Below are 72,089 nucleotides of genomic sequence, written 5' to 3'. Positions count from 1 at the left end.
TCGAGGCCGTACCCGAATCAAATAAACATGAAAATGCAGTAACTAGGAAATGATCCTAGGTCGTTTCCCAACGAGTAGTGACAAACCAAATGTTCATAATATACTTGCAGTAACAGTAACAGTAACGATTGGGGGGGGGTTGTTTGTTTTGTGATTAAAGAGCAGAACAAGTAAATTGGAATACGAAACTACTAATATTAAAAACGGGTTGTTTCCTCTGATTCAGAAGCCATTCTCTTATCCTGGGTTATGGAGAATTCGTCCCTAACAGTCAACCACTTAATCCAACCCTATTTCAATTTACTAAGCGAAAATCAACTTAGGGTTTTCAATACGTGATTAGGCACCACATACACCAGTTAGCCCTTTGTCCATTAAGCATGAACGCAAGTTAGGCTCAGAGGCAATTAATCGAACACGAAGCGTGCACTGATTAATATTCACGAATTTGGGATACTGGTGAAGGGAGAACTGCCAGGAAACCACATTACAAGCGAAACCTCAAAGAGAGTTGGGCTTCGTCCTCAAAAGGAAACAACACCAGAAAATCTAGCCTTCCATGGATTCAAACAGAAAATGCAATTGAAACATGATGCAGAAACGTAAATGAACAGAAACGTAAACGAACAGAAATGTAAAATGGAACAGAAACGTAAATGAGAGTAGAAGAAGAAGCAAGAACGAAATTGTAATTAGAAGCAGAAAACGTAAAATTGCATTACGAACTCAGAAGCATCAAAGCAGAAAAACGAAAAGCCTAAAACAAAAGCTCTGAATAATGAATAGCATAACAGAATGCCTTGCACGAATCCCAAGGCTGCTATTTAAAAAGAGTCACTCAAAGTCACTGGGCCCTATTACAATACTCTGGCCCAAAACGAAATAAACACTGAACAACATAAAATAAAATTGCGAAATTTCCTAATTAACTAAGGTAAGCGCTGCTTAATTTGCCCTCTTCAAGTCCATAACCAAAATCCGGATTAAGCCCAATGTTTCATTAATTCCTGAAATTAGATTAAAAACATCAAATTAGCTAAATGAGCCCAAATAATAAAACTGTCTGATTAATTGACAATTAAGACCAATCACTAATTAAAATGGTGCAAAAAGGGTTTAGAAAATAGAAGAAAATGATGGCACATCACTTACATTTACAAGCTTTCATTTACAACTTTTTTGTTTATACCTTTCACCTGCACTAAACATTTTCTAGAGTAGTTTAAGAACCCATAGTCAAGAAGCAGATTCCATTTCTTCACACAAATCGCCATCATTATTTTGGGATCTTGTTAAGGCAATAGGCAAGGCTAGATTTAATGTATTTTGGCTAACTTCAAATTTTTAGGCGACAACAAAATGTTGGCTTAACTACAATGGTTATATAAACTAAGGGCAACCAAAGTTTGTTGCTTTACTTTCTCTAATGTTTATGCTTGATTTCTCCTTCATTTATTTAGTTTTGAAGTGGAAGCAAAAACATGGTGTTCCCTAAAGAACCTGGTTCCATTCCATTCCCTACCCTTGGTCTTAAGAAGCCACCATTAGAAGAAAAACTAGAAGTCCTTTTTTGCAAGAATCGTGCACTGTCAAGCCATTTCCTTATACAAATTATATAAGAACCACTAGAGTCAATCTTTCTCAAGCTTTTGTTTATGATGGAAAGGCTAAGAAAATAGCCAATGTGAAAAACAAATGGCTACTACTCTTTTGTAAAGGAAAATGAACAAAATATGGTGAATGATGAAGACCATTGATGAAGGCTGAAAAAGATTTGAACTCAAGTTTTATCCCAATGTGGTTAAGGAACCTATTAGATGGAGACAACACCCTGGAATCATTAAGAAAATTAGCAGTAGAAGAAACAGGAGGAGAAGGGCTTTTATCCTCCTAATTGAGAATTTTTAATGGTTAGGATGTCAAAGCACACCCATGGGTGAAGAAGCAGGTTGTTGCATATCCACCAATTTTGCATGTTAAGGAGTCAATTGAGTTCAAATTCTACCCTGATAGAATTTGACCAAGGTTTCCCATCATTGACCTCAATAGGAAGAAAGAAGAATAGCCCAAAGAAGTAGAAATGCTAGCAAAAGCCAAGGCTGAGTTCTAGCAGTACTTAATTGCATTATCTGATTAAACGAATGTTAAGATTACAATTGGAAAAATATTTCCACCTCATGTGTCTGAAGATGAATATGTTGAGATTCAATCTTCTATGGTTAAGATTCCACAACCGCAAGGTGAACCATCTAAGTCATCTTTTTTTCCTCCTGCCAAAACTACAATGGTTGTTGCTACTATTGATGCTTAAGCTTCAACTATTACACCTTCTACACCTGCTACTAGAATGATGACTCTTGTTTAAGTTGAAGAGATGATAGATGCAAAGGTCATTTTCAAAAGCAAGACTCTAAGATCACAAAGAAACTTGATCACCAATTTGAAGCTTTAGATTCAAGGTTTGATCAAAAGTTCAATGTATCTTTTACACCCATGATGGAAATCCTTCAATCTTTGGTTCCACCTACTCAAGTGCCACCAACTTAGAATCCACGACAACCTCCATCTCTTGGAGAATAACAACAAGAACCTAAAGAACCATAACAACAACAACCTACCTAGTGACTATGATGATTATTACTTCCATACCTTTTTGGATGATGCAAAAAGGGACAGTAGTATGGAAATTTTAAACATTGTTAAAACATTTATTGGTTGATAATATATAAATGTGGCTATTTTGAATATCATATGTTTCTTTGTTTTTCTCCGATACATGCTTTATTTTGATATATGCTTTGAAGTTTTTTGCTCTAATATATGTTGATATGCATGATTGTATGCATATTGGACTAAGGCAGAGTCTATTTTTTTCACATATCTTTAAGTCCTAGTTAGCTCTGATACATAGCATGATGTTTTGTTCTGGCATTTGAATACATTATTCTATGTTGATCAAAATGTATAATTGTTTGTCATCATAAAAAGAGAGATTGTTGGAATAAAAAAACATTGAAGATGTAAAACCTCTTAAAAATTTGATAGTTTGATGATAACAAAGACATTAAACTTTGTTGGACTAGTGAGTTTTGATAAGATATGCAAGGAATATTATGTGTCCAATGCATAGAAAGGTATAACTATTGAGATCTCACGCAAAAAAAAAATTATTATATGTCCAACGCATATAAGTGAACTTTCCTCCCATGCTTTTGTACCAACTAGCATCCAAACCACTATATAAATAAATTTGTGTGTAAAGGTTTTCAAAAAACATCCAGCATCCAATGAACGTTTTTCGTCCAACACTCAATGAAAAACTTACACTTTGATTTATATATCCACTTAAGTTTTTCATCCAAAGCTATCACATGATTAGCTCTTTTCGGATCTTAGGTTTAATTGTTTGTATATTCCTATTTGCATTTAATATTCCATCTATTATTCAATATGCTTTAGCGTTTGAATTTCAAGCATTTCATGAAAAGCAAGGATTTCATAAGTATATGTACAACCTCTAGTCAAAAGCAAAACTACATTTTGAGGTTAACGTGTTCAAAGAGTGTCAATACTTTTTGGAAAAGAAAGCACACTTTCTATTTCTTTCTCCACTATAGAAGCAAACGCATCGAAAGCTATAACGTGCCAATGATCTTATGCACTAAATGAATTCATAATGGGAAAATTTTCAAAGGTTCAATCTCACAATATATATAAAATCTCGAATGCCTATATAATGAAAAGAAGATAAAATCACAAGATAAAAAAGGCAACATACATATCAGACAAAACATCTTACTATGATACATTTTGTATGGATGAAACACTCAACACCTCAATACTAAATACTTTACATTTCATTATTATTTGTATTTGTACTTATCTTTCATATCTTCTCTGTGAGAGTATATCCTTTATAATCTTTCAAACTCTTATTTTCTACGAAAGCCAAGAAAAAAGGCTTGGTGTTAAAGAATACTCGAGTTTTCAATCTTAGAGGGAGATTGATGTTGTAGCCATAAGTGACATAGAGAATAATTATTTTAGCCAAAAGTGGCATTAAGAATACTTGTTTGTAACCTAGTTTTAGGTTAGTAGAAACCTTCTAAAGTTGAAGGAGAATTGGACGTAACTCAAGTTCAGTGAACAAATATAAAAACTTGTGTTCTCGTGTTTCTCTTGTGTTTGATCCTTCACATTTTCTATGGATGAAAAGTTTTATGAACTTGTTTTTCAAGTTGTACAAAAAGGTTTTGGAAAATCTTTTAAAATCATATACATGCACTATTCAACCTCCCTTCTAGTGTGTTTTTTATTTTTTAGCATTGCATTTCATACCTTATTTGTATATCATTTTAGTTAGAAATTGTTATTTGTTTTTGTTTCGTGTAGTTTGATTTATATTATTTTCCCTTTCCTTTGGGCTTGTCATGCTTAGGTCTTGTTTTGGTTGTAGGAGCATTAGATTGGAACAAAAATGTCACATGATTATCTTTTTCGTGATAATGTAGGTAACATACTTCAATGCCAGGTGGTTAAGTACTTCATTGGTGGCAAACCATTATGGTTTGGAAGTTGAGAAGTCTAGAAGAAAACAACATGGCTCACAATTTTTTTTAAAAAAAAAATATTCAACTTATAATGTACTCTAAATACTCTTAGTTCACTAAGTTATAAGTTTTCTCAAAATCAATCTTAAATAAAATCATGGTTTTTTATTCTTCTTGTAACCTTATCAAGCAAATCATTTAGCAACCAAAAAGCCCTCAAAACTATGCCTATGTTTATTGAAAGCAAATTGTGATTCAAAAATTACAAAATTCATAACTTTCTCCAACCTATTTGCTGTCAATTTTGCCAACACCTTACAAATACATTTGATGAGCAATATTAATCTATAATCACCAACCTTTTGTGGATTATCAACTTTGGGATCAATACTATGAAGGAGTTGTTAGACCTTCTCACCAACCTTTGATGGTCTCCCAAAACTATTTGAAGAAATAAAAATAAACCTCATCCATCTTGGGCTTTTAGAGCTTTCACAATCCTAAACAACTCCCTTTATTTCTTATACCATAAAAAGTGTTGTTAACAAATCCTTTTGCAACTCTCCAGTTGTTGTAAACTCCAATTTCTTTGGTTGAGGTGTTTCCATATCTTTATTTTGAAAGTTGTATGGGAAGTGTTGTTTGACCTCATTCTTTAATTGTATTACCTTTGAAATTGAAACACTATTTCATTCACCCTTTGTCTCCTATTAATGCATCAATTAAAAAAATGGAATTTGAATCCTTTCTATAACTAGCACAACCTTATTTTAGCCACAAAAAGTTATATTACATGACTACCAATCAATGAAATTAGGACAGACATTCCTTTTTATTGTTCACCATTTTTATGGTCAACACTAAATTTTTCTCACTAACATACCATTATATAATTTGTTCTTTCAATTTATGCAGCCTTTTCCTACATTCCCAAAGTGTTCTTTATTTCATATTTTCAACTATTTTTTATATTTAAATTTCAATTTCTCCTGTAACACTTATGTTGCCCAACCTTCAATATCACTAGCCTCCACTAATCTCAAACAAAATCACAATATCGCACTACAAATTTCTAAGCCCCAAACTTTTGGGGCTTTCATAATCCCAAAATATTGCTTTGATCTCCTTCTTTGAATGCTACAAGCAACTCATGATTTTCCAATATACTATTATGATAAATTTACACATGTGCAAGTTGTAGTCTATCCCATTTCCTTCTCATCAAATGCTAGAAATGTTGTTTACTTTTTGTTTTTAGTACTTGTTCCCTTTCTACATCTGTACCTTCAAAATTTATACATAAAAGCTTTTATCCTTCCTCTTAATTAGTCTCCAATGAAAATATTTTGAATTTGAATCTCTCTACCTCATACATCTAAAAATTGGACTTAAAAAACCTTTTGATACATATAAAATAGGGGTGCTGATTTTGGTACCTAATTTTTTTTTGGTACCTGACAAAATTTTATTTTTGAAATAGGTACTTGATGTTAGGGAATCTCTATTAACTCATGACGTGGATAATGAAGCGTCATAGGATCAAGTTTAGGTCATTTAAAAAGTATTGATTGACCATGAGCAGTCAAGTCATTTCTGCGACAGTTACCTTTTTCAAAAATAATTTTTTTTTCAGATACCAAAATTAAATAAGAAAATAAAGGTTACATACCAAAACCAAAACACTCATATTTTATAGGTACCAAAAAGTTGTTAAAGCATAAAGTAAAAAAAAAAGTTAATTATCATCATCATTGCAACAAATGAGTTATTCACTATTTTCTTCTTCCTCGTCCCTAGCGTAATATTGTGTGTGTGAAATTCCCAACTTAAGCAAGTTCTATGGTCAATTTTGTCTCCCTCTACTTCCACCATGATGGCATTCTCTTCGATTTCATTTTTTACTCGCTCGTCAGAATCAGATACTACCATTGAGGCCTTCACTGAAATCTTTTAAGTGCCACCAACGATGAGGTTGTCAAAGATGCCCTAGGAGTTCAAGGAGTATCAGGCCAAGAAAGAGGAAAAAGAAGGGAGTGAAGAATTTGTGTGATACAATGACGATAATAATTTTTTTTAATTTTAAGCTTAAATAACTTTTTGGTACCTATAAATATAGATGTTTTGGTTTTGGTACCTAAACTTTATTATTTTATTTTTGTACTTGATAAATTTTTATTTTTTAAAAAAGAACCTAGCATGGGTTACTTAATTAATAGAAATCTGATAATAATGGGTACCTATTTCAAAATTATAAATTTGTCAGATGCCAAAATAATTAAAAAAGACTTAGGTACCAGAATCAAAATATCCCTATATTATAGATACTAGAAAGTTATTTAAATACGGTAAAAAAACATTATTTATATCTTATTATTGCCAAAAAAAGTTGTTATACTAATGATCTTTCTTGGCTAAATATTTCTCTTAAAATTCTTTCATTAAAAGTCGAATCTTAAGAATTATGTCTCTTCCTACAATTAGGAGTGTTCGTGATGCAGGTTGGTTAGGTTTTTAGAGAAAAAATATCTGAATCAATTATAAAATAAATATGTGATTTAGTTTGGTTCAATTTAAGTATAACATCAAATTCAAACCAAATCAAACCAAACTTTTACATTTTGGTTCGGTTCGATTTGACAATTTTTTATTTTTTAATCTATTATTATAATTTAAAATCTATCAACTTAACTTATATAATTATTATGTTATATTATTTTAACAATGAATTTTATTTTTTTATTAAATTTTGTTTAACATATTTTACTTAAATTACTATTATTTTCTCTTCCATTTAACATTAATATAAAATGATTTTATAAACTCTTTTATGCAACATATTAGTAATTTGTGTTTCACATGATTTTTAACATTATTTTTTTAACTAAAATATACATTGGTTATAAAGCAAAGGAAAAGTAATAAATTATTTAATACTTATTATTAATTACCATAATAAAAATCAATATAATTATAATATGCGATTTATTGGATTTGATTCAGTTTTTTATATAAGATTCAAAAATCAAATCAAACCGTAAAAGATATTTGATTTTTTAGATTTTTTAATTTTGGGGTTTAGTTTGATTTTGAACACCCCTATCTCCAACATCATATTGGCAGCGTTGAAGAAAGTTAACTTGGTATAAGTAACAAGCTAAGAAGAATGGAGGGAATAAATTCACTTAGGTTAAATTTTTATATGATTATAAGTTATAACATGTAAATTTTTTTACACAATATAGTAAAAAGATGAACATGAAAGCATCTCCTCCCGGAAAAAATGGCACAACATTTGGTCAATATGATTGCATAGGCTAGCTAGCTATAAAAGACTGCAAACCATACGAAAGAACTATTTTTGACCAAAAAGAAGGTCAGAGTCTGGAGTTGTAACATGAAGCTCCTAGGAATGGGAGAGAATAGGAACATGGCAATTGCTTCAAAGCGTAAGAATAGAAAAACATTTTTCTATTTGGTCCCGAAGTGGACGAAAATAATTTCTCCTTGTTACTATTAAATGGGAAAAAAATACATGAATAACATATATTTTTTAATTTGATTAAAAGGAAATATAAAAATAATTCTAAAAATAAGAAAACTCAATTTCTTTTCTTTTTTGTTCACATGGTAAACATAGGTAAGTATATATATAAATAGGGGTCTGTATATTAAAGGCATCGAACGGATTAATGAATAGTGGATGCTAACATGGACGCTCTAAGTAGCCGCACAAGGACCTACTCAACATGTTTTATATCACTAATAAAATATATTAATAATTATTGTTTAGCTAATAAGTTTTGTTGTGCTATTTTTTAGTTTTTGTGTTATTTTAAGATAAAAATATTGTTAACAAAATAATTATTACTAGTTCATAAACGAAATTATTTTTTAATATAAAATAAAAAAATAATCGCATAAATAATACTTTCGTATAAATATTATTTTTTCCGTAGATTATATTTTCATAAAGATAAATAAAAATATTTATATTTTAAAAATATGTTGAATAAAATACTTAACTATTAAACACGTAGATCAAAATATATACTTGCATAGGCCTTAATTACAAGTATAAAATGTGAATATTAACTAAATTGTATTAACTAAAAACTTTATCATTCATAATAATTTTATCTATTTTGAAAAAAAATACTTCACATAAAATATATATATTTAATTTATAAAAAAAATACTCAAGTTTTTATCTAGAAAGTATATAATAATATCACCCCTTGACGCATGATTTGCATATGTACGTAGCAGTGGGGCCACTACACTAATCGCTTTTCCTGCATGTATGCGTCGACATTAGGCTTTAATAACACTCAATATATTATATATACATGATTTGATTACTAGTAAGGATTATGATCGGCAAGATCTTACGCCAGATAGCGGAACGAAAAAATGAAGGTAAAAAATAATATGTTCTTTTCCTTTTAAAGTTTTTTATACACAGTGTAAGTTTATTGGTAAAGATGAAATTAATTTGTCTGATTTACTCAGGGTTTGTTGGTGAAGATTTCAAGGTATTTTATCTCATCCAATTTTCAATACTTGGTATTACAGTCATGATTTGACTAAATGACTGATTGGGATGAGTATAATGAAATTAACAATCAGGAATTCCTTATATTAAAAGTTTGTTAAAATTATAAAATTGGTTTCTCACTTTATCTTCAATTACGGATTTGGTCTCTTTATAATTTAATGCATAAATTTAGTCTCACAATTTTATAAATCCCTGCAAAATTGGTCCTGGAAGCCCGATTTGGACGTTGACTGCCACATGTCAACATCTGAGTGGTTCCTTGTAAAGACTTTATTTTTTTAGATAAAATTACACTTTTGGTCTATCAGTTTTACTCCAATTTCAATTTTGGTCCCCCTATAGTTTAATTCACACATTTGATCCCTCAGTTTTATAAATCCCTTTATAAATTGTTCCTGCAAAATTGGTCTTTTGAATGGTTTAGCCACTGGTGCTAGAGACATGGAAGGTCTTGATAAATCTCGCACTTCTTTTTCATCGCAAGTTTTTCACTCACTTGGAACCTAGAGAAAAATCACTCTTTGTCTCTCTCCCACTTCCGGGGTTGTTCAACTTGGGAAAGTGGCGCATGAATCCCAACCTGGGTCTGAAATTTTCAGATCTCTTATTTTAACAGGTTCTGTAATAACTCCCTCTTTTTTTTCTTTTTTTGCTCCCTCATGCGATATTATGTGTATATGACTGCTTAAGTGGCCTATGTATGACAATGGTATTTTGGTTTGAAATTTGAAATACAACTTCCCCAGTAATGAAATTTGGCTGAATTTATAAAGGATTTATAAAACTGGGGGACCAAATGTGTGAATTAAATTATAAGGGGACCAAAATCGAAATTGGAGTAAAATTGGGAAACCAAAAGTGAAATTTTACCTACAAAAAATGAAGCTTTTACAGGGAGCCACTCAGACGTTGACACGTGGCATTGACACGTGACGGTCACACATGGCATTGACACTTGGCAGTCAATGTCTGAGGTTAACGATCAACGTCCAAATCGGGCTTCCAGGACCAATTTTGCAAGGATTTATAAAATTGGGGGACCAAATTTGTGAATTAAATTATAGGGGGACCAAATCCGAAATTGGAGATAAACTGGGGGACAAAAAGTGCAATTTTACCTAAAAAATTTTATGACAATGGATCCATATGTGGAAATTAAGGCAAGCTAACAACCATGTAAGTATCTAGTGCATATTGATGACAATGAATAAACTCTAAAGGTCAATCTAACAACGGGGCCAAATATTTAGAGCATATCGGCAAAATAGGAAAGCTTTGAATACTCGTATATGAAAAAAAAAGTTTCCACTTAAGAGATTTACCATGTGAGAGAGAGTCACACTTGAGGGGAATATTTTGGAGCTCAAGTGTAAAGATGAAATTCCACAGTATGCAGAATAGACAAGTTGAACAATATATAAGTGACAAGGACATACAAACCTATTGCCTTAAAGTTTTAAGTTGAAGTTTGGTGTCAAGTTCACATGGGTAGTGCTCATGCCCCATGTTAATAAAGATTTCTTTAGAGCTTTACCTTCTCATATTTCTTCATGGTGGCAGATCCATGTATGGAGATCAAAGGTCTTCCCAACAATGTGGAGGTCAAGCAATATGTCCCATTAATATGAGCTAACGACATTGCAAGTATCTAGAACATATTAACAACCAATGAATAAGCTCTAAGGGATGCAAGGGCTTAAGAAGTGGTGCATATATATGTCATGCGGAAGAAATGACTCCTACTTGAGGTGGAGATTGTTAAAATTCAAGTGTAAGGATGAAATCACACATTGGATAAAATTAAACAAATTGAGTAATATATAAGTGAGAAAGGCCTATAAGCCTAAATCCTCAAGTTTTGGGTTGAAAGTGATGTCAAACTCACTTATGTGATTTGCTCATGATCAATGTGATTTATTATAAATTTTAATTGTAATACTATAACTTATTTTTTTATTATATTTTAAATTTTAATTGTATAAAATTAATATTTATTATGTGTTGTGAATCATGCAGGTTTTGATGATGTAAAAAAAAACTTACTTGACAATGGTTGTCATCATCAAAAAAGGAGGAGAATGTGAATGTATGAATACAGGTTTTTGATGATGCCAAAGTATAATCAAATAAGATTGCTTCAAGAAACATTCAAGGTTAAGCAAACAGAGATTGCTTCAAGATTAAATCAAGACCAAGAAAATAAAGATCAAGAAGAAAGCTACGTCTTAGTCTATCTTTGTTAAAAGAGTCTCTTAGTGATTGCAAAGGTTTAGCCTCACAACGTAGTTTTTAAATTGATTATAAAAAGGTTTTAGAATATTTTTAACATTTTCTGAAAAAGACATTTTTCCACTGGTAATCGATTACAACGTACTTGTCCAACATTATGTTGTTCCCCCTATCTCTAACACCACTTAATTGATTACATTGTTCTTGAAAGCTATCCAGATGTTGAGAATAACACCTTAATCGATTGAAATGATAATAATTACATTGGCTATTTAATTGATTACAAACAGTTATAACCATTTTCTCTATAAATAACCAGCTTGTGTTTTCACTTTTAAGGTAGAAGAAAAAGTGCTTAAAATATTTTGTGTAACTCACATTTTCTAGACTTCATTTTTTGAAGTTTTCATGGTAAAAATGAGTTGTGAATTTCTTGTGAGATCAAGAAGAGACTCATTCACTCAAGTAAAGGTTCTTACGTGTGATTGATTGATCAGGTTGTGTCTCTCCTTGACTTTGTTTTACATGTTAGCATATGCATGAATTTCTGAAGGCATGCTAGAGTAAGTTTTTCTAGTTTAGGCTAAGGTTATGTTTCTCTTAGACTCTTATTCACAAAGAACTCTAGGGTTAGGTACCTTAGTCTCTTTTTCTGGGAAAGATCTTTGATTGATTGTGATTGCTTGTAAGAATTTTATATGCATAGTGAAAATCTAATTAGATAACTAGAGTAGTCTCTAAAGATAGAGTGAACCAGTATAAAATTTGGTGTACATTTTCTCTTGATCTTATCTTTCTTTCTCATTGTAGTCTTGATCAATTTATTGAAGTTTAAAGAAAATTTATTTTTGAAAAAGAACTTTAACAAAGAATTTTGTGTTAATGGTGATTGATTAGATATTGGTTTTTATAAAAGTTTATGATACAATCCTTGAAAAATAAAGTTTTTAAAAACTCTATTTTTAAGGTTTGATTTGATTTAGAAACCAATTCATCCCATTCTTAATTTGTGAGTTTCATCATCTTTTTTTCAAGTGAGTATAAGTTAACAAACTCTTATATATATAGAGTTCAATTGTTATACATAATTAGTGTAAAGTAGGAATGGAACCAAACTTCAATGTTAGGGTGCCAACTACAAAAATTAAGATTCATATATGTATATCAAATTTTATATGAATTTTTTATATATTCTAAAATATTAATTATATCAAGAATTTATAATAATTTTAAGAGAACATTAATATATTTAAAAAAACAAACTAAACATGTTTTAAAGATCTAAGATTACAAAATTCAATTATTAACATGTGACGAAAAAAATGTCATTAATTGAATAATAATATTGGGTGATAACGATATAGTAAGTGCCCTAGAATTTTGACACATCTATAGCACAACTATAGCACAACTCAGATATTTGGTATGCTTCTCAACATTTATTCGGCGACATGTTTGGATTCATACACTAGTAATACCCAAATAAACAAAGACAGGAAGAGAAGAAAAAATATATATAAAGAATGGATTGGAAGAAAGATGGAATATTTGTTAGTGTGTCTCAAACCTCAATATATAAATATCTGATATGATGTTTGTAATTAAGGCTATCCTATTGCAAATGTTAATAAATAACTTTTAATTATCAAATCATTTATAAACAAATTCATATAGAGAGAATGCTAATAAACTCTTGTAAATGTAATTATTTATAGTCTTGAAAATAGCAATAATAGATGATAAAAAAGTACTATTGAAAATAAAAATAAATGGTATTTGAATATTTTGTTAGAAAAATACAATTGTCTTAACAAGAAGTATTATAAAAGAGAAGAAATTTATTTATCTAGAAATATAAATATTTTATCATCACAATAAATATATAAAAAGATAAATAAAATGTCAAGGAGAATTATATATTTGATAAAGAAAATAAGATAAAGAAATGACACATCTAACCCCAAAATAAAAATATTCATTTTAATATTACAATATATATATATATATATATATATATATATATATATATATATATATATATATATATATATATATATTATAAAAAATCAAATTAAAAAGAATAGGGGGAGGCCCCCCAATTCACAATGTACGGACGTCTCTTGTGTAATTTTTTTTTTTACACTAAAAACGAATCATAATACATGTTATGTTTGATTTTTAAGGTACTTAAGACTCAAACTTATAATTTTTTTTTATCAAACTTATGATTGACAGTATAATTATTTTTATATTATTAATGTATGGCAATTAAATCTTATAACTTATGTGTTTGTGAAAAACTAATATTAAATTTTCGCGGCTAAATGAGAAATTTTTTGTAGTGATTTTTCTCTCTCTCTCTCTCTCTCTTTATACAATCATTACCTTCAGTATTTTTTTAATTTAATTTCTTAAAAAAAATTATTTTAAATAATTTTAAAAGAAATTCAAAATGAGTGATTATTTTTTAACAACTAATCTTTCCCAAACTTACAAAACTATTCAATTTTTTTATACAGTGGATATTTTTAGTTGATAAAAAATATTATATTTTTACGTTATTATTCAATTATAAATCATATATTATAAGTTTATTAATTTTTATAATTATTTTCTTAAAAGTCATAACAAAGATGTTAAAAATTTGTGATTGAATGAAACTGTATTTTACAAAATTACTGCATAATTATTCAACTCAATTACAAATCAATTAGAATAGTTTTGTATTTTATTCTCCCAAAATCGTCTGTTAGACGTCTGCAGAAGACGTTTAAGCTTGCAAGTTCGGGATGTTATAGTAGCTAGTGTGATTAGTGTAGTGTGGTTTTTGTGGTATAGTCGTAATCTTTTGAGAGTTTGATAATGTATTTGAACCTCAAAGGGTCATTTTAAGGATCGAAGATTGTAGCAGCAGTTTCACTCTCTGGTAATTTCTCATGTTTTCTAATATGAAAGAATTTGAAATTCTTAATTTCTTTCACGTTCAAGGGCGGGATGTGAGGCTCCAAATATCAAGCCAGTTATTTAATTAGCGGGCTCCTTCTCTTAATTGGATCAAAGTTAACACTGATGGGGATCCTCAAGGATCATTAGGCTTCGCTGCATGTGCAGCCATTTTTCAAGATAACAGTGGTGGATTGCTTTGCATTTGGGTGTTTCTTTGTCGCTTAATGCTGAAATAGTGGAAGTTATAATATTGCTGTTAAAAGAAATTGGAGGTCATTATTGCTAGAAAGTGATTTATCCTCGGTGATTAGGGCTTTTCAGAATCAAAGGTTAGTTCCTTGACAACTAAGGAATCAGTGGGATAATTGTTTGGCTCATACATGCTCAACGAGGTTTGATGTTTCGCATGTCTACCGAGAGGGGAGCAATTATGCAACTAAATTAGCAAATTATGGGATTACTCATCTTGGTTTTCGGTGGTGGGATATCTTACTTGACTTTATAATTAGAAAAAAAGATTTCTTCGAAAAAGGATAGGGTTGCCTTTCTACAGATTTCATTAGCTCGTTTCTGCATGAGTTTTGTTTTGGTCCCCTCATGCTCTTGGTTTATTTCATTTTTGTTTAATAATACAGGGGTGCTAGGTATAGGATAAATTTTTCCCAAGATTCCAACATAGTTGAGACGTCTAAATTTTCCTTGATATCTTGCGATCCTAATCTTTATATTTTAAACAAATAAAATAATTGTGTATCAATTAATCTGCATATTTAGGAACTACTTAGTTTAAGAGAAGGGAGAAGAGAGATTTAATGGAGGGGAGAAATAGTTTTAAAAATCAATTCACGTTTTTATTCTTAATTATAATTTTAATTTTTAAAGCCTAAGTAAGAATATTGTAGTCATTAAACTTGAAATGCGTTTTAAATTTCCTTTTCTTTTCTTCTAAATCCTGCAAAATATAAGAGGAGAGCAAATATTAGATAAGAAGAGATTTTGTTTATATTAATTCCCCTCCATTTCATTCTCATCTCCTCCTAAAAATTGAACTAAAAAATTAATGTCTTAAAAAATTCTCCCCTCTGTTTCCCTCTAACCAAAGACCATGTTGATAGTATTCCATAAGGAATTCTTATTGATACACACCACATCAAATTTCATGGTTCTAATCATTGCATTATGAGATATTTTTGTCTAACCGAGAAATGTTAAAAATGCCTACAAAATAATTAAATTGCACTAAAATAATTATTGATGTGGCATACGATAACACGACAATAATGACATTGTGTGCGTTTATACAGAGAGACAGAAAGTCTGATTTTTTTTTCTAATGTAAATACACTTTCTTTTTTCTATTTTTTTAATCTATATTACTTTGTAATTTAATTTTCAATATATATTATTTAGAACTTTCTCTCTCCTTTTTATTTTTTAAATTAAAAATATTATAAAATATAAATATTATATTATATAACTTTTTTAATTAGTTTTAATATTACTTATTTATTAAATTAAATTTTATAATTTTTTTCATTTTTTAAAGAAAAAATATATAGATAAAGAAAAATAAAAAAATTGGATAAAAGAAGAGTACAATTTTTTAGTTACTTTGTATGTACTTTTGTAGTCAAATTTATGTGTTGTTGATATTTTTTTTGTTATGTTCGTTAATTAAAAAAATAAGAAAATTAGTTAGTAGTATTAAAATAAACTAAAAAACACAGTAAAAAAATAATTGATATATTTATCTTATATAATAGACATAGTAATTGCTATATTGAAAATATATTTAAATAAAAGTATATTGAAAATATTTTTAAAAATATTTATTTAATAGTTATTTTTTGCTTAAGTGATAAGAATTGATATTTTTATTATTTATGGCTTGTAGATATGAAAAGAAAAGATTAAAATATTCAAACTAATAATTATTAAATATAAGCTATTTTTGATAATAAAAATATCTTTAAAGATATTTAATTAGCAATTAAATTTTTGTTGCAACCCGAATCAATCCTGATTCAATGAGAAAGAGGGCGTCGTCCCATTTCAACTCGCATTCCTACCCGTGACATGAACGAGGAAGAAAATGAACGAGAAAGTAAAAAAAAATGTAAAATTTGCCGACAATATGATCATAACAGAAATAATTGTCTTAATATATCTTCATCTTAAGTTTTTTCTTAACCAAGTGTAATTTTTTAAGTATTTTATTGATAATGCAATATAATATTCTTCTATAAATAAGTTGTTAAACAAAAAGTCTTCTCATTTTTAATTAAATCTAATGACATAAACAAACTAATTATATTTAGTAATATAATTATATTAAAAAATTCAGATTTTAAATAAAAATATTCACCTAAAAGATATTTTAAGTAAATTAAATAATAAAACAAAAATAATTATATTTAATAATATCATTTTCTTTAAAAAAAATTAAAAAAAAATTAAAAAATTTAATTTAATAAATAAGTAATTTTAAAACCAATTAAAAAAATTATATAATATAATATTTATATTTTATAATATTTTAAATTAAAAAATAAAAAGAAGAGAAAAAGTCCCAAATAATATATATTGAAAATTAAATTACCAAATAGTATAGATTAAAAAAAAAGTAGAAAAGAGAAGATATATTTAGGGAAAAAAAAACCCAGAAAGTCCTACTCGTAGCTTCTCTCGAACCACTATTTCTACCGGCTAATACTAAAGTAGATGAAGCAATTCCGCTGAATATACATAAAAAAAATGTTGGAAAAATGAAGTATATTAACAATTATTGCAAACGGAAATTATGTATAACAAATTAGACTAGCATTTGATGTTAGTATAATCTAGGTCTAACAAAAATTGGGGCCAAATATGAAAATAATGTCGTATTTTATCATGGCTTATACTTTTATTTTTCAAAAAAAGAAAAAATTTGGCTGATTTTAGCCTTTCAAAAATTGTATGCATTTTTTAATTTCCTCCAATAACTTAGACCATTAATTAGTGGTGTGGTAGTTATGTTAGTAATCACATAGTCTGCCACATAGATAATTAGTCTGATATAACAATTACATAACATAGTATTGTATATAGATAACTTTTTTATGTCACTATATAAATTGCTACAATGTTTTTGACAATGTAGAATTATTAAAAAAATGTTATTATTTAAATAATAAAATATAAAAATGGTCTCTCACTTTAGCATGAGTTACAATTTTTAACTCCTCTAAACAAGTTTATCAATCTTAGTCCTCAAAAAATTTTCCATTTATATTTTTAGTCCCTCCAGTTCAGTTAACTTAGGCGGTTAAATTTAATAATTAATTTATTATTATTTGAATGCAATTTACATTTTTATTTTACACTTATAATTTATTTATTATTATTCCACACACATTATTTTTATTTATTTAATTAATTAATTATTGAACGGTAAAAAATATGTTATTATATAAATTTTGACATAATTTATTAGCTTAATAATTAATTCTCTAAATAGTTTAGTACCTAATTTTAGTTAATTAAATAAATATGCAATCATGACGATGTTGATGAGGTGGATGCTTCTTATCGTGGGGTTGTTGATGAAATCCATTGCTCCACTTAAACGGTTGGTGTGTTCCTATGTTCTTGATGAATATATGCTTCTCAATGACGGAGGAGAGCCTAGGTGCTATGGAAAGACTATTCAGTTGGTCATGTTGCCTAAAGACAAGGTTGCTTTGCAAATTCAATTGGTATGCAGCATATATAAATATTGTTGATATTTAATTTCCTCCATTTCATGCTGCAATGTTAGTGTGGTTTTATTTAAAGAGCTCCAAGGCATCTATTTTTTTAACTACAAATATCTTTTACTGAAAATAATTCTGTTCCAGTTACATGTAAGATTATTACAAGTAATAACACTTTTCCTTTAAATATTTAAGATAATTATATATTCAAAACTTGAACATTAAATCTCTAGTTAAAGAAATAATTTTATGTTAGTTACTCAAATAATTAATTCACACTTAAAGGCATCTATTTCTTGCTCTTGTTACTTGAAGTCACCTTTGTTTTTCTTTCGATTTTAAATGTGAGACAATTATACCTTTTGTGGGTACTTATTGTTTATTTTTACTCTTAGTGATTTCTATTCTTTCTTGGTAGTAAGTAGAGGTGATTTGTGGCGTATTACTAATTGAAGACTCTTTTGTATTATTATTTTCACAGTAAAGATTTTTTTGGAATAAGTTTTGTGATTTTTACCTAACATTTGAAGAAAATTTTCTTTTCACAAATTTGATGCTTTTTTTTAACAATTACTTATTCGTTTTTATTTGGATTGTTTGAATATTTTTGTGTAACTAATTATTATGCTCCTTACAGATATTTTCAATCGAGAAAGGTTAATTTATTTACTTAGTATTTTTTTTTAGGATTTACAGTTTTGAGTGTTCATGAACTTATTCATATTTTTTCTTTTAGCTCTAATCTAAATTGATCAAATTTTTGTTAGCACTTTTAATTTTTAATATCAAATAATATGGTTTACAAATGACGTAACAACAATATTAACAACACAATAACCGATCATGTCATTAACAAGTTTTGTGGGATAGTTATATATAATTTTTTCCGTAAAATATGTTTTTAATTTCTCATAAATTAGTATGATATTATCAACTAGTCAATGTTTCAATGTTATGTAATTAGGTAATATTGTTATTTTATAGTAAAAATTAAAAGTGGTAAAAAAAATAGAGATTTTGATCGGTTAAAATTTACATTAGGGATTAAAAACATAAATTCAAAAAATTTAAAAGAAAAAATATTATGCTTTTTTTATTGCTTGTCCCCAGCTATCTCAAAAAATAATAACTTATTCATTTAAAATTCCAATTTTTAAGCATAGTAATAGAACGAGGTTTGAATTTATAATTTTAAACAAACTATTTTAGTTCAATTTTAGTAGCTTCACAAATTCTCCTTTTATTAACAATAAAACTTCTCGGTGCGATTAATAATTAAGAGGAGAATGCTTCAGCAATTGGAATTTGAAAGTTTGCAAACTATAATCATGGTTAGTTAAGCCTCGTGAATCCATTAATATAAAAAAAAATGCATCTCTTTTGTTAGAATAAAAAAATATATGTATCTATTAGTAATCATAATTCTGAGAAAGTCTCATAGTTATATGTATTTAGCTAATGGAAAACTTCAATTTTTAATTAAGAAAATTGAAACTCAAATTTTGAGAAATCTTAAAGATGTGTTTGCATTACTGTCCATACATCGCTGGAGGCACTTTTTATATAGAAAGAAATTGTGTTATTGACGTTCAATCAAATTTTTTTAATAGAAATTCAAACTCGCACCTTTTAACTTCTGGAACCACATCGTTAACAAATGCCTACATTTTTTTATGGTAACTTATTAACTTGTGCATTAATTATGTTAGTTTGGATGTGTGGAGGAGAAATGAATGGGAGAAAATTGAAAAAACAATATTTGAATTAAAATAGAAAAAAGAGAAGTGAGATTTAAATAAATTTTTATTTTTTTTCTTTTTATTTAAATATAACTAAACCATCCCTTAACGCCAAGGACACAAGTTTAATTTATTTTGAAGTTGAAAAGACTAATTTTAGTAGAATTAATTTTAATTTAAAGTAATAAATAATTGACATAAAAATATAAATTAATTTTTAAAAAGTGTAAAAGAATGAGCACAGAATCAATCAGCTGAAACATGATTACTGTAGTTTAATCCACTAATTATTTTTCTGATCCCACAACAAGAAGGCCCCTCAATCACACAATTCACGTCCCCATGATTATGATAGCTTTGTTTGCTATCTTTACTATTGTTCCAACAATTAGTAAAGAAATTACACGTGTTGATCAATTACACAAAAAACCAATATGAATTTTACTCTTAACCATGGATTACTTAATTATTAATCTGGGTCCTCACTAAGTTTACGTTTGTTTTAACCACAAATAATGATAATGATTAGAATATATCTTTTTATTAATTGTTTATTTATTTTCCTTCCCTAATCCCTACTAATAATTTAATATTAAAAGAAAAGGAAAAGGTATGAAAACCTCGTAACGCGAAAGAGTGAGGCAAAAGGGGTTTAGGTTTGGCGGATGAGTGCTGAGAAGGGTAAACTCAGCCTTTCTTTCTTTCATCGCACTGTTCCTTTCTTCTCACGTGCGTCATCACCATCAGTATCGCTATCATTCATCTTATCACCCTTTTTCTATATTTAAAATCTTTTATTCTACTACGGGAAAATTTTATGAAAGAGAAATAATTATTTGTTTTAAGTTTTTATAAAATACAAAATAATTTATTTGTAATAATTATAATTATTTGGTTTATATTATAAGAGAAATTAACATTTTTTTTATTCATATATGAAAAATTGAAGAGGGCGAGCCCTGCTGCAGCGGTAAAATTGTGCCTTGGTGACTTGTTGGACTTGTTGGTCATGGGTTCGAATCCGGAAACAGTCTCCTTGCATATGCAAAGATAAGACTGCGTATAACATTCCTCCCCCATACCTTCACATAGCGAAGAACCAGTTTTTTATATATGAAAAATTAACATGATATTTAAATTTATTAAACCAAAAATTAACTTAATTAAATTGAATCAACTTCATGTTTATAGTAAACTCTTGTATACTCATCTTCTATTTTAATTTGGTACCATACAATAATTCTAACATGTAATATAAAATGTTATGAAGATTCAATAAATATAATTTAATTGACATCACACATTAAATATGAGATAACCTTTATTTGATTATTATAAAATATATTCTTAAAAAAAGAAGTAATAAATTTTAAATGTAATTAAATTTTTAATAAAAAAATTAGTTACATAACTAATATAAATAATCAATGTAAAAATATCTCAAAATCTCATAAAAAGTCAAAATTCTACTTCTAGGGATTACAGACCAAGAAAATATTCCTTCCATACCTCATTTCATAGGCAACCCAAAGCGATAATTCACTCAAAGAGATAAAATTATTATATAAATTCAAATCCGTAAAACTAAGTACTATTATATGATTGGGCGACTTTTTACAAATTCAGTTTTGGGTGATTTTAATTTTATAAGATTAATTTAATTGAAAATAAGTTTAAATTATATATAAATATATATAATTATTTTGATATAAAATTTAGTACACAAATTTTAATGTAATGCAAAAATTTAGTAATATATATAGTAAGCAATAATCAAGATATTTTCTAATCATTTAGAAACCAGTAAATATTTTTTTTTTAAAAAAAAAAAACTGATAAAGCATGAGTGTTGGGAAAACGACAAACCCCAGAAACCCAGTGTCAGAAATACCTGCAACCCAGCGGCGAGAAAGAAAAGAGCAGACACACACATACATACATTTATACATTACATACTACTACAGCTTCAGTTGTTACCGGGAATAGCCGGTGACCATCCGGTTTCTGGAAACCCTATAGAGCTCTTCGTCCTTGGTGATGAGTTTGCACTTTCTTTGTTCCTTGTTTTGAAGTGAGAAGAAAGAAAGCAAGAATCTCTGTGTTGTTCACTGTAGCGAGAGAGAAACAAAGAAAGAACCAAACAAGGGAATTTGAGTGTGCGTGCTGTCAAAAAAACCACACACACACACACAAAACCCATACCTCAATTTTCTCATTAAAATCTCCCACTTTCTCACGTATCTATCTTAACACTGATCAACATAGAAACAAAACATAGATAGATAGAAAAAAAAACCAAACCACTTTCTCTCTCTATCATTCTTCACAATAACATCACCATAATTACACACACCCTATAGTTCCTTCATCTCGTTTCATCGTCAGTTCATTCTCTCTCTCTCTTCTCTCTCTATCTAACTTGTGTTGAAGAGAGATTCATTTTCAGCTTTTTTTTCTTCTATGGCTGAGGGTTTTGAGGCTTACCATGTGCCACAACAAAGCAGAAGAGATAAGCTGAGGGTTGTGGCGACACAGAACCAACATGGTCTCGTTGAGCCCTCGTCTTTGCTTCCTTTGTACGACCCTTCTTCGTTTATATCTTCTGATTTGTTGACAAGCTTCCACAACGGCCAAAAACACAACTTGGGTTGTGGTATGAAGGAAGAACGTGCGAATTTGATGATGGGTTTTGCAGCAGCAGCAGGAGGGGGAGGAGTTATGAACAACGGCTCTTCTTCTTCGTGTTGTTCTTCTAACTCCTCTTCTGTTTCTTACTTGGATCCTGAATCGTCTTTGCCTTTGAACCAAGCCACAATTCAGGTTATTAACAATAGCAACAACAACAACATGTTTCTCTACCAAGCACAGAACCTGAGAGAGTTTGATCAGGGTTATAATAATAATAACAACAATAATAGTGAAATCATGGTGTTTAAGCCCGAGCCTTTGTCTTTGTCTCTGTCATCACACAACAACGGTGTGAATCTTCAGCGATATGGATCTGTGGTTTATGGTGATAAGGTTGGTGGGGTTGGTGGTGGTGGTGGTGGTGGTGTAGTGATTTATGGTGGTTCTGGTTTGAATGAGGTTTCAAGGTGCACAGTGCCAATGGGGCCATTTACTGGCTATGCTTCTATATTGAAGGGATCGAGGTTCTTGAAGCCTGCGCAGCAATTATTGGAAGAGTTATGTGATGTTGGTGGGGTTTGTGCTGAGAAGATTGTGGCTGATGCATCATTAATGGAGCCTATTCCTCCAGAGAGTTCAAGTGAAGATCCATTAGGGGATCATGGGGGTGATCAGGGTCGCAAAAAATCTAGGCTCTTAACTATGCTTGATGAGGTTTGTGCTTTAGTTTTTGTTTTTGTTTTAATATCCTCTCTTTTTGGTTTGTGTTATTGTCACATGAAAATTTTGGTGAAGGGTGTTTTTTTAATTTGTTCTTGTTTGATGTTGGATGCTCCTGTTGATTTGAATGCTAGTCATTTTGTCCAGTTTTGCTACTGTTTTTAGTTTAGTTAAGTTTTCAAAAGATAAATGGGTTGTTGAGTAAATTAAATTTGCTAGTTTTTATTTTTTTAAAAATATTTTTAAGGAGGTTTTCAAAAGTTTGCGCATGATATATATCTATAATTAATGTATGGTTAATGATTCCTTCAAAGTGAAAGATTGCTTAGGTTCTGATTGATTGTGTTGAGTAAGGTGTTATTTTTGTGATTATGTCATATTGTCATTGTATTTTATAGCTTTCATGGATGATCTTTTAACAGTACATCATCAAGATTCTTGTATTTCCTGTGATGGATGGCCTCGGTGAACTCAATTGTCCTTTTGGAAAAGTTAATGGTAGGGAATATATGCACGAAGATGAGCATTGTATTTGTAAAGTGTCTGTCAACTATATAAAGATTTCTCATATGTGACCATGTCACCCATTTTGGAGGGATAATTTGCATAAAGTTGTTGAAGGAATCCATCGGAAAAGATTTATACTCCGAAAAAGTTTGTTGATATGATCATGGTGTTCAAAGGTTAAATAACTTACATACTTACATGACAAGGTGTTTTAACTTTATGTAAGGTTGGCTTAATTTTTTTAATTATTATTTTAATTGACATATTACTGAAGATCTGGATGCTAAAATAGTATTTTTGCTGGCAATTATTGTTAATGGATTGTTTTTGCAAGAAAGTGGTCTCATATGATATGGTGCATATTTGGCGGGTGTATTGATTCTGTATAGGGATATTAGACTTTTATATGTTACATTTCTGATTGGACAATATTAATGACAAAACTGTAGCATGTATGAGATGATAAATGTATCATACATGATACATGGTTTGTGATGTTTATCTAGTATAGATACAGGCAATATGTTGTATTATTTTAACAATATTGATTAATTTTATATGGGAAGCTGTCTTTCTTCTCCGGCAGATGAAACTACAGTATATGATATATTTTAATCTTAGGCCACAAAGGGATCTCTTCACAAACTATCAAAGCACCTTCAGGCACATAAGTACTCTGAGCCTTAATAAAAATGTTCGGCTATGTTGAAATTGTTAGTTAGCTGGTTGCCTTGTAAAAACGTAAGCTTCAATGTTCTCTTATGCGTTGCTGTTTCTCAAATTGATCTTGGTTGGGTAATAAAACGGCTTTAAGAAAAAACATTGATTACTGCCTTTGGTTTTTCTCTGGTTGAACCTATCACTGAAAGCCATTAATCAGAGTTCAATTGTTTTTGAAGAAATGTGGTGTGGAAAAATGTTTATTCTGCCACATCAAGCAAAATGTTTATTTCACCTTATTTTCTAACACCTCATTTTTTCTGTCACAGTTCCTGCTTAGTGATTGGTTTGGTTCCTTTGTGGATCACTGGTGTAAAAGTCATTTATGTTGAAGTGACGTGTAAAAATCAGGATTACGAACAATTATATGAAATAGTAAAGTTCAATATTTCTTTTTCATTGAAATCATTAGATTGCATATTTATCTCATTTTAAGTGGATGAAATTTGTTAAGAATGAAGTCAAGTTGTACAAAGTCTTATTTTGTATTTTTTCATTTTAGCTGTTTTCCAACATTTAAAAGATGTTCCCTTTTTCTGTAATGTTATTATTCATTTGGATGATTGGGTCTGATAAATTTGAGACACACAGAAGATCTGTCTTTGAAATTGAGCTGTTCGGATTTGTAATGCACATAGCCTCCTCCCAATTATTTCTCTAATGGTAAGGATATTAAAGATAACAACAAAATGTCTCTTACCATTCTCTAGAAATTCAGAATTTGTGGATTGTGGTCAACCTTCAGGCAATCCAAGTAACTTGTGCAGCATTAGCTGCAATATTAAACACATAAATGTGGATTTTTAGAATATATGTCAGCCAGCAAAGTTGATATAAATTTTATGGAGTCATGCTTGCCAACAGGTAGGACTTCTTGCTATCAACTGTTGCTTGAAATTCTAAGTCATCCACCCTGTGTCTGCGTCTTTTAGGTTCAAAGTTATTGGGCGCAAAGGCTAGGAAATTGTTAATGTACTTTGCATTTAATTTTTTTTGTCTTGTTAGAGTGTCTAGGTAAATATGTTATTTAGTGTGTGGAGCTTCTCATGTGATTGCCAAAATGATGTGAATGACTTAGGGCCATGTGTATCTGATAGGGACTTGGATATTATGGAGTGCCTAAGTTGCACGTTGAGTACTATGCGATGTTTGGTGGAATACTTAAGTGACTTTGTTCTCTGCCCTTGATAGCTAGCTTGTAAGAGGGTTTTCCAAGTGCTATGCTTATCATTGGAACAAGAGCTGGTTGCCCTTGTTTCAAGAAGAGCTACATACAAAGCACTCATAGAGTGCTGCCAGCCACTGGGATGTCAACCCTCAGTGAACCTCAAATTGCCTGCAATTTGGCAATTGCATTGCAAAGCCACCCCAATCATGACTACTGCTGCAATTTAAAACCAAGTTGGTGTTGTTAAGGATTATTAACCTTTCTATGTTTTTTTTATTGAGAAATTGATGATTCTTGCTGGGAAATTTTAGTCTGGTCTTCAATTAGCCCAAGAATTGATTGAGCAGTTAAATGTCATTTGCTTATTTTCCAACATCTAGCATCTGATCTTTTCAGTAATATGCCTCCTTTGTCCCCCATGAAGAACAATATTCTTGAATTGGGCATTTATGATGATAACAATTGTGCCTAGACAGAAAGAGGATATTTGTTCTTTTTACCATTGATATTATTTATGTTGGTAAACACAATTTAGTTCAAGTACCCTCAATTTCGGAGATTTTCTTCTCCAAGAATAGATTCATTAATGAAATTTCAAATATCAGATGATCTAGTTGGTGCTAGTATACCTACCAATTGGGGTGTATGGACTTAAATTTGGTTGTTATAAAAAAAAACTTTCCAACTTGTTGGCCATGTTATTTGTTATGTTGAAAGGTGCAAGGATGGATTCACCAGCTGTTCTGTGAGGAATTTCTGGTGCTATGTAAACTGCAACTGTACAACACTACATTTCTCAATTCTCATTTTTCAGTTGATAAAACTTGGTTCAGTTAAAAAAAATCTGGAGTGGAACTAGTGATGTTACAAATGTATAGTTTTACCATAACAAACCCAGTAAAGTACCCATGGCCAATATGGACTTCATGTGTAGTTCTTTGTTTAAGTCTTTTATTGTTATATGGTGGGTTAATCAAGTAATCCCTATCAACCATTAGTTGAAATAAGATCTATTCTCAGCTCTAGCAGATGGTAGCATGAGTAATCATTTCTGCTTTCATGTCAATGCTATGTTTATTGCTTAAACAATAGCAGTAAATTTCAAAGAATTCCTTAATTATAATGATGCTTGAAATTTGTCCTAATTGTGAGAATTGTTGTTCATTTATCTTGAACAGGTTTACAGGAGGTACAGGCAATACTATCAGCAGATGCAAGCGGTAGTAACTTCATTTGAGTATGTTTCTGGCCTGAGCAATGCAGCTCCCTATGCAAGTTTGGCTATAAAAGCTATGTCCAAACATTTTAGATGCTTGAAGAATGCAATTACTGATCAGATTCAGTTTGCCAATAAAGCTCATTTTCATATCAGCAACAGGAAAGATGAATCTCCAAGGTTTGGCAACAGTGATAGAGGCCCATATGGCCAAAGGCCTGGGTTTCTTGAGCACCAACCTGTTTGGCGGCCTCAAAGAGGACTCCCCGAGCGCGCTGTGACTGTCCTCAGAGCATGGTTGTTTGAGCACTTTCTGCACCCGTAAGTACCATGCAATGTTTGTTCATATGAATCACAAGTTATGCATGCCTTGCTGGATCTGGCTCCTTTATAACTCACTCTAGAGGGTAATAGTTGATGAGAAAATCAACTATTGATATTAGGTGCACATGCATAACAAATTATGGAAGTGTTGAAATATCAACTGTTGATTTTCGCACTAACAACTGTATTACATATACTCATTTTAAAGGAGTCAAATCCATATTTGCTATACCTGACATTGTGATTTTCACTCCTCTTCCAATATTATGCTTTATGCATTTGAACTTCTTTCTTGTGTTTGTTGTGTTATGATTGCTTAGTTTAGTTATTTTTTCCTCATACAGTTATCCCACTGATACTGACAAGCTAATGTTGGCTAAACAAACTGGTCTATCTCGTAGCCAGGTAAATATTATTGATAACCTTTTGAAGAAACATTAGTTTGTGTTTGTTAGGTATTTCTCAAAAATAATCTCTACCCAAATATGTACATAACCTTTTAATTCTTATCGGTTAAAGGGCCGGTTCTTCTCATATTTGACAATTTGTGTCAGGTGTCTAATTGGTTCATTAATGCCAGAGTAAGGCTCTGGAAGCCAATGGTGGAAGAAATACATATGCTAGAAACACGGCAAGCTCCAAAGAATCTGCAGAAGGAAGAACATTGCACGAACAAGCCAAGTGATCATTTGCCTTCTGATAACTCCATTGTTTCTGAGAATCCATCTACTTCCACAGATAAATTTCAGGAAGCTCCTTACAAGCGTGCCATAAACGAGCTTCCTAACATACCAGTCAGGACTCAGGAACAGCTGAATCTTCCCTGCACAAGCAATCAGCCAGGGGGTGTTGGAGTGAGCATGGGTGGCAGTGCAAGCAATAGTGTGTCACTCACACTAGGCCTCTATCAAAACCATGGTATTGGTTTGGCTGAACCTTTCCCCTTGAATGCAGCGCAGCGATTTGGTGTTGCTCTTGAAACCAACAATGAAGGCTACGTTATGAGTGATTATGAGTCACAAAATAGGCATTTTGGAAGAGATGTCATTGGAGGACAACTGTTGCATGACTTTGTAGGCTGAAGGTCTTCAATGTCAAATAACAACAACTTTGCCTGGAGTTTTAATTTGATTGGGGTGATATAATACTAACCATGTTTCTGTTGTGCTTCCATGAATTATCTAAAAGTTAGAAGAGGGATTGGAATGTTGCACTTTGTGGTGGTGATGCTGGCAATGATGAATGAACCTTCCAGTTATGGGGGATTAACTGGTCTTTTCTTATTGAGCTCACTTGTATGGAGGTTGTAAAGGGGTGGGATTAATACTGTGTCATAATAGGATGTGATCCAATTCACCCTTGTGTTGTTGTTGACCTCAATTGCTTGGAGTAAATCCAAATGTTCTGGCTATTTAAGCTGTTTGTAAGTTTTTACATTTTATAAAATATTATTGTCATCCAAACCAGGTAAATGGATTTCAATTTGCAATGCTTGAAATCTTGTACAACATGATTGTTTAAGTCATCATGTTAGTAATATCTTCGGGTCTTATGCTTCAAATGTAGTTCGTATATATAAGGAACTTGCAAGTTCTCATGTCCACTAATTGAAACCCTTTGCAAAGATTGATGCCTGCAATTAATCACTATCAATTATGCAAAATCTTGTTCTTTTACCTGTTCATATACTTATTACATTTTTAATTATGTGATGTGGTTCATCACATGTAGAACTCTGAAAAATGTGTCTAGTTTAATGGGTCAGTTCATTTAACTAGTCAAGAGTATGGGATAGGCTGATATGTGTGTGAGTCGGGGTTGTTGCCTCCTGCACCTTCAAGTGGTTTTTTGCACTATTTTGGAATATCTTTTTTACCTTTTATTTTGGTCACTATTTTTGGTCACTATGGAAGACAAAATTTGTAATCAAATCCGGAATGTAACTTTACATTATGGAGGTGCAGGAAGGGGTGCAGAAAGTAATTTGGAGGTGCGGGAAAAAAAAGCTGTGAATCAGTTTAGTTTGGTCCCACTTAGTGTAGTGTACTCTGATGTGAGTTGGTCATCTCGTAATGGGCCCGTCAACTTCCAAGCCTAATTTTCTTTCATTTACTAATCCGTGAGTCATGCTGAGTTCATCCTCACATTTGTTTTTTCTTCAAAGTTCATCCTTCTATTAAGAAATATTTGTTTACTATTTTATTATAAATTAGAATATATAACTTAGAAAGTAAATGTTTGTAGTTATTCACTCCCTAAATTTGATATTTTCATTTTTTTTTCTTTTTGCTTTTCAATGAGTATTTCACGCATTACTTATTAAATCGTTTTGTTTGGTTTGTAATAGTATTGTTGTGAAATATTTATTAATTTTGTCTATAACTAATTTTTGTTAGAGAAATTAACTAACAAAATCTTTAGTGGAATCTTACATTCTAATTACATATTTTCATCCAAAAACTTATCATTTCAAGCTACTTTTATTTTGTTTTATCTTTCTTAGTGATTTATGTATTTTAATCCACCTTCTTTTATCTCTAACCTTATATTTAATTTCGATTGTTTTAAAAGAAATTGACAATTGTTAAAATCCCCCTTATATATTTCAATTTAAATTGTTGATTGTAGATGGAAAAATAATATATATATTAATATATATATATATATTCAAATATAATTATTTATTATGAATTTTAATTATACTATTTTATATATTCAAATATTAGTTATATCTAATAATGATAGACATGCACAGTTGGCACGTCAAATTGGTGGTGACGTGTCCATAATGTTGCTAATCAAACCTAGGCATGTCTGTGTCCTCAAAACTCATGTCTTCCTACACTTTGTTTCACTTTTTTTTTTAAATAACAATGTTGATTAAAAAAGTTAATTTGCCAATATATTAAGATTCATTTAACTTCCAAAAAAAATTCATTTAAAGAGACGATCATTTATAACATGTATTCTTCTATACATCGAATATGAAAATCGAATATTTAATTAGATACTTAAAAAGTATATATAATTATATGTCAGACACACCATATTATGTTAATACTCTATTTCCCTGGTGACAATCCTTTGCTCCTCTGACATTAGCTGGCTACTGACAGCACCGCAACTTAGAACATCATCGTAACCACCATTGTGGAAGGGGAACACCAACTAAGGAGAAAAAGAGAGGCAACTAAAGGTTATTTTGCAATGACCTTTGGAACCATAGCTGATGTTGCACTTTTTAAACACAAGACATGGCCCACTCGTAATCTCTCGTGAAATCTGAACTACTTTTAAGGTAGTGAACTGCACAACACTAAATAAGGGAGTCGGTGTTCCCAAATCATAATGGGACACTGTGAAAAAGGTAATTTAATTTAAGATTGTTATAATATAACGGTGAAGTAGAAAAACACTAATACACTGGTGAACAAGTAGGTCTAACAGTAAGGTTGTTAGTTGTTACCTGTCTAAACAGGTAATGAAAGATTAATGAATTTTAGGTTAAAAAGTAATTTTTATCATTTTATTTTTAAAATTTATGATTTTAGTTTTTTTATTTTATAATTGAAACATTTTATTTTTCATTTTAAAAAAATCTATCATTTTAGTTTCTTATCAATTTCAAACTTGATAATGTATTTTTTTAATTATTTTTTAATAAACTAAGCTCATTAGTAATTAAATAATTTTAACAAAATATTTTTTATGTAGATAATAAATAAATATGTGTTAGTTAACGTTTATGAAATACATAGATGGATTTTAAAAATTTGTCCAAAGACAAATTATTTTAAAAGTAAAAGATAAAATATTTTAATTAAAAAATAAGAGATTAAAATCATAAATTTTTTTAAAATGGGGAATGAAATGTCCCAATTAACAAATGGACTAAAATAATATATTTGAGAAAATAAGAAAAAAATGTATATTTTAACCTAAATTTTATTTTGTAATCTTTTTTTAAAAAGGTAAAAGAAAAAGGCAGTGCCCTCTCCATCCCCAAGCCCCAAAATGCAAAACCCTTCACACAGCTTCACCTGCTGTCACTTACCTCAACTCCGCTCTCACCTCAGATTTGACTCCGTTGACGGTGGCTAGATCGCAAGCCCCCAAAACACAGCATCTCTTCCCTCTCATGTATCTCGCTACTTGGACAGTTGGATGTGGCTATTCTGTAGTTTTTTGTGGATATTGGATACTTGGATCAAATCTCAGCTTTGTTAAGTTTTGGGCTGGTTATGTGGTTATGCATTGAAACCATAGGCTTAATTTACAGTTTAAAACATTGAACTCTTGTCTGATAGAAGTATGACATTGAGGATTTTCAGATTCCAGAATTTTCTTCTCGCATTTATGTTTGATCATTTCCAAAATTCAGTTGCTGACTTAGTTTGTAAATATGAGTCATGAATTATCATAATATTCGCAGAACATCTTTGATTACAGGATATTTCAGAGATTGTTCTTCTTTTATTAGAATCGCTTTATTATTTTGTCACAGTTAAAAGCTGTCACATTTGAGTAATATTATTCTGTTGTTAAACAATTATTATATTGTTCTTTTATAACTACTTTATTATTAATTAAAATTTATTAAAAAACACAAGTTTGTAAGCATTATTTTAATTTAATGAGTTTCACTTATCATTTTATAATTAATTTTAATCGATACTAAAGAGTATGTTAACAAAATTATAATAGATTCAAATGAAAATTATTTTAAATGAGGATAAATAATATTAGAAAATTTGTTAAATAATTTTATATTTTATTATTTTTTTCATTAATTTGAATTTCAATTACTTTCCATATATATTTTTATATTTCTCATAAGTTTTTAATTTATTGTGTAAATAAATTAATTTTAAAAAAATGACACAAAATCTAATGATATTTTCAATCAATTCTTGTATTTAGAACTTTATTTTCATATTGATTGATATAATTAATGTCCATCAATATAAATATTATGTAAAATATAGTTGTTCACTATGATTGGTAGTATAGTGTCATATCCTAGTGTAATTTTTTTCATACCTTGTTTGACTAACATTAATTATTATTATTATTATTAGTATTAGTATTATTACAATCACAATCATGATTTTTAAAATAATATATTGTAACCAAAATTATACTTAAAAAATAGGGCTTTTAAAAATGTAATAATTGAAATTTAAAGTATACTTAAAATAATTTATATATAATTAAAAATTACAAGCATTTAAAATTAATTAAAAAGCTCAAATTATAAGATCCCAAAATCATATTAAAAAGCTAGAGCGACGCTTATTAGTGTATTACGTTGAAAAGCTAACATAACTCTTAACAAATTCAAAAATAGTTGTGATTAAATAAGTGTTTTTTTTTTAAAAAAAAATTGATCATCCTTGATAACATATTTACTTGATATTTTTATATAAATTTTAATTTTATTTATAGATAAAAAAATATATTATAAGTAGTAGCAAAAAATATATTTGAGATGTTACAATTTTAGATTTTTAACTTATTTTAAATTATATTTCATCATATTTCATCACTGCATTGCGGACATCAAGCAGAGCACCAGTTTTGACTCCAAAACCACCGCCTTAACGACCTCTTCCTCTGCCCACCTCCTTCCATCGCTGATGCATGCCAACTATTTGATGATACATGCTGGGTAGCAGATGCGACGTATGTGCGCACCTTTAACAAGAGACTTAAGCACAATGATGTTGAACTTACATTTGGGAGTCTCAGCCCAGTGGCTCTTTCACTGTTACTATGGACCTAACATTCATCAAGGTGGCTATTGATTCAAGATATGTTTTAGCAGTTGCACATGTTTCGTACCTTAAATCTCTTCGATACGTTGGCATTGCTCTCCGCAGCTATGCTGAGTCTCAGGTAGAGGTTGAGTCATCTCTTTCTATATCTGACAAAACCCCTTCTCAAACGAGTTACCCTTTTCCATCATCACTTTCTCATATAGCGGAGGTCGAGGTTTTGGAGTCACTTTTGCACCATGAGAGTCCTCTTTCGCCACTTGTGGCCACCACTCTTAGTTACACGAGGTCAGGGGGTAGAGCTACTATCACTGTTAGGATCAATGCCTTTGGTAACAACAACTATTTGGATGATGAATCCACCGTGATTCCAATGCCTCCACCTCCTCCTGAGTCAGGTGTATCTTGGGATTTCTTTGACCCTATAGAGGATAGTGAGAGCTTCAGGTTTGCAGTGCATTGTAGTGAGTTCAAAGAGTTCAGGGATGAAGAAAAGGATGATCAATGGTTACATGTTGGTTCTGACAGGCATTGCATGATGCAACCACTCCTGGATGAGAAGTTTAGTGGAAACTTCAGCAGTGCTATAATGGGAAATGAGTGTGGCAACTCTTATGCACACTGCCTTGTTAATTCAACTATTTCAAGAGGAGTTGAAGGTGGCAAAGGAATGGTTGTTGGAGAAGCGAGAGAGCTAGAGTTGTCAAGTCTCGCAAGTGATGTGAGTCGGGCTGTTGCAGACAGGGGCACTGGTGGAAGGTCCAGTTCAAACTTCAAAGAGGGGTATAGAGGTTCGTGTTCATGTCATAAGGCTGATGTTTGACAAAATGCCTAATAGAGACAAGATTTCATGGATTACAATGATATTCGCTTATGAGAATTGTTTGATGCCTCAAAAAACTATTGATACATTTAAAATGATGAAAGCACAAAGTATCATGCCAAAGGAAATCACCATAGCCATTGCATTCTCTGCTTGTTCTTGTTTATGTAATTTAGACATAGGGATGAACCTTCTTGAGGTGGCCAGGCAGACAGGGCTCATCTCTTATGCTATAGTTGCAAACTCACTCATTGACATGTATGCCAAGTGTAAATGCATTGACAAGGCCTTGGAGGTTTTCCACTCTACTCTTGACAAGAATATTGTATCACAAACATCTATAATCCTTGGTCTTGGGATCAACATTGGTAGACCAAATCCAAACTCTGTTACTTTAGTTTATGTCCTATCTGCATGTGGTAGAATAGGAAGCTTTGACACAGGGAAAAAAGATCCAAGCCCATGCATTGAGAACTGGAGATATGCAGAACCTGGAAAAGGAGCACATGCTACTAAGCTTTTTCAGAGAATGATTCAAATTGTGCCGGTGAAGAGGTTGTGCAGAACCCAAAACATACTCACTGTAAATAGGCAGTTTCCTGGCCCAACAATGGAAGCAAGAAATGGAGATTCTCTTGCAATAAAAGAAGTAAATGATGGACCATACAACATCTCCATCCACTGGCATGGATTAAGGATGTTGAGAAATCCATGGGCAGATGGGCCTAGTTATGTGACTCAGTGTCCCATTCAACCAGGGGGAAGTTACACATACCACTTTACAATCCAAAACCAGGAACTTTTCGTTGCAATTGCCAACCACAGGATGACTGTTGTTGCTACAAATGTTGCTCACACCAATCCCTTCACCACCAATGTCACTGCTGATCAAACCCCCGGGCGTTATTAGCAGCAGGTGCGTATCAAACTACGATGAATGTTGCTTTTGACAACACCACCACCACTACAATCCTAGAATACAAATCTGCCAGCCACAACAAATAAATGGACAGCTCCCAAGACCAATAGTGCCAGTATTGCCGGATTTCAATGACACTGCCACTGCAACAGCATACACAACTGGGATCAGAGGCCTTTCCAAAATCAATGACACTGCCACTGCAACAGCATACACAACTGCGCAAATCCTAACAGTCCAAGCTGCCAAGGACCAAACGAAACCTGACTTGCGGCCAGCCTAAACAAACATTCCTTTGTGCTCCCTAATGAGAATTTCTTTCTAGAGGCTACAACAAGTGTTGGATACTACATTCTTCTCTCCAATCTTTATGCTGACAATGGTAAATGGGACAACCTGTAATCTTCTTACAACCTTGGGGACAAGGTTGTTCTTCCAGGCGAGGGAAATGATAGCAACACCAGCAGCAGGGTGTCTAATCGCAGACCCAAGAGGACCAATAATAAGCCCACTCATTTCCGCGACTAAGTGTGAACTACTAGCAATAGAAAATTCCATTGCTTCCTATTCTATTATTGCTTCATATTCTGTTATCACAAAATATCCAATTCTGTTACAACCAATTAATGCTGGTTTGTTATTCTGGTAGTGAGCAGCTGGCCAATGATTGGCCATAGCTATTGTCTAGGTTCAGTTATAAATATCCAGACAACAATGGAAATAAACACAGAACCATTATACCATTTTCTTCTAGCTTTCTTATTACTTTCCTGCAGTAGTGTAGAATTGTAACAGACACCATCAAATGACTGAAAAATCAACATCTTTTTCCTTATACCTCATATAATCAAGGAGATGTTGATAATGCTCCACAAACTGTGTCAAATTGTATCGGGAGTTGACAAATTTAGAAGCTAGGCATGTAGGGCCTCACATCGAGAAATAGTTTTGAAACCACCAAAATAACGTCCTTTAATGTAAGATGTAGCCCACATTTGCCTCTTATCATGCATCTCATTGACCCAATTATTGTCCTCTAACACATATCTTGAAACAATTTTGTTTCAATCCCTTTTGAATTCTCCAATGTTGTAATTAGCAAACATGCACTTTTCAAGTTCAATTGAAAATTCTGGATTAGCCACGTTGCTTTTCGCATTCCACATCATGTGCCATGCACATAGTTAGTGATGTGCACCTGGAAATACTCTTTTAATGGCATTCTTCATGGCCTTGTCTCCATCAGTAATTACTGAATTAGGTGCCTTCCCCTTCATTGCCTCCAAAAACTACTCGTGTAATCAATACATACGTTTCCTTTTATTCATTGGCAACAATTGCGGTAGCAAAGACTATGGTCTGTTTATGATTGTTCACCTCTGGAAATATAAAAACAGGACACCCATATTTTTTTTTATAAGTAGCATCCAATGCAAGAACATTCCCATAAACTTCATAACCAAATTGACTCCTTCCATTGCTCCAGAAAATATGCTCTACTTTTTCCTACACATCTTTTGTGTGCTTCACAAACATTTGCAGGTGATTTGAAATCAACCAATGCAGAAATTCTATTGCACTTGCATCATCTGGCCCTCGCAACCGCCTTTGTATACCAATTTCATTATACATTTTCTTTTTCCCATAACCAACATTCAAGTAACCTTCACCTTGACTTGCAAATGCATGGAAAATTTCTGGTGGACCAATATCATAAACTTTTGGATAATATCATAACTTCCATTTGTCTATAACTACCAACCATTCTAGAATGGATATCATAATACATTTTATGCCTATGAACATCAACAAAGCATCTAACATACCATATGTCACTACTGATAATTGTTTTCACACCTTATTTTGTGAGTAATTTTTCTTTAGGATTTTTGTTAATAATTATTGTTTTTGTCAATAAATTATATAAAATGATTTTAGAAACTAAAAAAGACATTTTTAATGTTTTTGTGTAAACTTGGATGTCATGTAGCTGTGGCATGTGCAACATTCACCTTTCCAATATCCTTCCAAAGGACACACCTTAAATATCTCATGTAGCTGCTCCAACTATGAAGCAAAGGATATTATATTAGCAAAAAAAAATAAAATTCAAACTTCAAAAATAAATTGCAAAAAATAAAATGTTTGTGCCCAGAAGACTAGCCAGTAATTTAATCAAAAACAAGTTTTTTTATTTTGGAAAAATAATTTTTGGAAATAAATTTGAATCGAAAGCATGAGTATATATAGAAAAATGTGGAAACCAAATTTCTCTACATTTGTGATATATCCGTTAAAAATAATTAACTTAATTGTGTAATTATTAATAATTATTTTAAAATGTTTGTTTTAACTCCAAAAAAAAAAAGAAATTAAGTAAAACAGGGGAAATTACTAATAAAAAGTTGCAGAACTTAATTCTCTACTCTAATGTATATCCTTCAATGTTGTTTTCAAAGAAAAATATATAAGCTAGAGGTTTGAAAAAGTTGTTTGAAAGTTGAACAACTAAAATATATAAACCTGATAATGAATTTTGTAGGATCCCATTACATTAGACACAACCGACACTACTATTTTTATTAGTTTTAGTTATTATAAAATTGAGAGTAAATTTTTCGCAATTAAAATGTTTATTAGACATATTATTTTTGGTGGAATATTGGGAAAAAAAACGCCCACAAGCACTAGAAACCTCGTGGGAAAGCGGTGCCAATTACATATGCCAAAATGGCATTAAAAGTAAAATTAGGAATAACATCAAAAACTATAATATGAGGACTAAGAAAATGAGCAAATTTAGCCAAGCAATCAACAACTTGATTTGCCTCTCTAAGAGAATGAGACCAAGAAATTTGGCCACCATCCTTGATGAGATCATGGATCATAGTGTTGTTAGACATATTTGGAATACAAAAAAAATATTATATAAAGAATCACAATCTTTAAACAAACACCAGAATATGTTATTAAAATAAATAAGGGAAATCAAGTACTAACTATCCCATCCCACACATCAATTATTCTATTCAGAGCCGTGAACAAAGTCTACCCTAACCCCAATACGAGAGTAAGTAAAACTAGCCTTCGAGTCTCGTATCTCCTCGTCAGTCTCCGCAATCTCTGAAATAACCATGTAAGGAAAGGGGCTTGCTTGTTGGCTTGACCGTCATCTTCACGTGTATCCAATTAGCAAGTGCATACACAAACAGAAAGAGAAAGGAGTGAGACTAGATTCTAAAATATGTGTGCGTGTGTGTATATGTGTGTGTAATACTAATGGTAGAAAACTACCATCAATTAATAATAGCGGGGAAACCTAACGTCTATCTCATCACAACATCTCAACAACTCAACTTTCTTGCCACAATATGGATCCATACTCCATGATTGATCAATCATTGATCACAATACAACCATCGGGAAGTGATGGGGAGTAAGTATACCTCAACCCTAACTGTTGCCACAGTCTTATACGTATGCAACTCCACAATCCACATGGTACTTGACACCATTCCCGATGTCGCTCAATATTAATAATTAGTACGTGTACTCAAATCACGAGGCAATCTCCCCATGGGTCACATCCTTGTTACATCACGAGGTATACCCTCCGTGTTATCTTAAGTTGTCTATGTGCATATCAGGATGTACGAGCTAGCACTATCAATCCCTTAACGTAGGGGGCCGACCTACCCATTGGGACGTCACATACTCGATGTCTTTCACCCCTTAGACCTTAGTCAAGGTCACACATATCAATTCACGGCATACCAAATCGTAAACTTCCCACTACATCTCTCATTAGCCTTCCTCTTGACTTAGTTACATCAAGTCATGTAACTAAAACACACTCTCGAAATATATTTGAAGAGAATTATTCATCTTTGAAGGTTGTTGTAGAAACAAATATGATATAAAGTTTTGATGATGTCAAAGATAAGCACTTTTCAAGTTTAATCCAAGTCAAGAACTCAGAAATTCAAGAAAAATGAACTTAGTCCATAGAATCTTAGAAAACATTCCTTAATTGATGATACACAGGTTTGGTCAAAGGATATTTTACAAAAGCATTTTGTGATTTCAAATATATGGTATTTTCTCTCTGTTAATCGATTACCAGTGGCCAAATTCATTTCTGAAACAAATTTGCAAATTTTGAATTTAAGATTTAAAGTCTGTAATTGATTACACAAGACTTGTAATCGATTACTAGAAGTTTTAAATGTTTTATAACAGCCTTTAGAAATTTGAATTTAAATTTTAAAGCCTGTAATTGATTACAACTTGATTGCCAGACATGAAAATTCAAATTTCAAGTTTGAAGAGTCACAACTCTTCAGAAACTAACTGTGTAATCGATTACAACAGTTATGTAATCGATTATCAGTAAGGAATTTTCAAAAATAACTCCCAAGAGTCACAATTGTTCAATAAGTTTTTGAATGACCATCAATGACCTATAAATAGGTGACTTGGGACACGTAATTCCTCAGAGTTTTTCTGAACAACATTGTCTTATCCTCTCAAAACCAAATTGTCTTATCACTCTCAAAATATTCCTTGGCCAAAACACTTGCAAATTCAATAAGGAATCTTGATCGATCTTCAATTGTAATATCCTTCTCTTAAAGAGAGAAAATTCTTCTTCTTCTTATTCAAAGAGATCTGTTTAAGAGACTGAGGGTCTCTTAAGTTGTAAGGATATCTGAACACAAGGGAAGAGTGTCCCTATGTGGTTTAGAGTTTGTAAAAAACTTTTTACAAGATAGTGAAAATCTCAAGTGGGTTGGACTGGACGTAGGCATAGGGAGTGGTCGAACCAGTATAAAATCTGAGTTTTCATTCTCTCTTCTCTTAAACTTCTTTTATTTATTGCTATTTATCTTTTTCTTTAAAGAAGTTCATTTTTGAATTGTCTTTTGAGTAATTCATATTAAGGGTGCATTGTTAATTCAAAAAGAGAGTTAAATTGCAATTGGGAATATTTTTTTATCTTAATTCAACCCCCCTTCTTAAGATAACTGAGGTCACTTGTCCAACAAGTGGTATCAGAGCTTCATTCTTGTATAAAGTTTAGAAACTTCAAGAATATGGCCTCATCTAACTATCTATTTCCCGAAGGGAATTCTATAAATAGGTCTCCTATTTTTAATGGCGTGGGTTATCATTATTGGAAAATTCCCATGCAAATTTTTATAGAGGCTATAGATCTAAATATATGGGAAGCCATTGAAATTGGACCTTACATTCCCATTATGGTGATAGGAAATACAACCATAGAAAAACCTAGGAAACAGTGGAGTGAGGAGGAAAGAAAATTAGTTCAATACAATTTAAAAGCCAAAAATATAATTACATTTGCTTTAGGGATGGATGAATACTTTAGGGTATCAAATTGTAAAAATGCAAAAGATATGTGGGATACCTTACAGGTAACCCATGAAGGAACAACAAATGTGAAAAGATCTAAGATAAATACTTTGACTCATGAATATAAATTATTTAGAATGAATCCAAATGAAACCATACAAGACATGCAAAAGAGGTTTACACACATAATTAATCATCTTGCATCTTTAGGAAAAACATTTCCAAATGAAGATCTTATCAATAAAGTTTTGAGATGCTTAAGCAGGGAATGACAACCCAAGGTAACAGCCAGTATTGAATCACAAGATCTATCTAACATGTCTCTTGCTACTTTGTTTGGAAAGTTACAGGAACATGAAATGGAATTGATGAGATTGAATCAACATGAGGAGAATGATAAGAAAAAGAAATAAATTGCTCTTAAAGCTTCATCTTCAACCCAAGAAGGAAATGATAAGGAGGATTCGATTGAAATAGACGAAGATGATGATCTTAGTCTATTTGTAAAAAGATTCAACAAATTTCTAAGAGTCAAAGGAAATCAAAGAAGACCAAATTTTAAATCAAAGAAAAGGGTAGAAGATTCATCCTTTACTCCAAAATGTTATGAATGCAATCAACTTGGACATCTGAGGGTTGATTGCCCAATTTTCAAGAAAAGAATAAAGAAATTTGAAAAGAAAGTCTTTAATGAAAAGAAGGCTAAGAAGGCATACATTACATGGAATGACAATGATATAGACTCATTTGAAGATTCAAAAAATGAAGTTGTAAACCTGAGTCTGATGGCCAAGAATTATGAAAGCGATAAAGAGGTAGCATCTTCTGATAACAACTTATCCATCTCATTTGATGAATTACAAGATGCATTTGCTGATTTACATAAAGAATCAGTTAAACTTGCAAAATTGGTTTCATCTTCTAAGAAAATAATTTCAAATTTAGAAAAAGAAGTTTTAAAATTAAATGAAAAATTAGAAAATCTTAAGACTAAAGTTATAACTTTAAGATCAAATGATACAATTCATTCTTCTACCATGCATGATAATGTAGAAGTATCTAATTCATGTAATTGTTGTAAGAAATATATAGAAGAAATCAAAGATTTAAAAATTTCTCTTGCCAAATTTTCTATTGGCAAAAATAATTTAGATATTATATTAGGAAAGCAAAGGTGTGTTTTTGATAAAGCAGGATTAGGATATAAACATGATAAACAACAAAAATTTTATAAAAAATTCTTTGCATCCACACAAAAATATAGTTCTCCTTTCTTAACCTGTTTTTATTGTGGAAAGAAAGGACATGGTACATCTACATGTTATTTTAAGAAAAATAGAAATAATATTAAAATGATATGGGTCCCAAAAGGGTCTTTTATTAAAACTAACACACAAGGACCCAAGAAAGTTTGGGTACCTAAGTCATAAACATGTTCATATAGGTTTCCTTGAAGAAGAGTTGGTACATAGATAGCGGATGCTCTAAACAAATGACGGGAGATGCATCGAAATTCACCCATATTTCTCCCAAGAAAAGTGGACATGTGACTTATGACGACAACAATAAAGGTAGAATTCTTGGAGTTGGAAAAATAGGTACGAATTCATCTACCTCCATTGAAAATGTTCTACTTGTTGAAGGTCTTAAGCACAGTTTGCTAAGTGTCAGTCAATTATGTGATAAAGGCTATCTAGTATCATTTGACTCTCATAACTATGTTATTGAAAACAAGCATGATAGGAATATAAAGCATATAGGCTATAGAATAAATAATGTTTACATGATAAATTTAGATAAAAAACAAAACCATGATCAATGTTTTCTTAGTAAAGATGATGAGCCTTGGTTATGGCATAGAAGAATTGCCCATATAAACATGGAACATTTAAATAAACTGATTTCAAAAGATTTCGTTATTGGTTTACCAAAACTTAAATTTGAAAAAGATAGATTATGTGATGTATGTCAGAAAGGAAAAAAAGTAAGGGTTTCTTTTAAATCAAAAAATATTGTGTCAACAACTCAACCCCTACAACTTTTGCATATGGATCTTTTTGGTCCCTCTAGAACTATGAGTTTTGGAGGAAACTATTATACTCTTTTTATTGTTGATGATTACTCTAGATATACAAAGACATTATTCCTCACTCATAAAAGTGATGCATTTCATGCATTCAAGAAACTTGCTAAAGTTATTCAAAATAAGAAAAATCTTAAAATTGCATCTATCAGGAGTGATCATGGAGGAGAATTTGAAAATAAAGATTTTGAATCATTTTGTGATGAACATGGCATTGAACATAATTTTTTTGCACTCAGAACTCCTCAATAAAATGGAGTTGTTGAGAGGAAAAATAGATCCATAGAAGAAAATGCTAGAACTTTACTAAATGATACATGTCTTCCAAAATATTTCTGGGCTGAAGCCGTAAATACTGCATGTTACATTATGAATAGAGCTTTAATAAGACCAATCTTAAAGAAAACTCCATGAGTTATATAATGGAAGAAAACCAAACATTTCACATCTTCATGTGTTTGGATGTAAATGTTTTATGCTAAACAATGGGAAAGATAATTTAGGAAAGTTTGATGCTAAATTTGATGAAGGTATTTTTCTTGGCTATTCATTGCAAAGTAAAGCATTTAGAATATATAATAAAAGAACTATGATTATTGAAGAATCCATTCATGTTTCTTTTGATGAATCTAATGCAATTTTGCCAAGAAAAGATGTACTAGATGATATTTCAGAATCATTAGAAGAAATGCATATTCATGGAGAAGATCACAAAGGCAAAGGAGATGGAAATAATGAAGATTTTCACATTGATGAAATTAAAGCAAATGTTGATCTTCCAAGAGAATGGAGAGCTTCTAGATATCATCCTCTTGACAACATCATTGATGATATATCAAAAGGGGTAACCACTAGACATTCTCTTAACGATATTTACAATAATATGACTTTTGTTTCTATGATTGAACCTAAAAATTTGAAAGAAGCCATAATCGATGAACATTGGATAATAGCTATGCAGGAAGAGTTGAACCAATTTGAAAGAAATAGTGTTTGAGAATTAGTTGAGAAACCTGAAAATTACCTAGTTATAGGAACAAAATGGGTATTTAGAAACAAGTTAGATGAAAATGGCATAGTTATTAGAAATAAGGCTAGATTAGTAGCCAAAGGATACAATCAGGAAGAGGGGATAGACTATGAGGAAACATATGCTCCAGTTGCTAGATTAGAAGCCATAAGAATGTTATTAGCCTTTGCATCCATAATGGATTTTAAACTTTATCAAATGAATGTAAAGAGTGCCTTTTTGAATGGCTTTATCCAAGAGGAAGTATATGTAGATCAACCCCCTGGTTTTGAAAACTCAAATAAGCTTAGTCACGTTTTTAAATTGAAAAAGACTTTATATGGCTTAAAACAAGCCCCTAGGACTTGGTATGAACGTCTGAGTAAGTTCCTTTTAGAAAAAGGATTTTTCTAGAGGTAAAGTAGATACTACTCTCTTTATTAAGAAGAAGTTAAATGATATACTATTAGTTCAAATCTATGTTGATGATATTATCTTTGAATCCTCTAATGAATCTTTATGCAAAGAATTCTCTCAAGACATGCAAAGTGAATTTGAAATATCAATGATGGGAGAACTAAATTTCTTTCTTGGGTTGCAAATCAAGAAAACCAAGAATGGAATATTTGTTAATCAATCAAAATATTGCATATTGCAAAGACTTGATTCACAGATTTGGGATGGAGAATGCTAAGCATATGGCTGCACCAATGAGTACTGCTTGCTATTTGGATAAAGATAAAACCGGTCAGTCGATAGACATTAAGAAATATCGAGGTATGATCGGATCACTTCTTTATTTATCCACTAGCATACCTGATATAATGTTTAGTGTGTGTATCCACACCGAGATCAATCTTTGCTATCAACTCTTTAATAAATTAAATTCTAAAGAGCAAACATTCTATTCTTCAGGTCTAAAACTAGGCTTTAACTTTTCTAGTTTGTTTTTAGTACAATTTTCTCTCAGGTAGATGCTTCTATTGAGATATGGATTTGGGTCTTCTTCAAACAAGAGATTTTAAAATAATTTCAAATATCTTTATCTTTGTATTTGAAAATAAAAATTAACTTATATCTTTTATCATAAGAAACTTCCTGGTAGGCAAAGATAATTCTCAAATAATCACATGATTAATTACAATAAGCAATCACATGATCTAACCATGATATGTAGCAATAATATCTTATTCTTATTTTATGGACAACTTCCACATTTATAAAATAATACTCTTTGTTTATATCAATGATATTCTTGGTGCTAGCAAAAAAATATAGTAATACTCCATTAAAATATTTATTTGATTAAATTAAATTCTCTAATTTAATTATCAAATAAATTATTTTCTTTTGCAAGGATTGAAACATTTGTTTGTGTGTGATTCTGTAGGTTCAATACTAAATCGGTAGTAAATTAATTATAATTAATTTACTAATCAAGGTAGATGGTTAACAACATTCCCTAACTACCGGATAGTATGAAGTAACATATTTTATCTTTAAGAACCAATAGAAGAATAATGCAATGTTTTCTTCCATCATTTACAACTCAAGGTTAACTCTAGAGTATAATATTACCGTCAAACTCTACTAAGTTAACATGTTATATTTAATCAATAAATGACTTAAGAAACTCTTTTCTTTTTTCGTTCAATTGTATTGACCTAGGTGTTAATTGTATCATAGAGCTCAAACTCATTACCTAGAGTTGATGAATTCCTATGAATGCAGTGAAAACTATATTTCCTGAGTGTACAAATTTATTGTGCAGCTTTCACATAAACAAGAATGTGAAGGCCAAATGTAAATCGTTAATTGGTCAAAGAAATGCTTAGGAATATGTCATGAATGCCCGGGAAACTCTTGTTGATTGTCCTTCGGAGCAGTAGTTTGATGAGTGCCTAAAGAGGTTTGAAATGGTTTGTTCACCTTGGCCAATGTTTGTTGATTATGTCAAGGATACATGGATAATCCCACACAAGGAAAAATTTGTTATCGCATGGACGAATAAGGTGATGCACTTAGGGAACACAAAAACAAACATGTATGAAATTGTTCACTTATTTCTATTAACGTTGATGAATTGATGGATTTTTATTGTTGTATATGTTTATTGTTATTTGTGTATTCGAAATGTAGGGTTGAATCTGCTCACTAGGCTTTAAAAAGAGTGTTACAGAATAGCCTTGGAGACTTAGGCAGTGTCTGGGATGCCATGAACAACATAATGACACTACAACACATGAAAATTAGAGCATCATTTGGAACAAGTACACATCTTATAGGACATGTCTTCAAAAAAACCTTATACAAGAGGCTTCTTGGAATGGTTTCAAGGTATGCTTTAAATCAGATTGCTGCTGAATTTGAGTGTGTTTACTATGTTGGCAAGAATCCTTCCACTTGTGGTTGTGTGATGAGAGCCACGCACGGTCTTCCTTGTGCTTGTGAGCTATCCAAATATGTTGTTGGTTGCATCCCACTGGATTCAATCCATATGTTCTAGAGGAGACTCAGTTTTTCAGACCAAGGGTTATCTGAGCCTGAGATGAGCATCAAGGAAGTAATGAAAACTATATCCAAAATATTTGAAGAACTTGAAAATGTACCTTTGTTTATTTGTTATGTTAACATAAAAATTATTAGTTAATTGTTGCTTTTTCGAAAAAAAAAATGGTGCAACTAAAATAAAGTGTGCATGTATAATAAATCGTTGTCTGAGTTGACAATACATTGGGAAATGCAAGCGTGTTAACATAAAGCGTGACATGACACTGTAAGACTTGACTACACATTGGGAAATGCAAGTGTGTTAACATAAAGCGTGTTAGCATGTCACGTCATTGGTGTGGTTGACAACACAGACAAAAAACCATGTACACACATATGTATTTATTTTTAAAAATTGAATCAATGATACTGAAACTCATTTATATATATCACACAGTCGAACACTGTCAAAAATCAAGCATTCATTCCTAACTCAACTCTTTGAACAAAGTATGACATTCTTGGGAGAAACAAGCAGTCAGACAATTGTGAACTCCATATTAGGTTTTATTTTTCCAAATGCTTCCATTGTTCACAATGACAGTGGTGTTTATTTTCAAACCTCCACTCCAGTACCTTTTTGAGTACCTAACACTTGCGATTTTCAAACGTTAAAAACCAGAATACACAATACCCTTCAGCTAACCGACGAATAATATTTGGATGAAATTTACTACCGACAGCCATTCACAGATATAGGTAACCATATTCGCTTTCAATGTATGCAACTGAAAAATGATGATGATGTTAACACAATGTTAATGTGTAATCATCAATTTTCAAGTGTTGGTCTGATTGAGTTATTATGCATCATTGGTAAAACACCAGATGGTATATTAAACATACTTGAAGCCACTATGACCCCTACTCATGATGTCCTACTGTATTATAATGGGATGTGGAACATACCACGCCAAAATGAGTTTGTTGGTTACTTGTTCACAGGAAAAAATTCCAAAAAGTTTGACATTCCTTCTGGATGTACCATGGATGAACTGAATGATTTGATCAAGTAAGTTGCGCCTCATGGGATTCCCCCTTATGGTATTCATGAAACACAAACGGTAAGACGATTGTTTTTTAAACAACCAAGTCACTATGAGTATCAAGATAAAATTATCAAATTCGAAATTATTGAACTAAAAACCAACGATGATGTGTTGAAGGTGTTAATGCATTCTAACTACTGGAAAAAAATTTGGGCCAATATAAATTTTAGCTGTTTTTAGTAAGCATGTAATCGAAATGGAAGATAATATGTCTATGTCCTTGTCGCAAAATTAGCATGGCTTAATTGTTGTATTTGATGCTAATTTTATTTCTTTCCACTCTCTTTAAGTTAATGTAATGTTTGAAGTTAATGCAATGTTATTTTATGTTTGGAATGATTTTACGTTTGAATTTGTGCAAATTTTATGTTATTCGTATTAAAAAATAAAATAAAATTTCCATCTAAGATAAAAAACAAAGACACAATCTTCTCGCGGGAGTATTTTTTAAAATAAAATAAAATAAATTTTATATGAGGATATTTTTGCCTTTTCACGTAGGGTGTACCAACAATAATGCTGGGTGCACCTAGCAACACCCAACACTAAAGATCTACAAACTTGGTGAAAATAATGTAAACATTGAATTCAACGAGCAATTAAAAATTTAAAAAGTTAATATTAATTTTTTTTCAGTTACTTTTTATATGGTTTTCTTTTTCATGTTTATCATTTTTTTTATTTAAACATTTTTTGAATTTCATAACTTTTATATAAAAAAATCTCATGAGACAAATTTTAGGTTTCAAATTAGTTAAAATAATTTAAAATTATATCTAAAATAAAAAAATGACCATTTTAATTTACTTTAAAAATATAAATGACTAAATTAATTTTTTTTACAAAAATAAAAAACTAAACCGAATATAATCGAATAATAGTATTTTAGCCATTTAAATATTAAAACAGACAAGATGTGTAGTTTCTTAAACAGGAAAAAAAAAAATGGCCACTTCTACTTCTTTTCTGCTGCTTGAGCAGCTAAGGGGGAAACCTTGCTGTATCACGTGTCACACTACAGTCCAAATGAAATCAAGTGAGGCAATCAATAGTAGAAACCCATCCACCCCCTCACCAAACCATATCATCATCATTTCCTTCCTATCCCCTTCACTTTTGTTTCCACAGTACAACAATCCACCATTTTTTCTTCCTTTTCTTCTCTTATAAACTCACTTTGTATCTCATGCTCCCTCACTCATAAACTCATTCATGGCAATGGGCACGGTTCACAAGTGGCTCACTCATTTCACCGACACCAAAAAATGCAACAACATTCTCGTACCTCCTGCTTCCAAGGAACAGCAATCCATATACTTCCTCCAATACCATGTAATGCGCCAAACTACTACTCTCTTGCCTATGTTTCTTCTCTTTGTTTTAGAATTTGAGTTAGGAGTCTAATTCAACATCTAAAATTTTATTTTTGCCATATTATTATTCAAATGTCTTGTTACAACACTAAAAATGAATCTTTAGAGTTGCTTGTTCCACGTGTTATTAAAAGTTTATTTCCAGAAATTTAAACTTAAGGAATGTAATATTTTTGTAATTGTTACGACTTTTGAAAATTTTATTAAGTATTGTTGATTAATCATTTGATCTTTATAATTTTCTTATTTGTATTTTCTAGTCCCTATAATTTTAATGTGTTTTTTTTTTAATTTTTATAGTTTATATTTTAATTTTTTTTAGTTAGTTTGAAAATAATTTTTTTAAATAATTTTTATTTTAATTTTTTTTAATCCTTATAATTTAAAAATGGTCTTTTTAATCCTTATACATTATATTTTAATTCTTTTTTATTTCTTATCATCAAAATATGAAGAATATTATCTATTACAATTAATTACAAAAATATTAACAAGTAATTTCTAACTAATTTATCACAAAATAATTTATAATAAAAAATAATTGATAATTAATAACTAATTTATAATTAATTATTTTTATATATTTTTTTGTATTAAGGGTTGAAAGATAATTAAAATATAAATTATAAAAACTAAAAAAATCACTTTTAAATTATAGAAACTAAAATATTAAAAAAATTATTTTTAAATTATATAAGAACTAAAAAGGAATTAAAATATAAATTATAAAAATTAGAAAAATTACTTCTAAATGAATTGTAAAAATATATGGACCAAATGAGTAATTTAACGTTAATGATATAATGATATTATTTATTATTTCATTTTTGCTTTCTCGATGAAGTGTGAGAAAATGATATTCTCACGGAAGGTAAAAAGTTATTTTTTAAACACATTTATCATATCCATTTCAATTATTTCAAATTTAAAAAAAATATTCAAACACCCTTTTGAATTTACTCAAGGATAAGATTCTTGGTTACAATATTTTTAAGGATGTGATTCATAGAATGTGAAATTATATCCTGAAACAAATGTTACCTATGTTTGCTTTTTATTTTTTGAGGAACTTATGTGTCTGGGATGCTGTGTTCCAATGAACAAACCACACATTCTTTTTATAAGCAAATAATCTTTATTGAAAATAATCGTCCTAGCCACACAAGATGTCCTGCATAACAACTCTAAAACTGATTAATCCTATGTTTATGTTTTACTTTTCTTGTTTAGAGACCCGTGTATCAAAGATGCCACCTTTCAATGAATGGTTGCAGAGAGGGACAGCACCAATATTCAAGAACAAGGAACCCTGTTGGAACCATAGAAACCAAAACCTTGGCACCAGTTGCATCACCTGCAATGGCTATGTACAGCCTCAACATGGCCATTTCGGAGCTGGAATCGGAGGCTCCGTTCGGTACCTCTTCCGGCATTGTAAGGGTGCAGGTGCCAATTGAAGAGCAAGTTGAAGCCATTGATTGGCTTCTCTCACAGAACCACCTTCTCCTTCCTCGCTGCTTCTTCTTTGGAAGGAAACAGTACAGTCCCTGCTGCAATGGTGAAGAAAAGTTGGTCAGTGTTGCTGGGGTGGGTTCAGCTGTTTTCTTTTCCCAGCCACATCCATTTTCATACTGGGATTGGATATCTATAAGGAGGTAAATGCTTTTGGTGCCCTTGTAAAAATTTGAGATGTCAACAGATATGTTGCTACAATTGGCTAAAAGATTGAGAAAGAGAATAAAAAGCTATCCATTTGCACTCTCATTCAATTATAAATTATTATGTTGGGTTACTTTATTAATTTTTTATATAAATTATTTTAAAAATTATACAAATAATAATTTATAATTGAAAAATAGTATAAAATTTATTTAATTATTAAACTCAAAAAAAATTAATAAATATGTTTTTTTTATTTAAAATTATATTAGAATGTTTTGGAAGGGAAGATGGGAGTGTATTTACTACTATTTTACTCTGGTTAACATTTGCTTTGTAGATAATCTTTAGAAGTTTGTTATGTTAAATACTAACTACTACTAAGGTCACTTGTTTAAATAAGGAAAAAGTGATAATTATATATTAAAAATGTATTTATTAAGTTAAAATAATATTGCCCAATGTATACTTTGTTAAGTAATTATCAATAAATAGTTGGTATGTGTGGAACCAAGTTTAAATATTTTAAGTGAGTTCTTGAGTCAAGTTTTGTGGATAGATAAAATGTGATAAAAAAGTCACATTCTACTAAAGGTGATGATTGGTTAGGTTTTTTGATAGTGATTAACCATTAACGAAATCCATAGATACCTTGCACCTATAATACAACAACAACAAAAATATTCTCTCCTAACTGAAATATAAGAAAAAAAAAGCTAATTTACAACCATTAAAAAAATTAGTTAACACCATTTGATGTTGATAGTGTCAATAAAAAAATTAAGTCATTTCTTAAAGTATCTTTTACATTTAATTACATGGTAAAAAAAGAGAAAGTTATCAAAAATAAAACTCTAATTAAGAAATGGGCGTATATTTTGGATCATCAAGCATATTTTTTTCCTCTTATATTTCTGTATGGAGGTAATACTTTGTTAAATAATTAAATGTGTATTTAATACTCCTTATAACAACACCCATTTGTTTGACTTAGTTAAAATTGGAAACTGTTGGATAGTGTAGTGATAGATGACTTGACTTTAGCGAGGGAGAATCAAACTGTTAACTTGAAAAAATACGATATAATGTGCTTAAGTCTTAGTTCCATTAAAATTAGTTTTAGTTTCTATATTTAAAAATAATAATTTCAGTCCTCTTTTTTTTTAGTTGGTGAGTTTTGTCCTTTCTCATAACATCTTAAGTTTCATAAAAAGAGATGAAATTTACCATTTATATAATATATAACGATTCAATTATCATTTTTAAATATAGAGACTAAAATCAATTTTAACTGAAAATGGACATACTTAAAATATATTTTAGTCGCTAACATTGCAAAGGAAAAGAGAGAAATTGTTGTCATTTGTAAATTTGAAAGAGAGAAGGAGGCACGCAAAATTGTAAAAGGAATGGGTAATTTGAAATGATTTCAACAATGTTATTTACTGGTAAGTTTTTCAAAGAAATCTCTGTCACCAGTCAGTCACCACCATTTATTTCTCTTTATTTCTGTTTCTCTATCTTGTCATTTAATATAAATGAATGGTGCATAAGAGTTGCAGGTTACTGACTGCAATTAATTAACATTACTCTGCATGTTCTACATTTGAAAAATGATTCTTCTGCCAATGAAAATTTGGCTTGTCAATTTATTATCAAGGGATGACTTGACTTTGTGTTGCATTCTGGACAGCCTTTTCTGTCAAGGCATTGGCAATAAATTGTCAAGTCCTGTGTTTGGTGGGCTTGATAGTTGGTAGTAATCCTTTTTCAAATAAAATGATTTTGTTTGTGAGACTTGTGGTCATGTTCTAGTTAAATTATTATATTAAACACTACCTAATTTATATGGTATATTCCAAATTATTTTTTTATGTTTCTGAATTTTAAAATTCAATTTCAATATGATTTATGATTGAAAGTTAAAAATTATCTGAGAGATTATTATTTGAATTGCAATGCCCTAAACTTGATCTGCACACTGCCTAATCTGCAGTTTTTCTGTTCAAAATTCATTCCATCAACTGTAATGTTTAGACCTCAAAATTCTTTTAGTTTTTGATTTTCGAAAAACATTTCATCTTTCAAGGTTTCTTTCTGAGAGATGCCCCTTAATCCGTGCCTATGGAGCTATCCGTTTCAATGCAAAAGCTAAGGTGTCATCAGAGTGGCTGGCTTTTGGTTCTTTCTACTTCATGATTCCTCAGGTGCATGCATTGTTTTCTTTCCAAACACTAATTTGGTATTCCATGTTTGTGTTAATATTTATAGCATCAGCAGCTAGAGATACCAAGCCAAAAAAATGACAGGTTGAGTTCAATGAGCTTGAAGGAGGATCAATGCTTACCATAACTATTGCTTGGGATAATAATCTTTCTTGGTCATGGGAAAATGCAATCAATGCCCTCCAAGAAACACTACGCAACGTGAGTGCTAATTAGATGGTGTCTTTTAAGTTAGAACAAAACTTAGACACAATTTCTAAGGTACTCTTTGGTGTTGTTCTCCCATCAAAATGGAGTTTCAACTCTATGTTGGTTTTAATAAGAGTCTTTATTACACCAATTATTGAGATGAAACTCTAATTTTCATTGGAAAACAATACCAAAAAGTATTTAAGAAACTGCATGTAAGTTTTGTCCTTTAAGTTATTAAGCAGAATATGTTGTCGAATCACACATGTGCAGGTTTCTTCTTCCATTGTGAAGTTTCCAAAACAAACTCCTCCAACATTAATATCAAGCAGCCATAACATTCCTAGTAAAGTAGACTGGGATCTTGCTGTTAATGGAGCTTTGCAGATGATAAAGCGAAATGATTCCTTACTAACTAAGGTAACCTATATCTCATGCACATTTCTTCTGTCTATTTTTGTTTTCTTTCATGTTTTTCTTTTCTGCTTTTGTATCATAACTTGTGTTTGAATTGTCCATTTGAAAGATCAGTTTCTTATTCCATCTTGGAAACTCAGGTTGTGCTAGCTCGTAGCACTAGAGTAGTGCCTACTGCTGATATTGATCCTCTTGCATGGTTATCGTGCTTAAAGGTATTGGACTGTTCTTTACTCTTTACTTCCCAGCAAATTAAACAATGTTGTCTTCATAATATGTAGTAGAAAATTTTCTTATGTCCCCATCAAAACTATTACAGGTTGAAGGTGAAAATGCTTACCAGTTTTTACTTCAGCCACCAAATGCACCAGCATTTATTGGAAACACAGTAAGTGTGAACTAGGATGGTTTTATATATATTCTTACCAATATATCATTACATGTTGTGTCATGATTTTGTGCTGAACATTCCTAAATATGCCCGCAAAATGAATTTCACATAAAAATATAAGAAACTTTGTATTTAGTAAGTGCATTTTGCAAATATAGTTTAACACCATAATCTTGTGTATAAGTCTTTAGGTGGATAACCTTTTCAAAAACTGTTTGCTGAATTGAATCAGCAATGATACATTTTTTCTCCTGTTTCCATTTTAATTTTTATGAACTTGATGAATAGCCAGAGCAACTATTTCACAGAAAATGTCTCCACATTACTAGTGAGGCTTTGGCTGGAACCCGTGCTAGAGGAGCATCACAAGCACTAGATTGCCAAATTGAACTTGACTTACTTACCAGGTATGACTTGTTACTTAGAGCTGTGATCAAAACTGTTGCTTTATTACTTTCCCTGATGCTTGACATTTTCATACATTTATGTCTTGCTCCTCAGTTTTTGCTGTTTAAGTTTCTGTCATATCTTTACAGTCCAAAGGATGACATTGAGTTTACTATAGTGAGAGACACCATAAGAAGAAAATTAGAGGTAAGTTTATTCATGTTAGTTTCTCTAATTAAAACATTGAAGCTAAGTTATCTTCCATGTGACCAAAGCAATATAGGTTGGAAGTCTAAACTGTATGATGTCACACCTAAATGTGTTGTTTCATTTTGCATTTCCATATATTCCGTAGAACAACTTTATCATGAGGATAAACCTTTTATCTCATGTTTTTTGTCAGGCAGTATGTGAAAAAGTTGTAATCAAGCCAGAGAAAATGATAAGAAAACTCCCCAGGATTCAACATTTATATTCTCAATTATCTGGCAGGTTAAGAAGTGAAGAAGATGAGGTAAACATAATACAATTTCATTATCGAATGCGTAAGTTTCATTGGACATTCCTGATGAAGTTCTAACTTTCAGTTCTTGAAAAATTGAAGAATTTATTAAACACTCACCATATAATTAGGTTGTTTATCTGTTTTTTTCCTTTTTGATGTTCTTCTAGTTTGAAATTTTGTCATCTCTTCACCCGAGTCCAGCAGTTTGTGGGTTTCCAACAGAAGAGGCACAACTTTTAATTGCAGAAACAGGTACATCCACTTTTCATGTACTACGTTTTCTACCCAATCAAATATTTTCTTATCTGTTCATTAAAGGATTTTTAGCTTGAGCATTTAGATTTTTCTTTTGGAAATAAAGGAAGTCATACAACTTGTAATAAAGTCATATTCTTTAGTGGGATGTAGAAACTGAGGAACATAACTTGCACTATGGCATGAAAGTTCATGTAAGGACTGGAAATTTAGGGGAATTGGAAATTTGGAATATGTTGTTTGGGCAGAGTGTGATGGGAACAGAAATGATACTTGCTCATATTATGTGATATATACTGATTTAGGCCTAATTTGGGCTAGTTTCTAGCCCGTGAGAGCGTTTTAGTTTTAAGACCATATTATCAACACTTTTCTAAGGCAAGAATGCTAAGGCCAACCTCTATTAAGTTTATAGGTGTATAAAAAGAAATTTAATGAGAAAGCTTTTAAAAAAGTTGAGGTGCATTAAGTTGTGCGAAAGTTTGATTCATTTTAGCTGCAAGATTCATTTTATTGTTCTCTTCTATAAGTACTTATTGAGAAACTTCCATACTAGATTTTAGTGAATTTGATGTCTGTGAATATTATATTAGTGTACTTAAGTTAATGCAATTATGGTGATGTTGGTGGGATGCCGTGTGAGGATTTATTTTCCAGATACATGTTTTGGTGGTATATAAACAAGGTGAAAATGATGCACAAGAATTCTACAATAGATCCTCCGATAATGAAAGTAGCATATGTTAATAGATCTAGCAAGCCATTGATGGCCTGATGGACCTTTAACATATGTATACAATAGGAGAAAAGGGGGAAAGACAACAAAGGAAATGGGCTGGTATGTGCGTATGAGAGGAGGTGTTACATGTCACCATCTAATTTGTGTAGGGTCCCTTTTAATTTTGCTTTAATTTAACCATTTTCGAAATATTGTTGTGGTCGTAAAAATACAACACACAGGTAATAAAAAGAATTAAACTATCTGTTTGATGTTTCAAATTCTGTTTACAACACAAGGTTCTGACTCCTATTCATTTGGATAAATTTTACTTACTTTCTAAGGCAATGTGCAGAAGTATTTGATCGAGGAATGTATGCTGGACCTGTTGGTTGGTTTGGTGGAGGAGAGAGTGAGTTTGCTGTTGGCATCAGGTCAGCATTGGTGGAAAAGGTTAGCTCTATCATTTGGGGTTTTTTAAATGACACATTCAGTTTGCATAGCGTAGGTTGAGATTTTCTGAAGGTTTTGATTATATTGTCCAAAATGGTTCATGTTTCTAGTATCTAATATAAATCGGGGGTAGGGGGTGATAACTGTATTGTTTATGTAGTACTCTAGCAGGAAAAGTTTTTGATATAGTTTATAAATACAACAACAAAAAGCCTTATTCCACTAGGATTTATAAATCCCTGCATTAATATTAGTATGCATCTCGGGGACATTAAAGTATCAAATTCAAAACAAGTTTTTTGCTAGGATCCAATTTGGAAGGTATGGGACTTTAGTCCTATATTTAGAAGTATGGGATTCTAATGTGAGGTTTATAAGGCCTAGGGCTCTCCAACTACAACAACTAACTTTTGTGGTGAGATTAGATTCTTATCAACTGGTATCAACAGTTTTTTTTTTCATCTTCTTTTCAAATTGATATGGTATCTTCTGACAAACCTCTTTTGTCCCTCTGGTAAAATTGTGGAAAAGAACTCTACGAAATATTCCCATGAATTCCATAAATCTCATTATGTGAATCTTATTCATGTTGTTTTTAACATCAATCGTAACAGTGTCATGTTTCGGTTGTAGGATCTTGGTGCTTTTATATATGCTGGGACAGGGATAGTGGAAGGCAGCAGTCCTTACCTGGAGTGGGATGAGCTAGAGCTCAAGACATCTCAGGTGTGTTTGTGAATGCATGTAATCCATGTGTGGCGATTTTGTTTAGAGCTCATGCAGTCTACAAAAGAGAATTTTAAGGAAGTTGTTGTTTGAAATGATTTCTGGGCACCATTCTACATATACTCATTGCCCTAATGGATGTTGAATGTTATGTCTAGTTCACCAAGTTGCTCAAGCTTGACTTGCCTCGGAGACAAAAAGTAGATTGCAAATGAGCTCCATCAACTGATACGGTTAGCATTGTTACTGACTGACATTTATGTTGATTAAGTTCTTTAGTGGCATGTGTTAGGGATTGGTGATTGATGGCTTTTTGTATATCATTCGTTGCATTGAATTAAATTATAAAATCCATAAAGTGGATAATTTGTCTAAAAAGAAACCTTTTGTTTTATCAATTTGTTTTTGTCTAACCAAACAACAAATATATATAAAAGCTAAACTGTTTGATTTACAAGTGACAACATTGCTTTGCTTTTACTAGCCAATCAATGTCGAGATATTAATGTATGTTAAGACCATGTTCGGTAAGATATTTAAGTTAGTTTTTTGCTTTTTTTACTAGATGAAAAACTTGTTTAATTATTCGGTAAACAAATTTTTTTAGTAGCTTCTAGTGTTTTTTTTAAATGTTACTTGAAGTAGTATTTTTTAAAATGCTAGCTTCTAGCTTCTAATTTTTTATATTTTCTTCCATTTTATCCTCAATATATTTATTCAATCTTCTAGTTACTCTTTTTAAATAAATCATGATTTTATTATTTTTCCTATTATTTTACACTTTTTAGTTACTTCAACAACTAATTTTACTGAACACTTATAATTGAATAAGCTAGATTTTCAGCTTCTAGTTATCAGCTAGTTTTTCAGCTTTCAGTTAGTTTTTCAGCTAGTTTTGCCAAACATAGCCTAAATATAAAAGTTGAAATGTGTTTAGTTCAATTTAACTCTTCCCCAACTTTAAAATGGTAATTTGATTGCTAATTCTTATCTTTTTCTTGCAGTTTTGCTACATGAAGTATGAGATTTTGCTATTTCCTTTCTTTGGATATCGTTGCTTCCACATGTTAGCATGACATCTACTGGCTTAATAAATTTGGCAATTATGAGGATATGGACAACAACATTTAGAATGAACAAATAAGTTATATAATGGTTTAATTTGTTGGCTTGTTTGAGAAGATTCAACAAAACTAGTCAATTTGTATTCGGGTTAAGAAGCCAAGACTATAATATTTCCCCCTAATACTTGTATTGTGCATTAGGTATTTACTCTTAAGGTAAATCAAAAGCATCATTATGTAAGATTATATTTGGGCACACCTACTATGGGTTAAAATAAGTGTTTGCAAGTAATTGTAGTATTTCAATAATTTATTTATCTTTCATGGTAGGCAAGATTATATTTGGCGCCTACTGGTCGAAGGAAAACTTTCTCTTTGACCACTACATCATCAATGGCAATGAACGACAACGAAATCAATGCCGTCAACCAAGGAAAGTGATCACATGAGCAGGAATCAACCATGATGGGGATGCCTACCATGGGTGCCCTTGAAAAGGGAAACCCAACAAACATAGCGAGTCCTTTGCGTTAGGAGCTTGATGATCATTGTTGATCACCATCCTACAAAGAGAGATGGATACCTTGAAGCAAATAAATGCCTCAGAGATGGATAATCTTTGAAAAGAGAATGCCATTCTTAGAGAATAGTACTTGAAGCTTCGAGAGGCCCAAAAAGCAAATTTGGTTGTGGCAACTACAACTTATCGGACCCATTCGATTAGGACTGATGAGGCTGATACTATGTGGCGCGAAGGAACTCCCTCCATCATACAATTGATTTAGAGAGCAGTAAATGCTAACACTTGACTACATCCCTTTGTTGATTGGATTATGGAGGCACAACTCTCGCTTGGATGGAAGACGCTGACATCAATCGTCACGATGGGCTCTCAGACATAGATGAACACGTGAACACATTAGTTACACAAATGAGTTTGTTTATGAATGACAACACAATCATGTGTTAAGTATTCTCAATAACGCTAAATGGGGTTGTGTTTCACTTGTATACTTGCTTTCCAAGAAACTCCATTGACTTATTTGCAACTCTTAGGATGCGTTTTGGAGTGCTGTACAAACGAGTAAACCACGTCACCTAACAGTAGTGCCACTCGCTAACATTCAGCAAGACAAGGACAAATCTTTAAGAGAATTTATGGAGATGTTCTCATTAATTTAAGTTCAAAATTGAGACCTAAGTCTAGAAGTAGCACTTACCTCGATGATCATGGTGTTGAAGTTTGGCTCCTTCTCGGACAACCCGTGCAAGAAATTGCTAGTAGCATTGGACGAGTTGAGAGCAAGGGTTGCTAGTTTCATCTAGATGGAAATGACTAGATTCAGAGAAAAAATGCATGGAGAATCATCAAAGAAACCAGTAGGGTGAGAGGCTAAGATCAATGGTAGTCACAACTGAGGGAAGGTTAGAGTTGACAAATCACCACAGTCTAAGTTCAGCCACTACACTCCATTGACAAAGAGTCAAAGCCAACTACAAAAGGAAGCATGTAGTGTAGAGCTGATCTAGTTGCCAGCTTAGAATCAACCTCCACTAGGAGTAGACAAGTCTAAGTATTGTCATTATCATCGGGTTGCTAGTCATAATACCGAAGAATGCACTACCCTCAAGGACAAGATAGAAAAATTGAGGGCAGTTGTAGAGATTTGTTTAGGACAAGGAACTTTCACGAGAGCAAGAAAGGAAGCATGATAGGAGTCAAGAGTGCAACCAAACTCGAGAGACAACGAAACCACAACTCCAGGATGGGACTTCCTCACCCGAAACTCGGATTTGAGGTGTGATAAACACGATAGTAGGATTCGTAGGTGTCGAAAGCTCGAACTTGGTGCATAAGCATTATGTCCACAACTTTAAGTTTGTCAACTTTGTAGCAGCTGAAAAGAAGGCAGTAAAAAGCCTACCCTCATCACTTTTACAAATGAGGATTTTTAGGGGATAGAGCAGATGCACAATGATTCCATGGTAGTCAAAATGGAGATTGCTAGTTTCTTAGTGTGGAAGGTCCAAATTGACCTGGGAAGCTCGGCGGATACCCTCTACTGGTCTGCTTTCAAACAACAAGATATCCCAGAAAGCCAGATTGAGTTGTTCTCAGAACAACTCATAAGCTTCTCGAGTGAGACAATTGAAACAATGGGACACGTCAACTTGCTAGACACTTTTGGAGACGATAAAGATTCCAAGACCATCATGATCAGGTATCTCCTAGCCAATGCTTTCACTTATTATAATATATTAATTGGTCGACCTACACTCAATGAATTGGGGGTCATTATTTCAACTCCCCATCTGGCGATGAAATACCCGAGTACGAGTGGCAAGATTATCATCGCTAGAGCCGACCAAGCAATGACATAGGAATGTTATGCTTCAAGCCTCAAGATTACCAAGGGAAAGAAGGTAGCAGAACTCAAAGTACAACTGATATCATGCACCTCTCCAACAATCTAGGAGAAGCAGAGCTCGACCCTAGAAAAGCCAAGAGCAGAGCCCACTGAAGAAGTGAAGCCTTTCCAACTCGACAAAGAACCATCTCAATGCACTAAGCTAGGATTCCAGATGAGTATAGAAGTGGAAGAGTCAAGAGACCAAGTGCTAACAAAGAATGCTGACCTCTTCACATGGTCAACATCAGGTATGCTTGGAATCAACCCCAAGTTTCACTGTTATTGGCTAGCCATCTGCCTTGAGGCAATACTAGTGGTGTAGAGAAAGAGAAAACTCAACCTTGAAAGTGGAAAAACTGGTTATGAAGAGGCAAATAAAATTTTGGATGTAGGATTCATTAGAGAAGTATAATACACAACATGGTTAGCTAACATGGTGATGGTAAAGAAATCTAATGGGAAATGGAGGATGCGCACCGACTACACAGTCTTAAACAAATTCTGCCCTAAAGACTTGTATCTGCTTTCGAGTATAGATCCTCTAGTAAATGGAGCTTCCAAATTTCTCATCCTTTGCTTTTTAGATGCATACTTCGGGTATAACCAAATATGTCTTTGAGCAAGATGAAGGGAGGACTCTATTCATGATCAACACTACAAATTATTGCTACTTGGTTATGCCATTAAGTTATAAGAATGATGGGGCCATGTAATAATGACTGATGGATAAGATATTCATTCCAACTCAGGAGAAATCTAGTAGTCTATGTTGATGACATTGTGGTCAAAAGTACAAACACCACTTCTTATGTGAAAGACTTGGCAAAGATCTTTGCAGATGTAAGAAAGCACGACATGAGGCTAAATCCTGAGAAATGCATATTCGGAGGAAAAAGGAAGAAATTCCTTGGATTCATGCTTACCCATAGAGGAATTGAGGCCAGCCCAGAGAAGTGTGCGACTATCATTGAGATGAGAGTCCATACACTCTGAAAGAAGAACAAAGACTCATCGATTGATTAGCAACGCTATCTAGATTTCTGCTGAAAGTAGCTAACATGGTCAAACCTTTTTTTTAAATTGTTGAAGAAGTAAGGGGGAACAAAGTGGAATGAGGAATGCAAAGCTAACTTTCATAAGCTCAAAGAGTTCCTTGCTTCGCCACCTATCCTTACCAAGCCTCAACTAGGGAAGGACCTGATTCCATACATAATAATATCAGAGCATGCCATAAGTTCAGTAATCATGGTAGAGGAAGGAAAGAATCAAAATCTTGTTTATTATTGTCGCAACATGCCCTTTTGCGGGCGAGCGAAGGCGTGGCTCACGGGTGCGCTTTCCAAAAGAGGAAAGATGCGCGGAGTCGCCACCAACGTTTATTTGTGGAAAACGTCGGAAAAACCGAAGGAAACCGGTCGAAATGAAAATTCTAAGTTCGGGAGTTGTATTTACGTTTGAGGAAGGTATTAGCACCTCTCACGTTTGTCTCAAAGGACAACAACCTATTTTTTAGAATTGTGAAATTGTGTTATCTTAACTTTTATTTCTTTTTATTTTTTGAGGTTGACAAAAGCGAGACTTTTGCTCCTACGTACCCTCCATTGAAGAGGAAATCAGACCTACGTAGTTCTTTCTTAACCGTGAATCAAGCGATTCTTTTTACTTGAAAGGTGATCATTTTAAGGCGTTGGACCTTAAAAAATGATCCATTTACTTGATAAGGAAAACTGAGATGATAAACTTTCAAACCCTTTTTTAGTGACTTTTTTGTGGACGAGCTTGACTAGGCGAGTTGATTTTAGCCTTAGTTTCACTTTAGTTATTAGTCAATTCGATTAAGAATGAAAAATCCCAAAGAGAAAACGTCCGATTGATTTTTTCGCTTCATTTTACTAAAAGGTATTTTTTGGATTATTATATTATTATTTTACCTCTTTTTTGATTTCCAACGTGGTTACGGCACGACCAAACGGTCGGAATTCATTTTAACCGAAATTAACGGATGATACAATTCAAATGATCGGTGGAAATTTATTTTATTTTTAGATTAGGCAAGAAAACGACTTAAATAAACGGTTAAAGCACATTAAAAATGGAAGAAAAGAAAACTGAAAGTAAACGAAATTAAAGTGAAAGTACACAAAACAAGAAATGAATTAAAAGTCTCGGATTCGAAAACTTACCCGTTGAAGAACGAAGAACGAACGAAGAACGGATGAAGAACGGTGAAGAACGACAAAGAACGATGAAGAATTTCCATAAAATCGCTTACGGAATCGTTACAGAAGCACTTCGACTCGATTTTTCTTCACGAAAACGTGTTTTTTTGCCCAAAATAGACGAAATGCATAGCCAAAGGGGTCTTGAACATTTTGAAACAGCTCCCCCCTCCCTTATTTATAGAAAAAAAGGGAGGTGCTTGCCGCCCAGAGACTTAATGAAGAAGATTTCTAAGCGCACCCGAATTACTAAGTTCACCCCCCTTTTCGTATTTTACGGAAAAGTTACGGAAGCCTTACGGAAGTGTTTTTGAATTTGATTTTCATCTTTTTTTCTCTTCCCTTTCACCAATGTTAAGTGGAATATGCTTACCCAAGGTTTTCGGAAATTTTACGGAAGCCGCAGAAGCCCCGGAAACCATTTTTCAAAAACGTGGAGGAGCTTGCCGCCCAGTTGCTTCCTCCTTAAGCAACCCAACTTCCAAAATGTTCCGGAAGGGCCTAGATTTGAATTGCTATTTACACCCCTATCTTGATAAGTTCACCCCCTTTATCTTTTTTTGGTGATTCTTTTTCTGTAACGTTACGAAACTTTACGAATTTCGTAACGATACTTATTTTCCTTCCGCAAGGTTACGAATCCTTACGGATTATGTATTTACTCTTTTTTAGCTTTCGAAGAAGTTACGAAAACTCACGGATTGCGAAAAAAACACCTCCTTTCGATTTCCGTCACATTACGGAATTTTCACGGATAGCGTAAGCCTGCTTCCTTTTGATTTTCGGCACGTCCCGGGACTTCACTTATTATGCAACAAAGGGTGCCAAGTATCTCGAAGCGGCCAATCAAAGGTTGTATATCATCAAATAATAATCCTCGGACGAAATTGGGGTATGACAGTTGCCCTTATTTACTTACCTCTCATCGGAGATAAGAGGAAAGCAAAGATAAGACATTGATTTCGTCCGTCCTGCCCTCTCCGTGATGACGATTCTCATCTCTACTCCTTCTTTTTTTTGCTGTACAACACAAAACAAAATACAAACAACAACAAGAACAACGAATATAATATACATATACACATATACACATATTTGGCGAAAGAACCGATCCGGAAAATAACAGAAAAACATATTTCCCAGTCACCAGAGGCTCCGCGCTTGATAATGGAGGACACATGAACAGCGCTAGGCAATGACATTCATGGGTCTCCGAATAAAAGTGGAGAATGGAGGATTGCACTTGAGGGTCCACACTTAGGCAATCATGAAGCATAGCTCCAAACTCGAAGGTGGAGGACACATGAACAGCGCTAGGCAATGACATTCATGGGGCTCCGAAAAAAGTGGAGAATGGAGGATTGCACTTGAGGGTCCACACTTAGGCAATCATGAAGCATAGCTCCAAACTCGAAGGTGGAGGACACATGAACAGCGCTAGGCAATGACATTCATGGGTCTCCGAAAAAAGTGGAGAATGGAGGATTGCACTTGAGGGTCCACACTTAGGCAATCATGAAGCATAGCTCCAAACTCGAAGGTGGAGGACACATGAACAGCGCTAGGCAATGACATTCATGGGGCTCCGAAAAAAGTGGTTTGTTGGCAGGACCGAACGGTCCACCGGGTTTTTCCACCTAAAGGCAAACATGCTTTTTGCAAAGAAAAATAAATCATTCGCGAGAGCACCATATCTTAGAGAAACAATATACTTGTGCTAAGGGTAATCTTCCTTGTAACCGAGAATGAAGGGCAGGATGTCAACTTTTAGCTTTTAAATGAACACGCAGGGGAAACATCGGGCTAAGCTGAAAATAAATCACTCATAGTGTATAAAACTCACAAGGCAAGTGTTTTATCCTATTCCCAAACCATAACTGCACCATGACTTTATTTTGCACACGACTTCCTATCGAATCAAAGATCAAACGTACGATCACGGACCAATAGGATTTTCTCGAGGGTAGTGTTTTTTGGAGAGGAAGCTGGGTGTTTCGGTCTTTTCCTCTTTGTTCAGATGGGGTGGGATATCGCCAGTCGAGAACGACCTTGAATGGCAATCTGAAAGGAAGAGACACCAAAAATGGGGTTTCCTTTGCCGGCAGTCACTTACCCTGCCGAAAATTTATCTGGTCTGAAGAATTTCTGTCCTCTCTCTTCCATTGATTGAGAATTGCTTCTTTTCCATTTTTTACTTCCTTTCGACCTTTGATCGGGAATCCTTCTTTTTCTTTATTTTCATCTTTTTCTTTTTCCTTCTTCCCATTTCTTCCTTTTCTTTCATTTCACTTCTCCTTTTCCACCCCTTTCTTTGGGAAATCGGGATTTAGCATTCTATTCGCTCTCCCTTGAGGAGATTCCGCTGTCCTTTGCTTCGGGGGAGGAATGAGGATTCTTTTTTACAGGCCAAGGTTCAAAAAGTCTAAGGTTGTGTTTCAATGGGGTCTTTTATCGTGGGAACTCAATCTTGATATCTGGGGTGAAACAAATTTGGGTGTCAAGGTGTCGATTTCGGGCCGAACTTCCATATTACTCCACAAGGCACGCGTGACAATGATGATTTGAAAACAACGTGCAAAATTAGTCATGGCTACAGTCAGGTGGGCACTCGAGCATCCCGTTTATGACATTGTGATACTACGGTTGGGAATTTACACAGACATACCCAATGTTTCCAAATTATGTTCTTTCATCAGTTCAATGAATTCATCCATTCTTATCTCGGTTTATTCCGGAAAATAAACTCTTAGCATTAGTCCCTTGTTTCCAGAAGATATGTTTGCTCTTTACAAATGATTTATACTTCTTAACTATAACATGTCGACCTTCGCGGTCTTTCTTTCTTTTTCCTTTTTGTTTCATCTTTATATATTCACAAAATTATACACCTGTGGTCCTTTATGAAGAAATTTTCTTTTGTATATCTACACTCTTGTACATAACAAACTCTTTCTGTATATGCATTGGAACTCTCTCTCTTCACGTCACACGGTCAAACCCTATTTACATTCAAAGATCTTTTTCATTTTTCTCCAACGCACACTTATGGTTCATACAAAAGTTTCTTTATATATACTCGTTCACACACACAAGAATCCCTCTACACGTATAAAAAACCCTTCTATGCACATTTTCCTTTTTCTTTATATACGCAGACATTTTATTCACTACACTTCTCTCTTTTTTATCATGATTTTGGTTCATTTTATTTTTAGGACAACGTTCCTAAATGAAAAATTCTACGCGATTCCGGAATTTCTACAAACACTATTGACAACAACGAAACAAGCACTGACGTAACAACTCAAATGGCATGTATGTACAAAACAAAAGTCAGTCAAAACAAAACAAACGTTAGTCCCTCAGTTAAACAAAAGATAGCATACAAATGATAAATGATGGAACATACGAATTTGGGGATCGTCATGTGGCTCCGCATGCCCCCAGTCTCTTGGGACACGGTAACAAAAAGTGGGGTGGTCGACAAAAGCAGGGCTTTTGCTCCTACGTATCCTCAATTTGTGATGAGGAACTCAGACCTACGTAGTTCTTGATAACTGTGAGACTAAAAATAGTCTCAACGTTTTCTTCACTAAAATGCGAACATGCTTTAGTAAAGAGACAAAAAACTTCCAACTGATCAGAGCATCAAATGTTTTTTGGATGAAAAATGATGTGTCTATCGGGGAAGGAGAGTATGCTGATGAAATTTTCTCATAACCGTAAATGAGATTTTGGATATTAGCATTTCGTTTCTAAATGACCATTTAGTGGAAGCACTGGGTTCAACAAAAATAGAAGAAAATCACTCAAAGTGTATCAATCTCACACAGGTAAGTGTTTTATCCTAATTCCAAACCATAGATATGTCATGACTTGATTTTGCAAATCATTTCCTATCAAATCAAAGATTACATGCGTGATCATGGATCAATAGGACTTATTTTGGGAATGGTTTTTAGGTGGGGAATTTGGCTTTGAGTGTTTTTGCCTTTTCCTTTTCTGTTTTTGTTTAGTGCGTGGCGAAAAAGTCGCTAGCGCACAGGATTTTGGTTGGCAATCAAAGGGAGAGGGCCACTTTGGGTCGTGGTTTCCTTTCTTTTTTGTTTACTTGGTGACAATTCTGTATTATTCAGATATTGTCTGGTCCGAAGACCTTTCTGCATATTTCTTCTGTTTTCTTCCGATCCTTGATCGGGAATTTTCTTTCCTTTTTTGCTTTCTCCCACTCTTTGATTGGGAATTTTTCTTTTTTTTTCTTTGTGTCTTCTCCCTTTCTTGGATTGGGAATTTTCCTTCTCTTTGTGTTTTCTTCCGAGGGCAAGGATTGACATTCTCACCCCGGGTCAAGGTTTATGATAAGTTGGGATTTTGGCTCAAGGCTTGTAGAACGGCTGGTCACGATATATGTCAGGGTTTGGCCAGCGGTTCGGGGATAAAAGGGATGTCCTACATTATTTCCATGATACACATGCAACAATGATGATTAGGAAATTTTATGCAAAACTGATCATGCATGCACCCATGTGGACACTCAAGCATCAAGTTTTTATGGTCATGTGACACTAGGGCTCAGGATTTATTTTCCCTATTTTAAGTCAACCCAGTATTTCCAAAATATTTTCTTCTATCAATTTGTGCATTCATCCGAGTCTATCTTGGGTGTTCGAAAAACTTTTCACAGCATTTACCCTTCAAATGTGTACACACATTTTTTTTTCAAAAAACTGGTTAAGATCAGTAAAATCTTTCAAAGAAAAGTTGGAAATTATCTCTTTTCACAAGCATGTTGTTTTTTAGCTAGACAAATTTTTATTATTATTTTTTTTATTAATTTCTATTTTTTTCTTCCTTCTTATTCTTTTCTTGCTCGCTCTCTTTTTGCTCTTTTTTTTTTGAGGTATTTTGCTACCTAAACATACGTATATTTTGTGAGGTATTTTGCCATATACATGCGTGTCCAAGGTATCTTGCTACCTAAACATACATATATATGTTTTGTGAGATATTTTTGCTATATACATACATATCCAAGGTATCTTGCTACCTAAACATACATATATATATATATATATATATATATATATATATATATATATATATATATATATATATATATATATATTTTGTGAAGTATTTTTCCTACATACATGCATATCTAAACATACATATATATATTTTGTGAAGTATTTTTGTTTACATACATGCATATCTTAGGTATTTTCACTACCTAATCATACATATATATATTTTGTGAGGTATGACTACCTTCCGAGCTTGTGCTTGTTTTATTTAAATTCCTAGGATCATGAGCAACTAGGTGTGTCCTACTATGACTTGAGAAACAAAAGTGATCAAATAACAAGCAGAGATTTAAAAGGTACTAGGTTGCCTCCTAGTAGCGCTTCTTTAACGTCTTGAGCTGGACGCTTGATGGCTTGTCGGTCACGGACCTAGTACTTTGCTTACCTTTGGCTCTGGACTTGGTCGCATATTGCTCGGCCATGGGTCGTAAGCAACGCTCTAACCTTTTTGTGGATGAGCTGAGGTGAACTCTAGAGGTGATGGCGGTGCGTCTGTTGCCCACTGCCGGCCATCCCCAGGCTACTGTGGTGTTTCGCCCTGCGCCTGCCTGGAGACGCAGTACTTCTTGATGAAAGCTCGATTAGTAGGGGGCCTGATGCCCTTGCTGGAGGTGACAGGTACTCCGTAGAACTGACAGAGACCCGTAATTAGAGCTTGACAACTCCAAGACCCTGTTGGACTTCTTCGGGTCCACTGGGTGTCTTGCAGGCACGATCCCTGCAAACAATAGATGAAATCAGAAATCAGTTGAGCGATGTGCATACTTACCTATGATGACATGACCTTGCCGGGGGGAATGGGCACCCTGTAGGACTATAGAGACCCGTAACCAGAGCTGGAAACCCCAGAGCCCTGTTGGACTTCTCCGGGTCCACTGGGTGTCTTTGTGAGAGCGATTCCTGCAAACAATAGATGGTATCAGAAATCAGTTGAACCATATGTATACTTACCTATGTCACGATGGCATGACCTTGCAGGGGGAATGGGCACCCTGTATGACTGACAGAGGCCCGTAACCAGAGCTGGAAACCCCAGGGCCCTGTTGGACTTCTTCGGGTCCACTGGGCGTCTTGTGGGCGCGATCCCTGCAAACAATAGATGACATCAGAAATCAATTGAACCATGTGCATACTTACCTATGTCATGACGGCACAGACCAACCGATACATCTGTTGGGGGAGATTGGCATTGTGGTCGCTGGGCAGAATGTTGCTAAATAGCAATGTCATCCATATCCATGTAAGAGTGGTCATGTTGGTGCGCATGATCCGCACTCGTCTTTTTGCAGCGGCACGAGTGAAATCTTGCCCCGGTATGCATAGTAGATGCATGATAGCCTCCCTCTCTGAATGTGCTCGCACAGTTGGTCGCCCTCCAATATCAGGGGGTGGCCCAGGAACCGATAAATGGAAACTACTGGCCCCTTAACTGGGAGCGCAAGTCTCGGTTAAGCATCTAAGGGCAAAGGACCTTATATTCTCCTAAGGTGTGGATATGGAGCACACTGAAAATGAGGACGCGTAGCCCTCTAAAGGCGAGGGCGTGCAGCCCTCTGCAGGCGAGGATGTGCAGTCCTCTGATGGCGAGGACATATAGTGATGCAAGCTCCATTGGAGCTTGTAGGCCTAGGATCTTCTTCATCAATGGATTCCTTTGCTTCTTGGAAGATAAATGGCAGCGGAATGGAGAAGGAAGAGAGAGAGGAGACGCCACTTCAAGGAGAAGATGAGTCTAGAAGAAGCTCACCACCATAGGAGGCCATGGATAAGAGCTTGGAGGAAGAAGGAGATGAATGAAAGGAGAGAGAGAGAAGAGCACGAAATTTTGTGCTCAAAAGGAGCTCTGAAATCTGAAGTTAATATTCAAATGATCAAAGTTGAAAAAAATACACACACATGACCTCTATTTATAACCTAAGTGTCACACAAAATTGGAGGGAAATTCAAATTTCACTTGAATTTGAAATTGAATTTGTGGAGCCAAACTTTGGAGCCAAAATTTCACTAATTATGATTAGTGAATTTTAGTTATGGTTCAGCCCACTAATCCAAGATCAATTACAAGATTCTCCACTAAGTGTGCTTAGGTGTCATGAGGCATGAAAAGCATGAAGGACATGCACAAAGTGTGACTATATGATGTGGCAATGGGGTGTAGTAAGCAAATGCTTACCTCCCCCTCTAAAATTTAATTGGATTGGGCTTCTACCAATTCAATTAAATTTATTTCCAACCACACACATCAAATATCCACTTAGTGCATGTGAAATTACAAAACTACCCCTAATACAAAAACTAGTCTAGGTGCCCAAAAATACAAGGGCTGAAAAATCCTATATTTCTAGGGTACCCTACCTACAATATGGAGCCCTATATACAAGGACCAAATATAATGACATCCTAGTCTAATATGTACAAAGATAATTGGACCCAACCTTGGCCCATGGGCTTAGAAATCTACCCTAAGGTTCATGAGAACCCTAGGGCCTTCTTCAGCAGCTCTAGCCCAATCTTCTTGGAGCCTCTTGCTCATGGTTCTAGTGATTGGTCCCTTCCTAGGGAGGATTGCATCATCCCCTTCCCCTTGAAGAGGATTTGACCTCAAATCTGTTAGTTCCTCCTCCTCAATATCAGCTCCACCTGCAAAAGGAGTTAAATCAGAAATGTTAAAAGTGGTGCTGACTCCATACTCTTCTGGGAGGTCCAACCTATAGGCATTGTTATTGATCCTCTCCAAAACCTGAAAAGGTCCATCCCCTCTAGGGCTAAGCTTGGATTTCCTTTTAGTAGGGAATCTATCCTTCCTAAGATGGAGCCAAACCCAGTCACCCTCATTAAGAACTAGCTCTTTTCTTCCTCTATTGCCTTTAGTTGAATACACCTTTGTTTGATTCTCTATTTGGTTCTTAACCCTCTCATGCATCTTCTTTACAAATTCTGACCTAGATTCCCCTTCTTTATGTATAAAAGAAGTGTCCAGTGGGAGGGGAATGAGGTCTAACGGTGTTAGGGGATTGAACCCATAGACAACCTCAAAAGGGGACTGCTTGGTGGTTCTATGAACCCCCCTGTTGTAGGCAAATTCTACATGAGGAAGATACTCATCCCAAGACTTATGGTTGCCTTTCAAAAGAGCCCTTAAAAGGGTGGATAAAGACCTATTCACTACCTCTGTTTGCCCATCAGTTTGTGGATGACAAGTGGTAGAGAAAAGAAGTTTAGTTCCTAACTTAGCCCATAAGGTTTTCCAGAAGTGGCTAAGGAACTTAGCATCTCTATCTGACACAATGGTCCTAGGCAAACCATGGAGTCTCACAACTTCCCTGAAAAAGAGTTTTGAGATGTGGGAAGCATCATCCACCTTGTGGCATGGTATAAAGTGTGCCATCTTGCTAAACCTATCCACCACCACAAAGATAGAGTCTACACCTCTTTGGGTTCTAGGAAGCCCAAGGACAAAGTCCATACTAATGTCTACCCAAGGTGCAAATGGGATGGGTAAGGGTGTGTATAGCCCATGAGGCATCACCCTAGACTTGGCTTGTAAACAAGCCACACACCTAGTGCAATGCTTATGGACATCTTTCTTCATATGGGGCCAATAAAACTTTTCTTTGAGTAAGACAAGGGTCTTGTCTATCCCAAAGTGGCCCATGAGCCCACCCTCATGGCTTTCTTTCACAAGTAATTTCCTAATGGATCCTTGGGGTATGCAAAGCTTTCCCTCTTTGAACAAATACCCCTCAGCCAAATAGAATCCATCTTGGGCCTTTTTCCCACAACTCTCATAAATGGGAGAGAAATGTTCATCTAAAGCATACAAGTCCCTAATATTATCAAATCCTAAAATTTGAGCTCCTAGGGAGCAAAACAATGTGTGTCTCCTAGAGAGGGCATCAGCTACCACATTTGTTTTTCCCTTTTTGTATTTGATAACATATGGAAATTGCTCTAGGTACTCTACCCATTTTGCATGCCTCTTGTTTAACTTGCTTTGCCCTCTAATGTACTTAAGTGATTGATGATCACTATGAATGACAAATTCCTTGGAAACAAGGTAATGTTCCCAAGTTTGGAGGGCTCTTATTAAGGCATAAAGCTCTTTATCATAGGTGGGGTAGTTGAGGGTGGCACTATGAAGTTTTTCACTAAAATAAGCAATAGGGTGCCCACCTTGTAACAATACAGCTCCAACTCCCACTCCAGAGGCATCACATTCTAGCTCAAAAGTTTTAGAAAAGTCAGGAAGAGCTAGAACAGGTGCCTTAGTAAGCTTTTCTTTGAGCAAAGCAAAGGCTTGCTCTTGTTTTTCACCCCAGGTAAATGCCACATTCTTCTTCACCAGCTCATTGAGAGGTGATGCAATTGTAGAGAAATTAGGAACGAACCTTCTATAGAAGCTTGCTAACCCATGGAAGCTCCTAATATCTCCCACACTTTTTGGGGTGGGCCATTCTTGGATGGCCTTGATTTTCTCAGGGTCCACTTGGACCCCATTTCTACCAACTACAAAACCTAAGAAAACTATATTATCTACACAAAAGGTACACTTCTCTATATTTGCATAGAGGGTGTTTTTCCTAAGGACTGAAAGAACTTGTCTGAGATGTCCTAAGTGAAAATCTAGGCTCCTACTATACACTAAAATATCATCAAAATAAACAACTACAAATCTACCTATGAAATCCCTTAAGACATGATGCATAAGCCTCATAAAGGTGCTTGGTGCATTAGTGAGCCCAAAAGGCATCACTAGCCATTCATACAAACCAAACTTGGTCTTGAAAGCAGTTTTCCACTCATCACCCTTTTTCATCCTGATTTGGTGATAACCACTTTTAAGATCAATTTTTGAAAAGATATTGGCACCATGCAACTCATCAAGCAGATCATCAAGTCTAGGAATGGGGTGCCTATACTTTACAGTGATGTTGTTGATGGCCCTGCAATCTGTACACATTCTCCACGTACCATCCTTTTTGGGCACCAACAACACTGGCACAGCACATGGGCTTAGGCTCTCTTGGACCCAGCCCTTCTCCAACAATTCTTTAACCTGAGACTCTATCTCCTTAGTCTCCTGAGGGTTAGTCCTATAGGCTGGCCTATTAGGAAGGCTTGCTCCTGGGACTAAATCTATTTGGTGTTCTATTCCCCTTAAAGGAGGTAGCCCAGGGGGTATCTCTTTGGGAAATATATCACCAAATTCATGTAAGAGTTCTTGGACCTTTGGGGGTAAGGTCTCAAATGTAGGAATTGTGGCAGTGCTAAGGGATGTTTCCCTTGATAGGAGAAGGTAGAAAGATTGTTTAAGAAGGAGTGCTCTTTTAATATCACCTTTTGTTGCAAAATGATTTTCCTTCTTAACAATCTTCTTGGAGGAATCCTTTCCCTCTT

At 32.9% G+C, this 72,089-nt stretch overlaps 2 protein-coding genes across 5 annotated transcripts; both read left to right on the top strand.

Annotated features, from left to right (window-relative positions):
- Positions 1-21,755: 21,755 nt before the first annotated feature.
- Positions 21,756-28,447, top strand: LOC100805512 (BEL1-like homeodomain protein 9). Its single transcript, XM_003516855.5, has 4 exons — positions 21,756-23,095; positions 26,675-27,033; positions 27,381-27,441; positions 27,591-28,447. Exons 1-4 carry the CDS (start codon positions 22,214-22,216, stop codon positions 28,116-28,118), a joined length of 1,830 nt encoding a protein of 609 aa, XP_003516903.1. The 5' UTR covers positions 21,756-22,213; the 3' UTR covers positions 28,119-28,447.
- A 19,131-nt stretch (positions 28,448-47,578) lies between these two features.
- On the top strand, positions 47,579-57,958 carry LOC100804974 (isochorismate synthase, chloroplastic). Of its 4 annotated transcripts, none has more exons than XM_006573255.4 (15): positions 47,586-47,948; positions 49,220-49,644; positions 51,738-51,855; positions 51,958-52,074; positions 52,336-52,482; positions 52,620-52,694; positions 52,799-52,867; positions 53,159-53,277; positions 53,407-53,464; positions 53,661-53,771; positions 53,930-54,014; positions 55,091-55,188; positions 55,822-55,914; positions 56,073-56,147; positions 57,309-57,958. In XM_006573255.4, exons 1-14 carry the CDS (start codon positions 47,829-47,831, stop codon positions 56,127-56,129), a joined length of 1,692 nt encoding a protein of 563 aa, XP_006573318.1. In that variant the 5' UTR covers positions 47,586-47,828; the 3' UTR covers positions 56,130-56,147; positions 57,309-57,958. The 4 variants fall into 4 exon arrangements, 3 of the variants coding, with proteins under 3 accessions (XP_006573318.1, XP_014629927.1, XP_003516902.1); XM_014774441.3 differs by lacking the exon at positions 57,309-57,958 and adding an exon at positions 56,919-57,236 and having other exon boundaries at positions 49,264-49,644; XM_003516854.5 differs by lacking the exon at positions 57,309-57,958 and adding an exon at positions 56,919-57,236 and having other exon boundaries at positions 47,587-47,948.
- Positions 57,959-72,089: the final 14,131 nt, after the last annotated feature.

This window comes from Glycine max, chromosome 1 (genome assembly GCF_000004515.6).
Source record: "Glycine max cultivar Williams 82 chromosome 1, Glycine_max_v4.0, whole genome shotgun sequence".
NCBI classification, from domain to species: Eukaryota; Viridiplantae; Streptophyta; class Magnoliopsida; order Fabales; family Fabaceae; genus Glycine; species Glycine max.
The sequence above is the reverse complement of the archived record's forward strand: the minus strand, read 5'-3'. Positions and strand labels throughout refer to the sequence as shown.

Excerpts from the sequence above, each read along its gene's own strand:
- LOC100805512 (XM_003516855.5), top strand. The coding sequence starts at position 22,214 with ATGGCTGAGGGTTTTGAGGCTTACCATGTGCCACAACAAAGCAGAAGA. Across the intron at positions 27,034-27,380 it reads TTTGAGCACTTTCTGCACCC|TTATCCCACTGATACTGACA; the intron begins GTAAGTACCATG and ends TTCCTCATACAG. Across the intron at positions 27,442-27,590 it reads CTGGTCTATCTCGTAGCCAG|GTGTCTAATTGGTTCATTAA; the intron begins GTAAATATTATT and ends AATTTGTGTCAG.
- LOC100804974 (XM_006573255.4), top strand. The coding sequence starts at position 47,829 with ATGGCAATGGGCACGGTTCACAAGTGGCTCACTCATTTCACCGACACC. Across the intron at positions 55,189-55,821 it reads GGTCAGCATTGGTGGAAAAG|GATCTTGGTGCTTTTATATA; the intron begins GTTAGCTCTATC and ends TTTCGGTTGTAG. Across the intron at positions 55,915-56,072 it reads TAGAGCTCAAGACATCTCAG|TTCACCAAGTTGCTCAAGCT; the intron begins GTGTGTTTGTGA and ends TGTTATGTCTAG.